Source organism: Perognathus longimembris, chromosome 17, assembly GCF_023159225.1.
Source record: "Perognathus longimembris pacificus isolate PPM17 chromosome 17, ASM2315922v1, whole genome shotgun sequence".
NCBI classification, from domain to species: domain Eukaryota; kingdom Metazoa; phylum Chordata; class Mammalia; order Rodentia; family Heteromyidae; genus Perognathus; species Perognathus longimembris.
Window position 1 is genome coordinate 53538355 of NC_063177.1, and position 71048 is coordinate 53609402.

Consider the following 71048-nt stretch of genomic DNA (forward strand, 5'->3'; position numbering starts at 1 on the left):
GGGGCAGGAAGAAGGGGCGTGCTGATCTGAACCCCACTGAGTCCCCCTGAAGGCCACGCCCTGGGCCCCCACCTGCACCGCAGCGCGCCCACCCGCCCGGCCCATCTCTCTGCTTCTGACTTCATGCCTCGGAGCTCAGGGTCCCTGGCTTGGTGGACACAATGGTGTCTGCGGGTCTGCGGGTGCCAGCAGCCCCGGGGGGCAGGGCAAGAGGAGCCCACCCCTCCCAGGGGACACCAGACACCCAACACCCAGAGGCCCCCAAGTGGGTGCCTGGGGTGACAGCCCATTCTAGTGGAGAACAGGGCCCAGGACTTAACAGAAAGGTGGGGGGAACCCCATGGGGGGGGAGCTCCCTTTCTGTCCTATTTCCTGCAGCGCGGGTTCAGAGAATGGCTCTCTCCCGCCTCTGAACAATAAAAAGGTGGGTAATTAGCGTGTAATCATTAATGGGTAATTTCGGAGGGGGGTGAGTGAGTTCATAACCTCCTTCTGAATATATTTGCATTGAACTAAACTCCTTTTCCTCTCTGCTGCCATTTTTTTTATTTTGTAACTGTAATTATTTTAATTGAGATCTTCTCCTAATGAAAACAAAGAAGAGCGTTCGGTGGGAGATTTGGCGTCTAGGGCCTCCGGGCTGCTGGCGGGGCCTTCTTTCCAAGCCCCCAGAGAGGCACCGTTTCCAGAAGCTTCTGCTCTGCATGCAGGGCTCGAAGTCAGCTCCGCTGACAACAGGACGGGGCCGGGTTGCTGCACGTGCGTGCAAGTGCACGCGTGTGACCACAGGTACAGACGTGCATGAGCACGCACGTCTGTGCATGTGTGCACGAGGCATGGGAGTGTGCGCAGATGTGTGGAAGTAGGCGCATAGGTCACCATGTGCGTGTGCAAGCCTGCAGGTGTCTCCATCCTCCCTCAGGGGGCCCCCACGGGTCCCAGAGGGGGGATGTGTGACCAGTGCCCAGACTCTGCCGTGAGGCGCGCGCATGCGTGTGTGTGTGTGCGCGTGAGTGTGTGGCGCATGCGTGTGTGTGCCTCCCTCTGAGCCTCCCCCGGGCCTCCGGAGACCTTTCAGTCAGCCAGGCACCCAATCCCACCCCCCACGCCTCTTCTCAGAGAGGAAAACCACGGACAGCCTCGTTCTAGGAGCTTCCACGCACCCTGGAACGGTACGAACAAAAACACTCGAGGAGGATGCCGAGGCCCTGCAGCTGGACGCGACCCCAGGACCCCAGGGAGCCGAGAGGTGAGAGGTCGATACAGGGGGACACCCCCCCCCAACACTCAGCATCCGGCCCGGGGCCCCGTCACCCGGGCCGCCCTGTGTCCCTGGGCCCGGAACGCTGCCTCCCAGTCCTCCTCTCCCGTGTGCCCGGCCAGGGGGCCGGGGTGCCCAACATTCCCAAGGTGCCCACATTCCCAAGGAGAGGTTTTGCATCCCCTCCGGCCGCCCTTGGAGCCCCAATCCTCGAAGGCGCCTCCATCCCACGGATTCTACCTCCCGTGCGGGGCCCCTTCCTCGCCCAGTGACCCCCGGCTCGGCCAGGTCGTCCCTTCCGCCGGAGAACACGGAGCTGCGGGGCTGGCGGGGAGAGCCACACTGAGACCTCGTAGACCCCGTGTCAGGTGGCCCCGTGGGAAAGGGGGCGCAAAGCCAGTCCCCGACACTCACCCGCGAGCAGCGAGCTCCAGGGTGGCCATTTCGTGTCTGCCATCCAAATTTGGGGTCACAGTGATGCCAGACACAAGGAGCCCGCTCCGATGGCTTCCCTCCCCGGCACGAAGGCTGGGGTCCCGTCTCCAAACCTCCACCTGGCCGCCTCCACAGCCCCAGCATGGACACTCCCTGCGCAAAGCCAGGCCTTGGAGGAACAGAAGCTGAAAAAGGCCGAGGGTAGAGAAAGGGGATTTTTAGCCAGCGCCATGGTTCACGCCGACAACCCTAGCTACTCAGGAGGCTGAGATCTGAGGATCGCAGTTCAAAGCCAGCCCCGTCAGAAAAGTCCCCAAGAGATTCTCATCTCCAATGAACCACTCCAACACGGGGGGTGGCGCTGTGGCTCAAGTGGTAGAGCGCTAGCCTTGAGCACAAAGAAGCTCAGGGACAACACCCAGGCCCCGAGTTCAAGACCCATGACAGAAGAAGAAAGAAGGAAGAAGACAGAAGAAGGAGACGAAGAAGAGAAAGGGGGTTTATTACACAGCAGCTATGGGAAGACAGCGCTGCAGTTCATCTTTGGCCATCTCCAGGGGTGCAGACATTGGTTTCAGATTAAATAGGGAGGACTGGGAGGGAGCAGGGGGGAGGAATGTAGGCAGAACAAGAACAGTGCGTGGCCTGGTTACCCTTGACCTTGCTGGCTGACCTTGACCCCGGTCACAGTCCTTGCAAGAATTCGAGACTTCATCATTACTTTGTTACTCGAACCCTCTCTTAAGGGTCTTGGCTTTTTATTTTTGCTGTTTTAAAATAATACAAAGGGGACATTGGCCTGTTTGAGGGGCAGTTTGCCTTCTACACAAGAAGGTTATCTGAGCTGGAAGCTGGTGGTTCATGCCTGTCATCCTAACTACTCAAGAGGCTGAGATCTGAGGACCGGGGTTCAAAGTCAAAGCCAGCCTGGTCAGAAAAGTCGCCATGAGATCCTTATCTCCAACTAACCACTCAAAAACCGGAAGTGGTACTGTGGCTCAAAGTAGTGGAGCGCTAGCCTTGAGCAAAAGAGCTCAGGGGTTGGGAATGTAGCTTAGTGGTAGAGTGCTTGCCTCCCATACATGAAGCCCTGGGTTCGATTCCTCAGTACCACATGCACAGAAAAAGCCAGAAGTGGCTCAAATGGCAGAGTGCTAGCGTTGAGCAAATGGAGGTCAGGGACAGTGCCCAGGCCTGAGTTCAAGCCCCAGGACTGGAAAAAAAGAAAAAGAAAAAGGAGCTTAGGGACAGCTCCCAGGCCCCGAGTTCAAGTCCCACCACTGACACCCCCCCCCAAAAAAAAGGATATCTGAATCTTCTCTTTCCTCCTACAAACAAGGAGAGATCACAAAGGGACAGCAGCAGAGAACAGCTCAGCTCAGAGAGCACAAAGTCAGGAGGCTTTCAGTTAATTCACAGGACACAGCTAAGACATCGTGGGGGGGAGGGGTGCCAGTCCTAGGGCTTGAACTCAGGACCTGGGCGCTGTCCCTGAGCTTCTTTTTGCTCCAGGCTAGCACCCTGCCACTTGAGCCACAGCGCCACTTCCAGCTTTTTCTGAGTCGTTTATTGGCGATAAGAATCTCAAGGACTTTCCTGCCCAGGCTGGCTTTGAACCACAACCCTGAGATCTCAGCCCCCTGCATCGATGATTACAGACTTGAGCCCCTGGGCCCAGCTACAAAAATGCCTTTTAAGTTGCCTCTTACGTAACTTCAACCCGAGGAGCACCAGTGGGCGTGGCCCACACTCTAGCTTCTGACAGAACACCCCCCACCCTTGCAGCCCCCCCACTGGGCATCTCCCACCGAGCTGCCCCCCCCCTCCACCCACCCATCTCCCCCACCTCACACCAGGGATGCTGAATGGCTTGGAGGAAACTCCACCCTGATTTTTCATTGTTTTTTTGTTTTTTTTTTTACAGAAAAGTTCGTTCCTGCCAAAAGGAAAAGATTAAAACAGCCACCCCGCCTGGGAATTCTCTTCTCCCCGAAACCCTTCAGGCGGGGGCCCGGCCAGCTCCCCCCCTCCCCCCCCCCCAGCCGCCTGGCGAGTCCTTCCTTCCGCCCCGCTCACAAGGCCAGACCCCGCCTCCTCTGGATCCGAAGCCAGGACAGGCAGGGCCTCGCTGGAGAGCAAGGCACCAACCCGACAGCCCCTCCACCGGAGGCCGCCCGCCTGGCTGGACACCAGGCTCCCATCCCCCGCCCCCTCCCGCCCCTCGGAGGAACCCAGGCTCTGTCCCCCCCCCCCAGCAGCAGGGCCCACGGGAACCCACCGGGACCCACGGGGACGCGCGGGCTTGTGCTCCTTCCCCGCTGGGGCCGGAGGCCCGGGCAGCGCCTGGAGGTGGGCCGCTCCTGCCCTGTCGGGAAGGCCGCCAGGGGAGCTGAGGTCAGAGCTTGGCCGGGGATACAGAGCTGACGGTGCCCAGCCCCGGGACCCGGTCTCTGCAGACGCCATGTTGTCTGCCCCAGCAGGAGGCATCTTCGGACTTCCGTCTGCTGTTAGGGAGGTCAGGTGACAGGGAGGACTTGGCACGTGAGCCAGTAATGTCACCGCTACAGAGAGAGGGCAGGAGGCTGTCACCACCCCGACGCCTCCAGAGAAGGCCAAAGGAGAGGTGGAGAAACGCAAGGGAAAGATGACAGAACAAAGGCCTGGGGTGGCTTTGAGGGGGGCGTAGGTGGGAGATTCTCAGAGCGACCTGTCCACTGTCCAATCACAGCCCCTTTGAGGCATTTGTTAGCCTTGCCAGAACCGGGGTTTCAACTCGGGGCCTTCTGTTTGCTAGGCAGGTGTTCTACGCCCTGAGCCACACCCCCGGCCATTTCCACTTCAGTTATTGTTCAGATCGGGTCCCCCATTTCACTCTCCCAGCATAGTGGTAGGTGCCGGCCACCACACCCCATCTAGTGACTGAAGCGGAGCTCCGGCCAACATTGTGCCAGCAGCTGGCTTCCAACCACCCTCCGAATCACCTCCTAAGTGGCTGGGATTATAGGCAGGAACCACAGCACCACAGCATCCAAGTTTTCTTTCTGAGGTGATACAAAGGTCCTGCGATTGACCAGAACGGTGGCATCCAGCATCATGATTGGCCAGATTGTCCTTTCAGTGGTGAAATCACCAGACGAATTGTTGTGGAGTTTCGTCTTTTTGTTTGTTACTGTATTGTGTGTGTGTGTGTGTTATTGTTGTTGTTGTTTTGTCAGTCATGGAGTCATGGGGTTCGAACTCAGGGCCCGGGCGCTGGCCCTGCGCTCTTTTGCTCAAGGCTAGCGCTCTACCTCTTTGAGCCACAGCGCCACTTCCGGTTTCCTGGTGGTTCATTGGAGACGAGAGTCTCGTGGGCTTTCCTGCCCGGGCTGTCTGTAAATGAACTGGGATCCTCAGATCTCAGCCTGCTGAGTAGCTAGGGTTCCAGGCGTGAGCCACGGGCACCGGGTGAGGAATTCGTTTGCTGGGACCGTTGCAACAAAATCACAGAGGGTGGTCGGTCACACGTCCACCCCTCTCGTGGCCTCAGCTCCCCGTCCCTGCCGCTCCACGCCCCCCCACCGAGGGGAAGCCCCAGGATGAGGGAGAAACCGGGTCGGGGTGAGGGCTAAGGACCTGGCTCCCCTCATGCTCTTGTCCCCAAGCCCTCCCTGGGAGCTCGCCAGACATGCAGTTTTTATGTTATTATTTTATTTTATCTACTTAGTGCTGCTACGGGGGTTTGAACTCAGAGCCTCCTCAGGCTGGCGCCTGGCTTCCCGGCTCTCAAGGCTGGCGCTGAACCGCCGGGGCCATGCCTCTACGTCTGGCTTTTTGGTGGTGAGAGGTAAGCGTCTGTCAGATTTGTCTGCCTGGACTAGCTTCGAACCTCCATCCTCTGAGTACCTAGGATCGCAGGCACCAGCGCCCAGCCAGACACGCTGTTCTTGAGAAAACATGGACAGTGGGCCAAGGGCTCCCCACAGTGGGCTTCCAGTAGTAGGCGGCCTGAGGGGCTCCACGCTGCCTGCCCCCCAGAGAATCCCAGGGGGGCTGCAGGCTGCGCGTGGGGGAAGCTGTGTTCCTGCTGTCACGCGGCCTCTCCCTTTGGGGTGGGTCCCTCCCCTGGGGGCTGACCTGGGGCTGGCGCCTCCCCAGGCTGGCTGGCTGGATGGCTGGTTCCTAATTAGTGTAGATACAGTCACGAGGAGAGGACCTACCTGGTAGGCGTCTCTGCCTGGATGTGAGCTCATCGGAGGTGATGAAAACCTTCGCCAGGCTCCTCCGAGGCCTGTCTGCTCGACAAGCAGGGCGGGTGGGGACCTGCCCCGCCTGCTCCGCTAACCCCCGGCCCCTGGCACTGGCTGCTCGGGAGGGAATCCCGGCCTGGACCTCTGGAGCCATTTGTGACGCTCAGTTGTTGTTTGTCTGTTTCCTGCCAGTCCTGGGGCTTGAACTCAGGGCCTGGGCCCTGTCCTCAGCTCGGGGTCTCTGGCTTCAGGGCGTGGCCTCCCATTTCTCCTCCACAGGTGCCCCAGCCGCCCCTCCCATCCCCGTCCTAATTGCTCTCCAGAGTCCCGGGCTCCGCCTGGGCTTCTGATCCGCCCCAGGGGCTTCAACTCCGGAGCGGGAGGGAACCCGGGCCGCAGGAACGCAGTGACATTTCGTAGCAAAGGCGACAGCCACCCCTCGTCGGCACCCTGTGAGCTCGTTCCACCCGCACCAGCCCGGGCGTGGGTGACTTCCACAGCCCCCACGTGGGGCGCCCCAAGCCTGAGGGCTTTGCCCGTGTCGTGGTGGGGGGAGGCGGCTGCAGTGAGCCCCAGATCCTGGCTCGTGGCCTGCACCCCGGAGCTGCTGGAACACAGCTCACTTCAGGCCAACCCCAGTGCCCAGGCGCTGGCTGTATCGCCCGACAGACGGGGCGTCCTGCATCGAGTCCCGGCGGATGCAGGAACCAGAGCCAAGCCCAGGGCAGGGGTGACTGACACCGGCCGTCGAACCTGCAGGGAGGGAATTAGCCAGTCCCACCTCCCAGCTGGGGCTTGCGTCTCACGACACCGTACTGGTTAGCGACGGACGTGTAACAAAAGCCCCATAAACTGTGCAGCTGAAAACAAAATCTTTCTAGATGGGCACCAGTGGCTGGTGCTGCCACCCTCGCTACTCAGGAAGCCGAGACCTGAGGATCGTGATTCAAAGTCAGCCTGCGCAGAGAAGGCTGTGAGACTCTTCTCTCCAATTAACCACCCCACCCCCCCCCCCAAAGCCAGAAGTGGAGGATCACGGCTTGAGGCCAGTGAGGCATTGCTGGCAACTGGGTGCTTATGTATGCATTCATTTTATTTTTGTGCTGGTATTGGGGCTTGAACTCAGGGCCTTTAGCCCACCCTTGCCTTTTTTTTTCCCTCCCGCTCACAGCTGGTATTCTGCCAATTAACCCATGGCTCTACTTCCCGCCTTTTGTTGATTAATTGGAGATAAGAATCTCTAGGCTCTGTCTGCCCAGGCCCACTTCAAACCACAATCCTCAGCCTCTTGAAGAGCTGTGATTAACAGGTGTGAGCAACCAGCACCTGGCTAGCTATGGTTTTTGTGTTGTTGTTTTTTTAAGTACAAAATGAGGATAGGGGAACGTGTGGAGGAATTGGGACACTTGCACAGAGCGGGGAGAGATGTAAAATACGTCAGCAACTGCGGAAAACAGCTTGGTCATTTCTCAAAAAGTTAATCACACAATTAGCGCTTCACCCAGGTTTTCACTCCTAGGAATAAACCCCAAAAGGTTGAAAACACACACTCAAACATACACACGTGCACACGCTTTCAAAGCAGTACTTCTTGGGGCTGCCAAGAGATAAACATTAACCCGACCTCCTTAAACAAAGAATGCTTATTAAAAGCTTGTAGTAAACACATACAATGGAACATTATTCAGCAGTGAAAAGTAATGAAATCCTCGCTTTCACTAGGACACAGCCCGGATGGCTCTTGAAGACCAGGATGGCCCTGCTCAGAGAAGAAAGCCATGTGCCAAAGCTCACTTTCAACATGACTGCGATTTTTTTTTTGTTTCAGCTGTGAGGCTTGAACAAGCAGGGCCAGGTCACTGGGCTTTTCTGCGCAAGGCTGTTGCTCTATACTTGAGCCACAGCGCTACTTCCGGTTTGCTGGTGATTCATTGGGGATAAGAGTCTCCTGGACTTTCCTGCCCAGGCTGGCTTGGAACCGTGATCCTCAGATCTCAGCCTCCTGACGAGCTAGGATTACTGGCGTGAGCCACCAGTGCCCAGCTAAAGACTGCATTTTGGGGAGGATATAAATGTGTCAAGGTTGGTGGTAACCGGGGTGGGAGGAAGGGGACCTGGGGAGTGATGGTTGGGGGGGGCCAGCTTCCTTTAGGGGTGCTAAACATGTTTTAGAACTAGACAAGAGCTGGTAGTGTCAGGACACCAAATACCACTGTATTTCACACCAACAGTTTCACACAGTTCAGTGTGAGGTGTGAATTTTATTTCAATTTCCAAAACAAAGCACAGCAACAAATGCAAAGCTTGTGTTTCAGGCCGCACGGCTGATCGATCCCCTGGGACCCCGTCTCAGCCGCCCTTGAGCGTCCCAGGCCCAGCCTTCCCCTAACCAGGTCCTCCTCTGTGGGCTTGAACTCAGAGCCTGGGCGCTGTCCCTGAGCTTTTTTGTGCAAGTCTGGTATTCTCCCGCTTGAGCCACAGCTCCGCTTCCAACTAAAGAATCTCAAAGCCTTTCCTACCTGGCTTCAAACCGTGATCCGCAGCTCCCGGTCTCCGGAGTTGCCACCCGCAGCTAGCTGCCAGCTCTTCTCTGAAGTTCAGTAGGAATAAAGCAACGTCTAGCGGCATGGAGCCAACTCCAGGGCTTTCCGGAGTCAGCCTGTCCGTGGGGTCAGCAGCAGCAGACCCAGAAGCCAGCCTGGCCTGCACCCCGGAGACAGCCCCCCCCACACCCCGGGCCACAGGCCCCGCAGTTCCAGCGCCAGAGGCCCGCTGCACTGCTCTTGCTTTTCTCCTTTCTACCTTCAGATGGATGGAATTGTGTGACCCGCACGCTCTTGGATCTTCTGGCCCGGCCTTGCCCGTGGGAGACACACGGCGCCGGCGTGGGGGCCATGGCCCATGCGTGCTCTTCGTGGAGGTTTCTCCCCTCCTTCCTCCCCACCGTCCTCTGCGTCCAGGCTCTGCCAGCCCTGGGGTGAACAGTCTGCTTCTGACTGGTGCACGCTTCCTCTGGGCAAATGCGGGCTGGAGACTAGACACCTGCCGGCTGCTGGGGGCTCCTGCCTGGGGCCCTCGCTACTGAGGAGGCTGAGATCTGAGGACCCCAGTTCAGAGCCAATCTGAGCAGGCGCGCCCGTGACACTCTTATCTCCAATGAACCACCAGAAAGCCTGAAGTGGCGCTGTGGCTCCAAGCGGAAGCGTGCTAGCCTGGAGCAGGAGAGCTCAGAGGCAGCGCCCAGGCCCTGAGTTCGAGACCCCCCAAACAACAACAACAACAACAAAAGACTAGATCCCTGTGCAGTCATAGTGAACCGCTCGGATATTCAGGGTGGGGCAGAAGGAAGAGCCGTCCCGTCCTGGTGGGCCAGGCTCACGCAGCTTGAGATGAGGACGGAGCCCAGGCTGTCCCAGGCTGACCGCATCTCCTTTCCTGTGGAATGAGATTGTGCAGAGAATGCCATGGAAGGTTCTAGCTAAGGTGGCGTGGCGTGCCCATGACCCCCATCACAGCCCTTATCCGGGGCTCTCTCCAGCGCCTCTAATCCCTGCCATGCCCCTGGAATGTCTGCCTCCACGCACCTCCACGGGGGCCGCCCTGGGGTCCCATGCCCCAGCCAGCCCCGGGCAGGACAGAGGACATGGAGCGCAGCCTCTGATCCCCATTGCCGGGCCGGCAGCCGCGCCGAGGAGCGAGTGGAGCTGGGCAGAAGCGTGGGCACTGGGCACGCCGGCGGGTGGCAGAGCCCTCCGCCACTAAGGATGGGCCTGTGGACAGCGGGAAGGAAGAAAAGGGGAAGAGGAGGGAGAGGAGGGAAGAAAAGGGAACCAGAGGGGAGGAAGGAGGGGGAGGGAGGGAAGGGAAGAGGAGAGGAGGAGGAGGGAAAGGAAGGAGGGAAGAGGGGAGGAGAGGAAGAGGGAAAAGAGGAAGGGTGAAGGGAGGGGAAGGGAGGGAAGAGAAAGGGGAGGGGAGGGGGAGAAGGGGAGGGAAAGGGGGGGAGAAAGGAAGGCTTGATGGATGAAAACATAGAAAAGAAAAAAGGAAGGGTAAGAAAAGCAGAGCTCATCAGGGAAGGAAGGAGAGAGGGAAGGAAAGGGGAGGGAGGGAAGGAAGGAGGGGGAGGGAGGGAAGGAAGGAGGGAAGGAGGGGGGAGGGAGGGAAGGAGTGGGGAGGGAAGGAAGGAGGGAAGGAGGAGGGGAGGGAGGGAAGGAGTGGGGAGGGAAGGAAAGAGGGAAGGAGGAGGGGAGGGAGGGAAGAAAGGAGGAAGGAGGGGAGAGGGAAGGAAGGAGGGAAGGAGGGGGGAGGGAGGGAGGGAAGGAAGGAGGGAAGGAGGGGGAGGGAGGGAAGGAAGGAGGGAAGGGGGAGGGAGGGAAGGAAGAAGGGAGAGAGAGGGGAGGGGGGAGGGGAGCGGGCAGGTGGTGGCTCGTGCGCTCAGGGTCCTCCCTGGGGCTGTGGAGAGACGCTGGGGATGGGGGCTATGAAGGCAGGCTTGACAGCAGGCAGACCCCGGATGACATTTCTGGGGCCACCGGCCGGCGGGCGAGCTGCGGCCCGAGCCCCGGTGTCGGGGCCCCTCTCACTGGCCTTCAAGAGCAGGGCCGAGGCCTAGAGAAGCCAGTCGGCCCGGCGCCTCCGCCCCGGGCAAGGGGAGAGGAGCGCGAGCCGGATCCAGGGCCGCGGCTGGGGGGAGGGCTGCACGGAGGCGCTCAGGGCCCGGCCCTGGTCTCGGGGTGCGGGGTGGGGGGGTGGCCTCGCCCTCCCAGGCCAGGCTGAGGAGGACCCCGAGGCTGCAGAGCCAGCCCGGCCGGCCTGCCTGCCGTTCCTGGCCCCGCCAGGCTGCATGTATTTCTAGCCTGGGCCTTTGATTGATTGATTTGTGTTTTGGGCTCCGGTGAATCCCGTGTGCTTTGTTCTGCCGGAACATGGCTGCGCAGCCTTGCATCGCGGCGGCCGCACACCCCCACCTTGACAGTGACACAGAGAGCCGCCGCCTGTGCACACGTATGCACGCGTGCAGACGCACACGCCCGCACACGCGCATGCCCGTGACCCCCCTGCCCCGGCCTGCCTGGAGCCCGCGTCATCACGCCCAGCCCCACGCACCAGCCCCGCGCTGTCCCTGCAGCTCTGGTCCTGCGTGAAAGTCGGTCTCAGAAATGTCTGCGTTCACTCCTGATTCCCAAAATCAGATCCCTGACACCACTGAAGGCCCAGATCCTTGAGTGAAAGGAACGCCCCACCCCCTCCACCCCCCATACCCCCCCCCCCCAGCGACTCCTTCAAGATCAAACCTCTCTTCATAAGCAAAGAACTGGCCTGGGGTTTCTGCCTGGGGACACAGACCAGCAGGCCTCAGAGGCCATTCATCGTGTCACAGGAATGTCACTGTCCCGTGAGAGAAAAAGTGTCTAGCCAGGCACTGACGGCTCACACCTGTAATCCTAGCTACTCAGGAGGCTGAGATCTGACGGTCGAGGTTCAAAGCCAGCCCAGGCAGGAAAGTCCAGGAGACTCTCATCTCCAACGAACCACCAGAAAACCAGAAGTGGGGCTGTGGCTCCAAGTGGTGGAGTGCTAGCCTGGAGCAAAAGAGGCTCAGGGACAGCGCCCAGGCCCTGAGTTCAAGCCCCACCACCAACAGAGAGAGAGAGAGAGAGAACAGAAGTGTTGAGACCTGAGTTCCTTCTGTGGAGCCATAGAGTTCTGCATGGCGGGTTTGCAAGAAGCCCATTGGGGTGTCTAGGAGCCCAGTCAGCGCCAGGGTAGACCCCCCCTCCCCGCCTGCCTCAGGACCCTTGTCCCTCAGGACAAGGACAGTGTCTTTGCATCATTCACCTGGCTCTGTTCCCTTAATGTCCTCTTCCTAGCACCCGAGGTTTCAGAGGAGGGGGCCCTGAGCTCTTGCGGTAGTATTTCTGGACAAGTCTCCCTATGTAGCCCAAGCTAGCCTACGACTCTCCATCCTTGTACCTCTGCCTCTTGCATATGGGAGTATCGGCATGTGCCACCATACTTGGCTTTTTGGGGGGGAAGGTTGCTGGTGAGCGCCCCTTACTTGGTGTTTTTTGGGGGGGCGAGTGAGAGCCAGGGCCTCCCAGATGCTGAGCAAGGGCGCTGACACCCAGCCCCCCCCCCATCCCTCTAAGCTCCCTTGGATCACATTCCCTTAGGAAAAGAAGAAAATGCCAAGATAAATGGCCACCCGAGTGTGGCTGCTCTGAGCAGATCGTCTGTGTGAGGCCAAGACCTCGGCCGCCGATGCCCTCACTGCTTTGGCCGTGGGCTGAGTCACGGATGGAGGGAGGTCTCTATTTTCCAGGCAAGAAACTCGGGGGACCTCTTTGGGGATCACCTGGCCCTGGCCAGCATGGCTGGCCTGCTGGGCTCGGCCCAAGGGCTGCGACCCAGAGCTGTGAACGGTCCCTCCAGACCTCGCGCTGTCATTACCACAAGGCAGTGCCCCCCTCCAACCCCCGCCACCTCCCCCCCCCCCCCGCTGCCACCAAGGGCCCGCGCTGTGCCTCCGCCAGGCCGGGGCTCCAGTTCCTGTGAGGCTCCAGGCAGGTTACCCCCACTCCCCGAGCCCAGCGTCCCCAGAGCAGAGAGTGAAGATGGTCCAGGCCCACCTTGCTGGGGGGTTGTGAAGGGTGGGGGGGGGGAGACACACATGACGTCAATAACCTGGTGCCCAGGATATTCATAATGAGGCGATCACAGCCGCTTTTATTTATATCTTACTAAATGGAGGACAATGTGATTCTATTTAGAGCAAATTCTGTCTGCGAGACGACGCAGGCCCGGGGCCAGCTTCCAGCCCACTCTAGGCTGGAGGTCAGCCCCCCCCCCCGGGCCGCCCACGGGCCCACCCCGCTTCTGTCTTCTCCACGCCCCTCTCGCTGAGGCCCAACCCCGCTGGGTCGGCCTTCTCAGTTGGCCTCCCGTAGCAGGTCCTGGGTTCAGATCTCAGAACACTCATTTCCAGGCTGGGAATATGGCCTAGTGGTAAAGTCCTTGCCTCGTATACATGAAGCCCTGGGTTCGATTCCCTAAGCACCACATATATAGGAAAAGCCCGAAGTGGCGCTGTGGCTCAAGTGGCAGAGTGCTAGCCTTGAGCAAAAAGAAGCCAGGGACAGTGCTCAGGCCCTGAGTTCAAGGCCCAGGACTGGCAACAAAACAAAACAAACAAAAGAATGTGCATTTCCTTCTGTGAACCCTCTCTAGCCCAAGAATCAAGCTGCCTGACCCCACAAAGGACCAGGGGAGCCCCACTAGTCTCCTACTCCCCCTCTCTCTGTTTATGAGCCCAGAGAGGGGAAGCAACGTGCCGGGAGACCCACAGGGAGAAAGCGGCAGAAGGTTCTCAGAGAGCCGAGGCGTTCCTGCGTTTGGTGCCGCCCCTCGTTTACAGTGGGACTGCTTCTCATCTTATTTGTCTCCAACAGAAGGTAAAGCAAGCCCTCCCCAAGCAGGAAAGGCTCCTTCCTCCCCCCAAAGGCCTCCCCCAGCCCCCCCAGCCCCCCCAGCTGCCAACACACTTCCTGCCACCTTGGCGCTGTGGTGGCGGGCTGGCCTTTCGTCTCCACCTTGCAGGAAGAGAAGCAGGCGGCTGCCAGAGAGGACGTCAAACTAGCCCTGGGGACGGGGGATGACATGGAGGACGGTCAGGCCACACACAGGGCCCCGGGCCAAGGCTGAGGCCAGCCCTGGCCGGGTGGGGCTTGGCTCCCGGGTGCTGGGCCGGGCTCCTCCCGGCCGGGCAGGCAGCTTGTCGGCCTGGAGGCGCCAGACCCAAGCAGCAGAGCGTCGGAGACGATCCTCCCGCTCTCCAGGCTCCGCTCAGGGGTGTGGACCATCGACCCCTCACTCCCGCGCGACTCCCGGGACAGCAGAAGCCCACAGCAGCACACAGTGCCCATCCTGGGTTCCTGCGGCCTCCCGGTGAGGCGTGGGCCACATCAGGTCTTCTCCATGGCCAAATAATAAATTAATTTTTTTTTTTTTTTTGCCAGTCCTGGGCTTGGACTCAGGGCCTGAGCACTGTCCCTGGCTTCTTTTGCTCAAGGCCAGCACTCTGCCACTTGAGCCACAGCGCCACTTCGGGCTTTTATCTGTATTTGTGGTGCTTGGGGAATCGAACCCAGGGCTTCATGTATACGAGGCAAGAGCTTTACCACTAGGCCATGTTCCCAGCCCCGTAGACAACAATTTCATCCAGTGCCTTTCATACATAGACCAACCATCGCGAGCCCACCCCCAATGCCTCCTTTATCACCTCTCGCCCTGACCACGCCACAGGCCACAGTCCATCTGCCTCAGCCATCCAGGGCCAGGGCGAGGGCCTGGCAGTCTGGGGATTCTCTGTACCTCAGCCGGCTCTCCCTGTCTCTCCCTTTCCTTCCCTCCCTCTGAATCCGCAACGAGGACTCCCACCCAGGCCTGCCCCAACCCTTGGCCCCTGACAGAGCCTGGCGCTTCCCAGGGTCCTTACCCAGGCTGCCCTGCGTGGCATGTCAGCTCCCACTCTCGGAGCCATACCCAGCTCTCCTCAGTAGTGCCCTGTGGCCTTCTGGCCTTGCAAGCCTGCACAATGATCAGATCTGCACTCTAAACAACACCAATCCAGAGACCAACACCGGGGAGGCACTGGCATTTGTCCATCCAGGTGCTGGAGACGAGATGATGGAGGAGAAAGCTCCTTTATAGCAGGCTTTCAACCTGGAGAATGGTAACAGGGAGAGCCACACTCTCTGAACTCCTGGGTCACGGGACAGGAGATGGAGAGTACCTCCTTCAATCCCCAGTGAGCTGAGAGCCAGAGCCAGGGAGGGGGTCCAGGGCGTGCGTCCTGCTGGGTGGATGAGGGTCAGCCTCTCCATAGCCGCCCATTTTCATTCAGACGCCCAGAGCCAGGCTGCTGACCTTTCCGCCTGCTCCTCCGCGTCCTGGGCTCCACCCAAGACCCACGTGGCCTTCCTGGCTCTGGAGCCACAGCTCTGGAGTTCCAGAAGGCTGGGCATCGCCGCACGGACCTCAGTCGCCTTCCCCTGCACGCCCCCCGCCCCCGCCCCGCTGGAGGAGAACAGCCAGCAGAGGCTCTTGGTGGAGCAGCCTAGTGAGGGGCAGGACCTAGGGACTAGCGATTGCATACCCCACCCCCAAAGCGGGCAGAGCCACCTCTGAAGCCCACCTGAGGCTGGCTGGCCAGGGTGCCAGGCTGTCACCCTGGGTCATGGGGTGTGCTCCCCGGGGTCCTCACGCTGACGTACGGTTAGTGATGGAATGGGCTCTCCATAATCTTGTCCTTGTCTACACAGAGGCCGGAACCATTGTTCCAGAGAAAGGAGCCAGGGGAAGACTGGGGGGTGGGGGGAATGTGGAAGGCAGCCTACGTCACTAAAGACCGGATGGTGCTGGGCCTGGCCATGCTGTCCTTGCACCGCTGTGCCCTGCCCCCCCCCCCCCCGCCCCGGCACAGGTGCCAGACCCCCGGCTGGCTCAGCCCGTGCTGTAGGGCTTGGAGAGGTGAGTGCCCAGGGATCCGTTGCTGCCCCCACCATTCCCAACGTGGGGGGATCCACCCTTTCCTCCCCAGTTCCAGGTGAAGATCTCCACCTCACAGAGGCTTATAAATCAGGAGCAGGAGCTCTGCAGAATCCTGCGGCATGAACACAAAATGGAGCTTCCAGGCCCGGCTCTGTGCTGGCCAGGCAAGTTCCACGCCAAGAGTCTCTCTAGGTAGCCCAGGTAGATGGCAAACTCATGATCCGGCCCCAGCTTCCCACATTCCGGGATTACAGGTGTGCACCTCTACACCTGGACCTGAGTGAGATTACTGGGGGCCTTGAGACCAAGACGATGTCTGTCTTGAATCCTTGCTCTGACATTGGAGTGTGGGTGAGTTCAGGAGCACCTGTTCGTTCCTCCCCCTTCTCCGGACCGCTACCCTACCAAACATAAAAGGGCTGGCAGCAAGGTTACCTAGCAAGCCCAAGGCTCTCAGTTCAATCTCCAGGAGTTCCCAAAGAGGGGTAGAAGAAGGGCCCAAGTGGTAGCACACTTCTACATGGGAGGCAGAGATTGGGAGGATCGTGATCTAAGCCAGCCCAGGCAAAGAATTAATGAGATTCCATCTCCGCCAACAAACTGGATGCGGTGGTACACACTGTGCTCCCAGCTATCCCAAGACACAGGTAGAAGGAGCTCCATCCAAGGCCAGTCCCGGGCACAATGCCAAGGCCCTATTAAAAATAACTGAAGTTACAAAGGGCTAGAGGTATAGCTCGAGTGACAGACTGAGATCAAAACCCAGTACCACCCTCTCCCCACCCCCCCAAAAAAAGACGGTGATACTGACTCCCACAACATAACAAATGCCCACCGTATCTCCCGCTCCAGCCCACAAACTTGTAGTTCACCATCAAAGCTACTATAATCCACAGGGAGACAGGTGTGCTCTGCTAATAAGATCTAATGAGTGGGGTGTCCCCTTGCCTGAGGAGAAGGCTCCGCCAGGCCGGAGCGAGCCCTGCATTGCAGAGTTTGTACCTGGAGAGCCCACTGCCCAGGCCGAGTGTGTGGAATCCATCACTGTATTTTGTTTAATATGCATCTTTTCCCTCCAGGCAGCAGAGAGATTAATTTCTGTGGAGTAAACAGACTTCAAAATAGAATTTGGCCGCTAAAGCCCTCCCCTGATTGGGCAGGCAGTCTCTGAAAGCCCTCACCTGATTGGGCAGTCAGGCTTTCAGCCTCTGAAAGCTCTCACCTGATTGGGCAGTCCTCACCCAGCCCCAGCCATAACCATTCTGCTGGAGGATGAAAGAGATCAAAGGGAGTGATGGGGGTGATGGTAGGAGGGGACCCAGAACTCTAGGGGAAGTGCCCAGAATGCAGATGCAGAGGCCAGGACCAAGTGTGCCTGAGCCGGGCACCAAGGACACTGAACAGCACAGGTGACACTAGCCCCCCATCCTGCTCCTCCCTACGCCCACCCCCACCCCGCTCAGAGTGTCCCCTGAGGTCCAGGAACTTTCAAAGGCCATCCCTGGAGATTTCAAATGCCCCCTCTCCCCTGGGGAAGCATGTTCCAGCGGGTGGCTCGGCTCCAAGCAGCTCCCTTCCCCTACAAATGGCCGCTCTGGTCTGCCCAAACCAGAAACCCGGCAAGCGTCTGTGCGTCATGAGGGGACTCCAGGTTCTGGGGACACAGCTCAGCCACACAGGCTGGACACACCTCTGTCTTCACTAAGCGCACGGTGTAGTCACACCTGGACAAAAATCTCTGTGTCCTCAGGTGAGTTCTGACCTGCCCTGAGCCTGTGCGTGTGCGTGTGTGCGTGTGTGTGTGTGTGTGTGTGTGTGTGTGTGTGTGTGTACGTACCAGTACTGGGGCTTGGTCTCAGCACTGTCCCTTGGATTTCTCACTCAAGGCTGGCACTCTACCACTTGAGCCCCAGCTCCACTTTTGGCTTTTTGGTGGTTAATTGGGGATAAGACTTTTCCTGCCCCCGCTGGCTTTGAGTTGTGATGCTCAGATCTCAGCCTCCTGAGTAGCTAGGATAACAAGTGTGAGCCACAAGCACCTGGCTCGAGCCTAGTTTCTCTTCAGGAAAGTGGAAATGAAGCCCGGAGCCAGTGGCTCACACCAGTAATAACCCTAGCTACTCAAGAGGCTGAGATCTGAGGATCACAGTTCAAAGCCAGCCCAGGCAGGAAAGTCTGTGAGACTATTATTTCCGATAAACTACTCAGAAAAGGCCAGAAAGGGTGCTATGGCTCAAGTGGTAGAGTGCTAAACTTGAGTACAGCTAGGCCCAGGGGCAAAGCCCAGACCCTGAGTTCAAGCCCCAGGATGGGAGAAGGAAGGAAAGAAGGAAGGAAGGAAGGAAGGAAGGAAGGAAGGAAGGAAGGAAGGAAGGAAAGGGAGAGAAACGTAGAAATGATAACCCATCCAGAACCAAATGAGATAAATGACAAAAATGCCAGTGCTGCTCAGCATGCAGCACCCAGTACCCCTTTCTTTCTCTGTATCCCCTCTGCCCTTGATCCCTCATAAAGCAGAAAGCCTTTAGAAGAGAGGGGCCTGAGTCCTATTCCTTGTTCAGGACACTAAAGACCTGAGGTACCCAAACATGCTCCCCTAAATCCCAGCCCCTATTTGTCAATGCTGAGGGTGCTCAGGTTGTAAAAACTTCCAGGCCACTACTCATGTTAATTCTGCCAGAAAAACCAACCTGTGGTTAGGAAGAATGGCCATTCTGGTTTCCAGAAAATTCCTTTGAGCAGGGAGACGCTGTTTGCCATTCCTGAGGTCTCTCTTGGCTGCCGCGGTGTGGTTTGCCAGTGAATCTGGGCTGCTCCCCGGTCTTGGTTTTAACCAGCCCTCTCTCCTTCCCCAGAAAGCCTGGGACCTTTCTTCCTCTCTTTTCTAAATGACTTCTGGTTGTTTCTTCTGATTATGCAGGAAATGCCCGTTCCAGCATGCTGGGGAGTCCTGGGGGCCGTGGCTGGGGCTGGGGGGGGGGGGTGAGCCACGGGGAATTGGCTGGACTAGGAAGTCAGGAGAATCAAATTGGGGACCACACAGGAAAGACCAAGATGTGGGTTTGATGACAAGTTCCCCTCTGAACAGTGGTTTGGAAATTCTTCCTCCTGCCTCCCGCGAGGATGTCTGGGGGAGAGGTCCACAGGGCCAGCTCAACGGGGGGCTACAGAGGCAGGCTGGGATCTCTCCGTCCGGGGGCCCCAGGCGTGGGGAGCGGCTCTGGGACAGCCATGGAGTCAAGAGAGAGAATAGCAAGAGATGAGATGAGGAGTAGAACCCGGAGAAGAGAGGTCGACGGAGAATCTGAAGGGAAGGCAGACACAGAGGAGAACCAGCCATCGGATTCTGAGGGACAGCGAAGGGTCAGCCAGTTCAGGCGGCCAGAGGGAGAGGCCAGAGACTCGCACTACTCCGCGCCCAGTGTCATCCTGAGGAGACCGGGAGCTCCTTCTTCCTACAGTGACCTCTTTGGGACTCCGGCGCCCCCCCCACAAAAAAACCCTCCAGGTCCCCAATCACATACATCCCAGCCCTGAGGAGTTAGCCCCTCCCCCCTGCAGCCTGGGCAGGCCAGCCTCGTGGATGGGGCATCGGGGGCTCTGACCACATTCAGGGTGCTCCTGGCTGCAGGCCTGGGCAGAACGGCCTTCCGCCTGAGCCCGGGCAGCTCACAGCCTCACGAGATCGGAAAATAGTGTGGCTCTTGAGCTCCTCCTGCAAATAGAAAGGGAGAGGGGAGGGAGGGAAAAGAAAAGAAAAATATCCTCAAAGACTTCGCCAGAGACTGCTTTAGAGAACTCAGTGGCCCAGTACCGTATCTTGATCCCTTTTGGGTTGCTGTAAGAAAACACCTGAGGATGGTAAGTTACGAAGAGAAGAGGCTAACTTTAGCTCACGGTTTGGGGAGTCCAAGAGCACGGACAGGCCCCTGTGGCCTCTGGTGAGGGCTTCTCGACAGACATCATCCCGTGGTGGGAGCAAGAAAGAAATCCCACCCCGAGAGAGGGAGCAAGAGTGCACTGAGAGCGTCTCGGTGCTCACCTGCTGTCCAGGTAAGTGCTCCTCTCCCAGGACATCGAACCCGCTCCCCAGACCTCAGCATTAGTCCCTCCCTAAAGGCAGGGCCGGCCCGCAACGACGTCATCTCCCATGAAGCCCCGCCCCCTAGACAGCCCACCATCAGTGTGATCACATGAGCCTTTGAAATGACCACATTGGGGGGGGGGGGCGTGCGCTTGCGTGGAAGGGGTGTGTGTGTGTGTGTGTGTGTGTGTGTGCAGGCAAGGAGGAGGGGCGGGGTTTAGGGGCTCTTCACTGAGCTGGAACTTGACCCTGGAAGGGAGGGACGCAGGACTGCAGCAGCTCCTCAGGCCACAGCGTCTGCCATTGGATTCCAATGGTGGCTTCCAGAACCAGGCTTGCGAGGGGCCCGTGGGGGGGACCTGAGCTGCCCGTGGGGGGAGGTAAAGGAAGGTCAGCACCGCTCAACGGCGGCGGCCACGCAGCTGAAGCTTCTGGGACTTTCGGCGCCGTTTCCATGGTTTCCAGGCCCTCATAATCCTCAACCCAAACAGCTCTCCTTGCATTCACCTTGTGTCACCAGGCTGGAGGAGAAACAAGTGACAACTATGCTGATGCTGAACGAGAGAGCAAGAGAGAGCGGGAGAACAAGAGGGAGGGGCTGAGGGGAGGGGGGACGGATGAGTACAGAGGAGGCTTGGGGGGGGCGGGGGGTTCCCCTCGGCGAGCGACCCCCACCACGGCTTTTTTTTCTTTCTTTCTTTCTTTTGGTCAACTATGGGGCTTGAACTCAGGGCCTGGGTGCTGTGCTCAGGACCAGCGCTCTACCACTTTCGAGCCACAGCTCCATTGCCCGTTCCTGAGTGGGTCACTGGAGATGAGGCTCACGGGGACTTTTCTGGCTGGCGGGCACCCCACTTCCACCGGGGTTCTTAAGGCTCTTTCTCCACAAAGCCCCGCTCAGCGCCCCTGTTCATCTCAGGGTGTGTGTCTGGGTCATGACGCTAAGGAGGCAGACCCCAGGCTGGTGCTGCGGGGGTGGGGGGGGGGGGTCTTGTGACCCCTGCATGCTGGGCTCTCATCCCAGCCGTCCCAGCAGCCACTGGGGCATCTGGTCCAGAGGAATTGAGAGTCTTCCCCAGCCTTCTGCTGGACTGTTTGCTATGCCCAGAGGTCTTCGGGGAGCATGCTTCTAGGCCCTTCCAAGATGCTGGGTGGAACGACGCCAGCTACGCTACTCCCTGGAGACTTCCCCACTTAGGTAAATGGAGAACTGGAAGGTTCTCTGGCCAAACACTAGAAAAACAGCTTACATCACTGTACTGGGTGAATCTGCCTGGAAAGCCCCGTGTTCCCGGGCCAGAAGGACCTGGCCCAGTGGAGCCACGGCACCGGGCAGCCCGGCTGTCTTGGGGTCCTCTTGGCAGGGGCAAGGCCGGTCCCAGCAACTGGGAGAGGGGAAGGGGCTGGGGGAAAGGGAGGGGGGAAGGAACTGGAGTCCATGTTTGAGCAGGTAGGCATTTTTCTTAAGCAGAGTCAGGTCAAACAGAGCCCCAGGGCAAGCAGCCTCGATCCAGTCCTCAGAGGAAGACCCTGGCCCTGCCGGTGTCCTTTCTCCTCTCCCCAGCGCGCTCTCTCTCTCATCTGTCTATCAATCAATCAATAGATCTATCAATCAATCTATCGATCTCCCAGTCCCTTCTGTTCCCCTTTGCCTGCATCCTTTGCCTTCACCCTTAAGGATGCTCCATGGACATCTTTCTCCCCTGGGTGGCATTCCTGCCACGTCTGGGTGTGTGCCTTTCCTGGAGGCTGACATTGTGCCCCAGATTTCCACTCCCCACCATGCCTCATGATCTGTGGGTCTCCCGCCCTGGACTGGAATCCTCTAGAGAGCGAGACCATTGTCTGTACACCCTGTGGTCTGTGAGACAGAGCTATGTGGACTGAGCGCAAACCCCACCCCTAGGAGGACCAGCCTGGACTGAACCAGGGCAGGAAGTATCTTGGGAAGGGAAGGGACGGAGAGAGGGCTGCCCCCCCCCCCCGCCCCACACCACGCAGCGCCTCTCCCCTGCAGCCCCTGCCTTTCACAGCCAGCCCAGCTCCCTCTCCCAGGCAGCTCCAGGCTGGCAGCGCTGCCATCCTCTGATGCAGGCTCATCAGCCGTTGCCATGGAGACCAGCCAGCAGTCAGCGCCGTGCCCTCCCGCTGCAGGGCCGAGCGAGGGAGCAAAGGTGCATCCGGCTGCCGCACAGAGAACCTGCCAAGCCGGGGGACGCGGGGGGCTCTGCACGCAGACAAGCCCAGGCCTGGCCCCTGCCACTGCCCGCTCTCCTTCCTGCATCAGGGTGTCCCCAGGCCAGTGGCCTTCCCCCCCGAGCCTCATGGGTGAGAGGCAGACAAGGCCGTCAACCACAGGGAGACATGGAGGGACGCCAGCGAGCTGCGGAGGGCACGGAACTGTCTCCTGTCGCTTGCTACACTGACCTCCGTGCTGGGCCTCTGGAGGGCTGAGGAGAGAGTCTCTACCCTTGGCCCTGGTGTCCAGTCGCCCCTTGCCCCACCCCCAAAAGTAGAACCAGAAGGAGTCGTCCGTTCACAAATGCACCAGGAGATCATGCGTGACATCTTACCGCAGAGAGGAAGCCTGTGAGGACGGTCATTGGATTTGAACACAGCCTGGCTCTGACAGCCATGAATGGAGGAGCCAGGCCGGTCCCCCTGTAATGAGCTAAGTCGCCAAGGCTGGCGACCCGGCTGGTGACAGAGGCCACCTCACACCCGCAGAAGGACCCCCGGCTCTCACAGCCGGAGAAGGGACAGCACCCCGGCTCCTTCGTATGATAAACGGTGGCTGTTTCTGGGGATGGCTGGACCTGCGTCCCCAGGCCCCCGGGGCACCTGGGGCAGAAACCTGTTGAGACACAAAATTAGCTGTCCACGGCAAGCCCGTGGCCTGGCACAGAACCAACTGCCTGGGTCTCAGGCAGGCCTGGCCCTGACCAACACACAGCTGCTTCCCCAGCGCCAGCAAGGCCGGCTGCAGGCAGGGAGACTCGGCCGCGTTCCCGAGAGGAGGCCCTGGGACCGCCCTGCCTAACAGATCCTTGCAAAAACTTCATCAGTTCAGAACAACAAAGATGGACCTTGTTTCTTATGCAAATGCGAGGGATGTGGCCACACCCCCCAGTCGTGAGGGGCAGGGGAAAGTCTGGGCACTGAAAGACACCTGGCAAGTGACTAGAAATGTAAACTTTTTGAGGACAGAGGGAAGAATTAGAAAACAACACCCTAATCTACCACAAACTGTCCAATGGGAACAATAAAGAAGACTGTGTCTGTGGCACTTGACCCAGGCTCTGTCCCTTAGCTTTTTCCACTCAAGGTTAGCAATCCCCGACTTGAACCACATTCAAGAGTCTCACAGACTTTCCTGCCCAGGCTGGCTTCAAACTGCGATCTTCAGATCTCAGCCTCCTGAGTAGCGAGGATGACAGGCGTGACCACGGGTACCTCGCTTTCCATCTCATTCCTACAGAAAAGAAGTAGGAGCCACACCCCTCTGCAGCAGAGCAGGGAACGGACCCAAGCAGGAAAGGATTAAAGCTTCGGACTGGACTAGAAGCACGGGGTCTACAAACCCCTGGGCAGACACTAGAGGCATGCGCGGTGGTAGAGGCAGGAAGCTGGACTGGCATTGCAAAGGCTTTCAGGGTCTAAAAGATGGGTGAGGGTACTGTTAACCCCTCAGGCTCTATAGCAGTACCCTCGGGTACTGGGCACATGTGGCCGGCACGGGGCTCAGAAGGCTCCTGCCTCCCCTGCCTGTCTTCCGCCCCACCGGCTCCCCCAGAAGGACTGGATTTCCTGGTGTAAATGTGTCCAGTGCACCTGCCGTAGGGCGGCAGCGAGTGTCGGATGCCAGGGTGGCCCGAGGCAGGAGAATGCTCCACACTCGTGATGTGTCACTTGATCCCAGTCGGTTCTTGTGGGGCAGAAGGAAGCACCTGCCAGCCAGTGGGTTTGCAGAAGTTGGTTGGCTTTTGAGTTTCTTTTTCTAATTATTATTATGTTCAAAGCTCAGGTTACCCAAGAGAACAAGGTATAAGCCTTAGGATGACACATTTTGTGTGTGTGTGTATAAATGTGTATGTGCCAATCCTGGAGCTTGAACTCAGGACCTGGACTCTGTCCCTGAACTTCTTTTGCTCAAGGCTAGTGCTCTACTAATTGAGCCACAGCTCCACTTCTGGCTGTTTTTTTTTTTGTTGTTGTTTTTTAAATTTGCTGGTTAATTGGAGGTAAGAGTCTTAAGGACTTTCCTGCCTAGGTTGGCTTCAAACTGGACCCTCCGGTCTGAGCCTCCTGAGTACTAGGATTACAGGTGTGAGCCACCAGCTTCTGCTGTGATGGCATTTTAGGAGTCCCAGCGACACCGATCACTATTCTGAACCCAGAGATAGCTGCGTGATCAAGGTCTTGCCCTTCCCCAGCACGTGGGAATCTGTTGTCACGGAGTCAACCTCCTAATTAGGGTGGTCCCCAACATGGCTCTCTGGGGACAGTTCCAGAAGGATCAGCCCAAGCCACCTTCTCCGCTCCTGCTAGGGTCTGAATCACTGCGGGTCACGCGTGGTTTTTCTGGTGGGCGCCACCTCTCTTTCCTCACTCTCCCTGAGGCTTGAGTTTCCGCCTCAGGAGCCATGTTCACGTCTTCGTCCTCTCCCTCTTCCCAGCTGCCATCTCAGCTCTGTGACGGGATGTCCACGCTCCAGCCCTAGGCCTACGCCACCTGCGGCGGACAGACCCCTGCCCCGTGGCTCTGGATTAGACTCCTCCGAAGGCCAAGTCTGGGATGTAGGCGTGAGGCGGGCCCAGTGCTAACTGTCCACGGAGGGGAGGGGAAATGGAATCATGCTCCCTCCAAAATCATGTTCAAGATCAGCCCTGGGTCCCTGTAAAGGGTGAGGTTCGGGAGTGAGGTATTTGATCTAATCAAGTTGAGTAGCGGTCATACTTTACTCAGGTGGGCTCTAACCCAATGACTGGGAGCCTCCAAAGAAGAGAGGTTTGGAGACAAGAAGGGCACAGTTGGTGAGCACCCAAGAGCAGACATTGGAGCCAAGGAATGCTAGCGATGGCAAGTGTTAGCCTCACCGCCTCCGTCTCAGGAGCCAGGCCCTGCTGTAAAGCATGGCCTTTCCCAAAATTCAGCCATACAGGGGGCTGGGAATATGGCCTAGTGGCAAGAGCGCTTGCCTCCTACCCATGAAGCTCTCGGTTCGATTCCCCAGCACCACATATACAGAAAACGGCCAGAAGCGGCGCTGTGGCTCAGGTGGCAGAGTGCTAGCCTTGAGCGGGAAGAAGCCAGGGACAGTGCTCAGGCCCCGAGTCCAAGGCCCAGGACTGGCCAAAAAAAAAAAAAAAAAAAAAAAAAAAAAAAATCCAGCCACACAGGCCCTGCCGGGAAATTAGACGACTCAGGCCTTATCTTATCCGGTGACGCAGGCAGCTGCGACCATAAACCTTAGCCCCGCCACAACAAAACACTCCACTCTCACGCACCTCACAAACTCCACGTCCCACACAAATCAGACTGCAGAGTTCCACCCCCCCCCACCCCTAGTGAAACTCTCCCCCCTCCCCAGCCCAAGTACAAATGCTGTCCCTGCCTGAGCGGGCCAGCCCGTCCGATTGCTGACAACACACTTGGCTGTGTGGGACTTGGTGTATGTGTGCTTTTCTGGACCGAGGCTTGCAGCAAGCAGGCTGGGTGCTGGTGGCTCAGGCCTGTGGATCCTAGCTACTCGACAGGCTGAGATCTGAGGATCACAGTTTGAAGCCAGCCTGGGTAGGAAAGTCTGTGAGACTTTTGTCTCCAATAAACTACTCAGAAAAAGCCGGAAGTGGTGCTGTGGCTCAAGTGGTAGGCACTAGCCTTGAGCAAAAAGGAGCTCAGGAATAGTACCCAGGCCCAGAGTCCAAGCCCCAGGACCAGCAAAAAAAAAAAAAAAGAATGCAAAGCCCTGAGTTCAAGCCCTATTGCTGGTACTAGAAGACAGAGACACAGAGAGAGAGAGAGAGAGAGAGAGAGAGAGAGAGAGAGAGAGAGAGAGAGAGAGAGAGACATCAGTGGTTCACACCTATAATCCTAGCTACTCAGGAGGCTGAGATCTGAGGATTGTGTTTTGAAGCCAGCCCAGACAGGAAGGTATGTGAGACTCTTACTTCCAATAAAGTACTTAGAAAAAGTCAGAAGTAACACTCTGGCTCAAGCGGTAGAGCATTAGCTTTGAGCAAAAAAAGCTCAGGGACAGAGATCAGGCCCAGGACTGAGAGACAGAGAAAGACAGGGGGAAATGAGATTAATCATTATACTGGTAAAGCATTTAAAACAGCAATTATTCTAAAACATGTAGAACTACGTTATGGGACTGGATACAAAACGCTCACTAATTCAGTAATTGTGTGTGTGTGTGTGTGTGTGTGTGTGTGTGTGTGTATTGAGACAGTTCAGCTATGTAGCCCAGGCTAGCCTGAACTCTCAATCCTCCTACTTCAGCCTCCTGAGTGCTGGAATTGTAGGCAAGCACTACCAGCCCCAACATGAAGTTTTAAGACAAGTCTTAATGGCTCACAAACTTTCATCCATTTCCAGCTGCAATGCCAGCCCACAGGCTCAATCCTGCTGTCCCTGGCCGTTAGAACCACCCCACCCCCAAATGTCTCTCTGACCCTCCTCCTGTCCTCCAGCTCCTCTTCTTTGCATGCACGCTTGCTGGGAGGGAGGGCTCTGCAGATGCCAGCCATTAATCAGTCTTTTCCCAGTGTCAGGCCCTGCAACCTCCTGTAGGGGCGACATAAATACACTTAACCTTCAGAGGGCCTGGTACCACCGGGAGGAAAAACTTGAGATCCTCCTCCAGGAGAGCCTGGCCTCCAACATCCCTCCTGGACTTCCGGTTGCAGAGGGGAGGAAGCTTAACCTAGCCAGAGAGCAATCTGAGCTACTCAGGAGGCTGAGATCTGAGGACTGAGATTCAAAACCAGCCGGGGCAGGAAAGTCTATGAGACTCTTATCTCCAATGAATTATCAAACAGCCAGAAGTGGAACTTTGTCTTAAGTGGTAGCACACTAGCCTTGAGCAAAAACTGAAAAATAAAAAAGTTCAGGGACAGCACCTAAAGAAAGAAAGGAAGAAAAAAGAAAGAAAGAAGGAATTAAGGAAGGAGAGAGACAAAGGGAGGGAGGGAGGGAGGAAGGAGGGAAGGAAGGAAGGAAGGAAGGAAGGAAGGAAGGAAGGAAGGAAGGAAGGAAGGAAGGAAGGAAGGAAGGACCGATCTAGCCAGAGAAGCTCACTGAAAACAGAGTCCCATCTATCAAACTGACAGAGCTCAGGCCTCCTAGAATGAAGGACAAAGATCAGCAAAGACCCCAGGGTGCACAGCTGAGCCTGTCTGCATGGGGTGGGGGGCGTCCAGCACTGGGTCTTCCCCAGCCAAAGGGGCAAATGGAGTGAGAGACCCCACACCCCTGCCTCTCCCCCTCCCCAATATCACACCACACAATCACCAAGCCTCCAGGGTGTACAGTGTGATCCCAGGGGCCCTCAGATTTGCCACTTTCAAGAGATCACTCAGGATAAGTAGGAGGGTGCTGGGAGCTCCGAGTGAGGAATGGAACCCCATGGCTGAAGAGGTAAACAGTCTAGGAAAGTAACCCTGTGGAAGTGGCATCTGATCTGGGTCTTTTATTTTTTGCCAGTCCTGGGGCTTGAACCCAGGGCCTGAGCACTGTCCCTGGCTTCCTTTTGCTCAATGCTAGCACTCTACCACTTGAGCCACAGCGCCACTTCTGGCTTTTTCTATATATGTGGTGCTGAGGAATCGAACCCAGGGCTTTAATGTATACGAAGCAAGCACTTTACCACTAGGCCATATTCCCAGCCCCCGTCCCTGAGCTTTCTAGCTCAAGGCTGGTACTCAAACCACTTGAGCCACAACTCCACTTCAAGAGTTTTTGTGGCTCGGGCCTGTAACCCTAGCTATTCAGGAGGCTGAGATCTGAGGATCACAGTTTGAAGCCACCCCAGACAGGAAAGTCCACAAAACTCTTATTTCCACTAAACTACTCAGAGAAAGCTGGAAATGGTGCTGTGGCTTAAGTGGTAGAGTGATAGCCTTGAGCAAAAGCCCTGAGTTTAAGCCCCAGGACTGAAACAAAAAAGGAAAAGGAGTTTCACAGACTGTCTGGCTTTGCACTGTGACCCTTCTGAGTAGCTAGGATTACAGGCGTGAGTGACCAGCACCTGGCTTCTGGTCTCAGCCTTATCATTTGAATAGGAGTTCTAGCAGTCGGAGGGAACCCGGATGGACTGGCTAGGATGTAAGTGGTCACAGCTGGGATCCCGGCTGCTCTGGAAGCTGCTGCCAGCACTGATCAATGCTCCACATGCTGAACACAGTTTCAGTGGTGCGTTTGTCATTTCCAGAGGGCAGACTGCTCAGGCAGGGCCTTGGATAGGACAGGTGTCCTGACCACAGCCACACCCTCCACGGAGATGCCCAAAGCTAAGACCTGTGAGTAGCCTCAGGTTGCGGACTGGACTCAGACCACTCCGAGGGGCACCCTTCCTGGAGCTCTCCGCAAAGCCAACCAGGCTCCTTCCCTCCTTTTTCCCTCTCCTAACCACCCCGCAGGCCTCATCTTCCTCTGGGACACCAAACTCACAAGCCAGGGATGGATGAGGAGAAGGCTATAACATAGAAATAAGTGGTCAGTTCTCCAGACCAGAAGTCAGTTCCCCTCGATATGGAAATTCCAGCTCATTTCATGTCCGCCACACAGACTTGCTGTGTTGCTCACAGATGCCCCATGGAGCTGAGTCCTCTGTGTCCCCGCAATTCCCAAACCTGGATGCCACACACAGAGGACCAAGCAGAGGGTGAAGAGGGGGCAACTCTGTGAAACCCTGCCTGTCCTGTCACAAGCTGGGGTGAAGATCATGGCACCCAGCCCCACAGCGGTGGAAAGGATTTTCCCACGGTCCCAACCATGCTCCACACACACAGTAACTCCCAGCCATGCTAGAATCAACAACAGAGCTGCCGTGCTCACAAACCTAATTCCAGTCCATAGCTGCCTTGGGCACCTTGAGCTCCCAACTCCAGGCAAAGGAGCCGGACAACCCACCCCATGCGGATGCAGGAAGCAAGCTTGAGGCCGAAAGCCAGGAGATTACACGCAGAACTCTCCTCCTCCTCCTCTTCTCCTCCCAGATCTCTACGTGAGATGCTCAAGGTTGGAGACAAATTAATTTGCCTTAAGATGCTTGAGTTTATCCGTTAATTACACTCACTCTCCCCAGCCAATTCCACCTGCTTTGTGTAAACATCTTTGCTTCTGGTTGGGCGCTAACCTGACACGGGTTTGGAGTCACTGTGCATTGTGCCTGTTTGTTTGTATATTACAAAGAAGTTTAGGCGCCAGGGATTTCTTAAACAAAGCACCACAGCATTTTTTTTTTCACCTGTCTTGACCTGCCTGACTGTCTTCATTTTCGGCTTAGAGACGGAGGCATTCGCTCCTCTGGTGTTCTAGTATGCCAGGCAATGTGCCAATGGCTTGCAAACTCATTCCAGTCCCCGTAGGGATGCCTGGTTCCCATGACAATCCTCAGGCGAGCAGGCATTTCCCCTTCCTCCTCCTCCTTGTCAGACCTTCAGAGACTGATAGCTAGGGGCTGGAGGAACCCGAGTAGGGAGGGACCGGGTGGGGACAGCCCCTCAGGTGAGCCCAGGGGCAGTAAGGGGGCACCTCGCTGGCTAGGGGATGCTGCACGGTTATGCCCTTGTGGCTCGCTGAGCTGGCAGGAGCCCCTCAGAGGCACCTTTGAGCCAGAGGGTTCTTGGGAGCTGGAGAACCTGAGAAGAACCTGAGAAGTCTCAAGTTTCTGGAAACAGAACCAGACAAGAGCAGAAGGGCTGGAGGAGCAGGAGGCACATGGGACCGAGCAGGAAGATGGAGAGAGCAGGCAGAGCGCTTCGTGGGCCAGGTGGGCCGCCCTGCTGGTGTGGCTGTCACCCATGGGACCACTGCCCAACGAGGCAGTGACGGAAACCGAGGCAGAGCCTCCGCCAGCAGGGAGCTCTGGACTGCCAACCGGGCCGCGCTCCCACCCCAGAGGGGCTGACCTGGAAGCTAGGCAGCACTGATGGGGCTGCAGAGAGGAGAGGGAAGCAGAGCCGCCCTGGGCCCTGGCCATCTTGGCTACAGCACCCAACCACCGCTGACCACAGCGTCCTAAGCCCAGGCACAGGCCTTCCCTGTACCTCTGGCCTACTGACCCCCCAGATCCTGGGGTGGCCAGCACCAGCCTCTGTCCTATCAGGATCACGTTATCTATCGGGGCTCTAGGTGCCAATCAGAGCCTCGGCATCGTAGCTCAGTGAGGGATGACAATGACTAGTGGGGACCTGCCGGGCTGCTGCGACCATCTTAAAAGCAGTGAGTTTAGCCAGGCGCTGCCGGCTCAGCCCTGTAACCCTAGCCACTCAGGAGGCTGAGATCTGAAGACTGCGGTTCAAAGGCAGCCTGGACAGGAAAGTCCATGAGGTTCTTATCTTCAATTAACCAGCAAAAAAAAAATGTGTTAGAGGAGGCATGGCCCAAGTGGTAGAGTGCCATCCTCGAATAAAAAGAGAGTGTGTCCAGGTTGTTCACAGCTCTATGAAGGCACGGCCTGGCCAGTTCACGCTACCCATGGGGTGGAGCGTGGCTCACCTGCCCACAGCCCCCCTCCTCCCCCTCCCCCCCATCCTCCAGCCCAGCCGCCCACCTTCGGCACCCAGCTGCTGAAAGGAAGTAGCAACCAGCCTTCTGCTTCCCAGCTTGCTCCCCAGTCCCTCATTGCTGCCCCCCCCCCCATTTCTAGGTATAAGGGCAGACTTGGTTGTCTTCATTATAGACTATAACACAAAAACACAATAAAATAAAATGCATGCTTTTCTCAGCAAAAATCCATTAGATGGGTTACTGTCGTAATTCACTAATGAGATGGGAAGCTCCAGCAAATTGCCCAAGTATAGAATTAAAACAAATCTACTTTAAAGTCCTTTATTGCTCCATAGTCCTCAGATCTCACCCTCCTGCACCCCCACTGCCCACCGCACCCCCTTTCTCTCAGGACGGAGGAGGCTAACTCAAGGCTCCTGGCTCCAGGCTCCTGGGCAGGGCGGAGCCTCAGTGGGCAGGAGGCGGTGCCTCTGCTTGTGGCTCTTTCTGCTGGAGAAGCCCCCAGCGGGCTTCCCCTCCAGTGCAGGAGAAGCGGGGCACCCACAGACCCCCAGGCTCACTTCTGCTCGATCCCCGGGAAGGGCTAAGGATTGATTTTAGACGTAGATACTGGGGACAAGTGGAAACAAGGAGGCGTCTGCCCTCACGATGCCTGTCCCAAAGCCATGCCTCCCGGGTCCTCAAATCTGTTACAACTCACCCGTGTCAAAAGAGTGGGAGAATGCAGTCATGATACCCAGCGTATAGACGAGGCAAGCGAACTAGGAAAACTGAAGGAATGGGTGGCTTGGGGGGCCGGGGGGAGAAGGATGAAAGAGATGACATTGATCAAGACGCTTTGTACTCAGAAACGGACATATTGAATTGCAATCCCTTTGTACAACTACTGATAGGCAATAAAATTATATATATTTTAAAAGTGACCAAAAAATAAGAATTCACTCATTACAAAATGGAGCCGCAAGAGGCTGATGTGAGAACGGTTCAGAATCTGCCCGGGATCACACAGTGAGAAATGGCAGCGGTGGAATTCAAGCCCAGGTACTGGCCACAGACACAGCGAGCTCTGCCCTTCCCTCCTTGCCCTCTGTGACACATCACGGCCAGGGCTGTGGGGAGCCAGGCCAGGGGCAGCTGGGCTCAAAAGATGACAGAGAAAAGGTGAGATGTGCAACTATTGCTTCCTGGGTTCTTTCTGCCTTTGGGGGGTTCGTGGAAGAGGTCACATAGTCGAACCCTTTGGCCAAGGGCTGAATTATCTTCATCAGAAGACCTGGGGTAGACCTTAGGAGCTGCACATCTTAAGCGCGGCCTGGCCTGCCCCAGAATGGAACTCTATAGCCCAGCCAGGAGGAGGAGGAGGTGGGAAAGGGAGAGGGGCAGCGTTGACAGGCTGAGCATCTATGCAAATGAGATGTAAAGAGGCATGCAAATCAAAACATCTGCTTCAGAATCTCCAGTCGTCTTTGCCTCTGAGCTGCTGCAGTCCTCTGCGTTTCTGAAGGCCACGGTCTCCTTCCAGCCTCGGATGCAGGGACAGCCGCTTCTCCCTGACACCTCCCGGCTTCCCGTCCCACCAAGCTCCTGCCGGATCAGGGACTGCTGGGTAACCTGATAAATCTCAAAATCAATTTGGTTTCACTTGGTGGTTGGGGACCCGCCCCCCCCCCCCCCCCCCAGCAAAAGGAAAGGTGACCCAGGACACAAGCAAAGCCTTGGACAAGAACAAGATGACCAGCCAAAACTAAAGGGAAAGTCAGCCTGGTGCCAATGGCTCACACCGGCCATCCTAGCTACTCAGGAGGCTGAGATCTGGTGATCAGGAACAGTCCATGTGACTCTTACCTCCAATTAACCAGCAACAAAAGCCCAAACAAACAAACAACAACAGACCAGAAATGAAGTTGTGGCTCACGTGGTAGAGTGACAGCCTTGAGAAAAAAGGCTAAGGGATAGTATCCAGGCCCTGAGTTGAAGCCCTAGAAGTGGTACCAGATAGCTAGGATGGACAGACAGACAGACAGACAGACAGACAGGTAAAAGGCCAACTTCCTGCCACATTAGGCATTCTACAGTGACAGCCAGCCCCTCTGGATCAAGTGAGCAGCAGTAGAGTATGGTAGACAAAGTTGAGTCCCCTGATTCTTATGTTAAAGCCCCTACAGTACGACAGTGTTCAGAACTGGGGCCTTTGGGCAGATAAATGAAGGATAAATGAAATCTTAAAAGTAGGGGTGTCAGATGGGATTCGTGTCCTTACAAGAAGTGATATCAGGGCTGGGGATATGGCCTAGTGGCAAGAGTACTTGACTCGTATACATGAAGCCCTGGGTTCGATTCCCCAGCACCACATACACAGAAAATGACCAGAAGCGGCGCTGTGGCTCAAGTAGTAGAGTGCTGGCCTTGGGCAAAAAGAAGCCAGGGACAGTGCTCAGGCCCTGAGTTCAAGGCCCAGGACTGGCAAAAAAAAAAAAAGAAAGAAAGAAAGAAGAAGTGATATGAGAGAATCCTTCCCACATCCCTCCCATGCAGGTGTTGGGGCTTGAACTCAGGACGAAGCACTATCCCTGAGCTTTTCTGCCCAAGGCCAGCACTCTACTTCAAGCTTTTTAGTGGTTCATTGGAGAAAAGAAGCTCCCAGACTTTCCTGCCTGGGCTGGCTTTGAACCTCCATCCTCAGATCTTAGTCTCCTGAGTAGCTAGGATGACAGGCATGAGCCACCAGCGCCTGGTTCCCTCTTTCTCTTTCGGTCATAGGAACATATAGCAAGATGGTGGCCATCTGCAAGGCAGGAAGAGACAGTTATCAGACCCTGGTCTGAGACTTGCAGCCTCCCAAACAGATGTCTGTGAAAACTACCTCCTCCCACCTCCAGCCTGCGGTGTGTTGTTAGGACAGCTGAACGGACTAACACACACACACGCCTAGTGTGCTTTCCAGAGCTCACTAAGCACGGGCCACAGAGAAGCTTTCAGAACACATAAGTAAGTCTGATATGCACAGACCCCAGGACAGGAAGCTGGTTCAAGTCTGTACCTTCCTTCTCCCCCCCCCCCCCAGGTCGCCCTCCCTGTGGTTCCGACTCCACCGCAGCCCGCCTGGGCCAGCAGCTGCGGGCCAGACCACTGGGGCAAGACTCATGTCCTTGACCCACAGTAGACTTCCTGGCTCTGGCCAGAGCGGAGCTCATCAGTCAAAGAACCAAGTAAGGAAGCCTGGGGCTCACTCCCCAGGCCCCTGCCAGGCTGCACCTGAAAATCCCCCCAACCCTACATGCAGGTTCAGGAAACAGTACAATTACCACGGTTATAAACAGCCTGGGTAGAGGAACTGCGCTGGGGATGCATGCCTACTAATTATAGGGACCTCTGATTAGCTTGGTGACATTGGGCGCGTGCGTGTGTGTGTGTGTGTGTGTGTGTGTGTGTGTGTCTGCCTGTCTGTCGGTCTGCCTGCCTCTCTGTCTGTCTTCTCATCTCAAATGAGCAAAGGAATGAGCCATTCAATAATTCAGGTAAACTCTTGTCACAACTCCCGACCTTTCTGTTCAAGAAGGAATATGCAGGCCGACTGAGCCAGGCCTTAGAGGGCAGGTAGGAGGCTCCCCCTGCCCTCAATCCCATCTAGCTCCCAAGACACAACCCGGGCCTCCAGAAGGAAGAAAGGGCTTCGCTTAGGACAGTCTCTTTAGAGGATGGGAACTACTCGGGGTAGCGAACATTTCCCTAACACGGAGCACACGAGTGGCAATGTCTAATGAAGACTTTCATGATAGGAATGGAGTTGTTAACAACAACAAAAAAAAAAGATTAAAAAAATTGGTTGCAATGCCTCCCAATCCACAGTTCATTCCTCCTTCATGCACTAAATAAGCCCCTAATTAGTGTTGAGCCTTGCAGAAAGCAGGCGAGGTTGCCATTTCCCCATTAGGATGCACTTCCCATTTGGGGGAGCTTGAGAGCTCTTCAGATTTCTCCCTCCGCGCCATTGCTTAGCATTCCAGGGAGGCGTCATTAGGTTGGCTGGGGCTGCTAATTGCATTACCATATTTTGAAACCATATAGGTACAGGTTCCAGACTCTCCAAGCTCTCCCACTGATTTGCCAGTTGGATGTGGCAGAGACCCTACCGCTTCAGGAGGGAGGGGAGGGAAGGGCTGGGCCCCGGGAAGCCTCTCAGACACCTGCTGCGTCACAGAGCACAGCAGCCGGGCCCACGAGCTCCAAAACAGCCAGCTCCACAGCCCGCTGTGGCTCCAAAAGTTTCTGTATTTTAAAAAAGGCTGGGAACTCATGGCTCACACCTGCAATCTCCCTCCTAGCTACTCAGGAGGCTGAGACCTGAGGATCCAGGCTTGAAGCTAGGAAAGTCTGTGAGACTCTTAGCTACAATGAACCACCAAAGAGCCAGAAATAAAGATATGGCTCAAGTGGTGGTAGAGCACCAGCCTTGAGTGAGAAAAGCGAAAGGACAGTGTCCAGACCCTGAGTTCAAGTCTCAGTACTGGCAACAAAAATACTTTTTTTTTTTTTCTCTCTTTTCTGTTTTCAGTACTGGGGATTGAACCTAGGACATGGAGCTTGCTAAGCAAGTGCTTTAGCACTGAGCCACATCTCAGCCCTAATTTTTTCTTCCAAAGTAAAAGCAAAGTCATGATGCTGTCATGATCCCTAGGAAGAAAAACTCCTCCAACTCCTCACACTAGGGGGAAAAAAAGAGAAAGAAAATGAGCCTGGGCATGCCTGTGTTTACATATAGAGAAAATTTATGCAAACATATGTGTGTTTAGATAGACATAATATAAATAGATGTATATGTGTGCTCAGGTAAATATAAACATAATAAAAATATAAATATAAGCCAGGCGCCAGCGGCTCACACCTGTAATCCTAGCTACTCAGGAGGCTGAGGTCTGAGGATCACAGTTCAAAGCCAGTCTGGGCAGGAAAGTCCATGAGACTCTTATCTCCAGTTAACCACCAGAAAGCCGGAAGTGGTACTGTGGCTCAAGTGGTAGAGCACTAGTCTGGAGCTGAAGAGTACAGGGGCAGTGCCTAGGTCAAGAGTTCAAGCCCCATGACCAACAAAATATATATGTGTGTGTGTGTGTGTGTGTGTGTGTGTATGTATATTTGTGTATGTGTGTATATGTATGCATATGTATGTGTATGAATGTGTATATATAATTTCATATTATGAGTACTTGCATATATATGTTTAGCTAGCTGAAAATATATGTGCATAGACTTGAATATCTATGTTTATAATGCTATAAATATCCATGCAGGTAAGAGTATAGATGTGCATAGATGGGAACACATCTGGCCACAGCAGTCACCTGTGTGGGTCCCCTTGTCATGACATGGGCAGTGTCCGGGTTCCTGCACTCACCTGGCTTGCGTGGGAAGTGCCTGGCCTCCTGTATCTTTTTAGGGCCCCAGAAGGAGGGTAGGGGCCTGGCCCATGGCTCCTGTGAGAACCCCCAGCAGCAGAAGCCAGTGATCTAATTGCCTACTTGCCCTCCACTGGATAGACTCGAGGTCCAGGCTTTGCATCCATAGTTGAGGGCATAGAAGGGGACAGGAGTCTCCGGCTTGAGAAGGCACAGGCGCCCACCCTCCAACAGATGCTGCCTTCTGCAGCGCTCCTCCCCCAGGCTTCCCCACCTCATCCCTTACACTTTCCAGCCTAGGCTGGCTGTGAACCTGGAAATGAATAGCAGCCAAGATGGCCAGGCAGAGGGAGCCTTCTCTCAGTGGGAAATGGTAGCCAGCAGTGTCCACCTTGTTTCCCGGACTGCCAACTGCATGTTGTTGCAGGTGCTTTATCTCATTCAACATTATTATTTTTTTTGAGGATAAGATAGCAATGCTAGCCCAACTCCAGATTATGAGCCTGCGGTTACAGCTATGTGTATTTGTATCTGCCGCAGAATTTGTATCCGCAGAAGCAGAATAACCCTCCAAGATTTGGGAAAGGAACCTGAATCGGAGGCGGGGACAGATGCAGAAGACCGATGTGAGAGCCAAGGAATAAAATATTATCTTGATTAAGTGCGGGGGAGGAGCCCGTGCACTCAGGTTAGAAATGCACGGTGGGTTTTTTTCTTTATTCTTTTTTGTTTTGCAAATTGTGTTTTTCCGTATTTCATGATGACTGATGTGATATATTCTTGGCTTCCGGAGCAAGAAAAGTCATCAGGGTTTCATCTGTTATGTTTATGCCAATAGAAATAAATCTCAGCATTCAGGAGACGGTAGCTCACCCTTGCCAAGCCCGCCTGGGGAATCGGGCGCATAGCTCTCCCTGCCAGGCGTGTAGAGCAGCTATGAGGAGGATACTCTTTGGCTTTATTGATCATAAAGCTCCTTCATTACTTCTGTGGGGCTGCCGATCAATAGACCCACAGAAACATTATAGATTTTTTTCTTTTAGAAAATCAATTAAACAGATTTTATTTTTTTTTTTTACAGAATTGAGTTTGCATGGCCCTTGTCATTTGTGCGCAGTTTAACTTTCCCCGTAGGAGTTGCATCATCATCATTATTATTATTAGTGTTGGTCCTGGGGCTTGAACTCAGAGCTTAGGCACCGTCCTTTTCCTCTTTTGCTCAAGTATGGTGCTCTACCACTTGAGCTCCGGCTCCACTTCCACTTCTCCGCTTTCTGGAGATAAAAGGCTCAGACTTTCTTGGCTTTGAACTACAATCCTCAGATTTCACCCTTCTGAGTAGCTAGGATGACAGGCATGAGTCACCAGTGCCCAGACAAGAGCTGCTTAATAAAAATAATAATAATGCAAGATGATGCTGGAAAGTCCACAGGCTACTGTACGAAAGAGTCAAATGTGAGAGAAGATTCTCCCAGCTTATGGCTGATAGCCGCCCAGCTGTCAGCTGACCCACGCTCCTCAAATTGTCATGTAGGCAAAATCTGTCAGCATGCTTCATCTCCGTCTGAAAAACATGGAACTGAAACTTCTCCGAAAGCTCCGATTGCTGTCTGAATGTCCCCATTCCCAAGGAGGAGGAAGCTCGGCAAGTGTGACGATGGAACACGGCCAGGCCGTGAGCAGACGGCAGGCGCGTCTCCCTCACACCCGCAGGGAGCCGCGGAGCGCAGGGCTGCCGGACTCAAGCTTTGGAACACCAGAGGGGAGACCACTCGTCCCGCAAGCACTGGCCTCTGGACAGCACATTGGACTTTCCTTTTCTTTCTTTTTTTGGCCAGCCCTGGGGCTTGGACTCAGGGCCTGAGCACTGTCCCTGGCTTCTTTTTGCTCAAGGCTAACACTCTGCCACTTGAGCCACAGCACCGCTTCTGGCCGTTTTCTATATATGTGGTGCTGGGGAATCGAACCCAGGGCTTCATGTATACAAGGCAAGCACTTTACCACTAGGCCGCTTCGCAGCCCTCCTTTTTTTTTATCTTTTGTGCCTATATTGGGGCTGAACTCAGGGCCTCTTGCTCTTGCTTGGCTATTCTGCTCAAGACTAGCACTCTACCGCTTGAGCCCCACGTCTACTTCTGGCTTTGGGGTGGCTCATTGGAGACGAGCGTCTCATGGACTTTGAAAGTCAGTCCTCAGCTCTCAGCCTCCCACGTAGCTCAGGTTGCTGGCGTGAGCCACTGGCTCCAAACTCACATTTGGGCTTTTGGAGCTGGCAGACACAAAACCCACACTGCACAAATGTATGGGGTCACCGGACACTTCCACAGTGGAACACGCGGCTCCTCAGAGCCTGGCCCTCCGTGGTGGGGCTGGTCCACCCACAATTCCCTTCGTGCCAGCCGTCTGGGTGCTTTGCTCCTGGTCTGTGATGATTCTGGATGGCGTGCATCCAAGTGAAGGAGACGCTGTCTCCTCCCCTTCTGGCAACTCCCTGATAGACAGCGCAAAAGGGCAGGGTGACGGGTGACACGCTGTTGAGGCTCAGCAAGACAGTGGCCTGAAAGCCGGCCAGCTCTGCCAAACCCAAGGAATGACATGTCCCTGCTGATCTGTAATAAATAACAAAGCCATAACTCCACGGAGAGGCCTGGTGATGACATTGAAATGTCTCCCAGCTTTCTTCTCTGCTTGGTGTCATCAGAACACCAGGCTGGGAGCTCCGCTTTAATGGATGTCGTTCCAGGGTGTGTTTCGTACTAGCGTTTCCTCGGCTGTCTCTGGCCGCCTTGAGGGTGTAACCTGGAGGCTCTTCCTGGGCCTTCCTCCCGCCTCAGTCCACACCAGGGCAGGGGAGGGCATGGCCCTCAGAGGCTCTTCGCTGCCCGCATCTCCCGTGGCAGAAAGCCTGAGCGTTGCGCTGCTTCTTGTGAGCTCTCCCTGATGTGTTCCTGTGTTGGGAAGATTCGGAATGGGGAGTAGGTGGGAGGGATGTGAAGCTCCATTTCCGAGTGCGGCACCAGGAGGGTCCCAGAGGACAGGGGTGCGTGTGTTGTTAAGGGAAAGGGGAGCATTAGAAAGACATGGAGCCAGGCGCTGGGCTCGGGCCTGTAATCCCAGCTACTCAGGAGACTGAGCTCTGAGGATGGCGATCCAAAGCCATCCAAGGAAGGAAAGTTGGCAAGACTCATCTCCAATAAACTACTCAGAAAAAGCCAGAAGTGGCACTGTGGCTCAAGTGGTAGAGCACTGGCCTTGAGCTCAGAGAGGCTCAGGGACAGCACCCAGGCCAAGAGCTCAAGCCCCAGGACCAGCAAAAATAAATAAATTTTCTTTTAAAAGAAAGAAATGGAAAGTGGTTTTTCAGAGATGTATTGTGCAATCAAGACTTTCCATAAGAACAAGCATACAAGCCAGACACTGGTGCCTCAGGCCTGTCATCTTAGCTAGATCTGTGATCGGAGGATCACAGTTTGAAGCCAGCCTAAGCAGGAAATTCTCCAAGACTCTTATTTCCAATTGACCAGAAATAAAAAAAAAAGCTAGACTGGAGGTGTAGCTCAAGTGGTACAGCACTAGCCTTGAGCAAAAAAGCCAAGCGAGAGTTCCAAGTTCAAGTCCCAGGACGAACCTACACACACAAAAAGAAGATATCCAACTTCAGATAGATATTTCATGTAAACACTTCCCATTGCGGTTCACTGTTTCAACTTTTAAAATTTGAAGCGTAAGTTAAGAACTCTATGCACTTGCAGAGTGACAGGGCTAGAGCCAGTCAAATTTTGGTTTTTTTGTTGTTTTGTTTTTTTATGCTGTGCCTGAGTCTTGAACTCAGGGCCTGGGTGCTGTCTCTTAGCTTTCTCTCTCAATAATAGCACTCTACCACTTGAACAACACCTCCACTTCTGGTTTTCCTGGTTAATTGGAGATAAGAGTCTTATAGACTTTCCTGCAGGGCTAGCTTCAAACCATGATCCTCACATCTCAGAGGCCTGAGTAGCTAAGACTATAGGCATGAGCTACTGGCACCTGGTGAGTTTGGTTTCTTCCTCGCGGCCAGCCCTGTGCTGTCATTGTTTTTCCATGCTACTCACTGTCCATACCCAGGGGAATGCAATTCAGCAAAGGCTGGGCACACGTAGCAAACCTGAGCCAGCTCAATGCCAAAGCTCAGGGACTTAGTCCCTCCACAAGAAGATACCAGGTGCTGGGCCACTGAGCAAGTGGGCTTTTCCAAATGAATTTCCATGAAGAATGCAATGTTTATTAAAGGATAAGCAATCAAAAGGTGCTCATTTGAAGCTTGCATATACCCTAATTGGACTCCATGGTAACAGAAGTTGTGAAGGGTGTCAACCAATAAAGAATAGTTTCAAGTGGAGCTGTGGCTCAAGTGGTAGAGTGCTAGCCTTGAGCACAAAAGTTCAGGGACAGCGCCCAAGCCCTGAGTTCAAGTCCCAGGACTGGCACAATAAAGGAAAATAAAACACACAAAAATAACTTAACTCAGAAATGGTCGCTTTGCCCAGCGCTGGTGGCTCATGCGTGTAATCCCAGCTACTTAGGAGGCTGAGATTTGAGGAGCATGGTTCAAAGCCTGCTCCGGCTTATCTCCAATTAGCCACCAGAAAACTGGAGATGGTGCTGTGGCTCAAAGTGGTAGAGCACTAGTCTTGAGCCAAAGAGCTCCGGGACAGCATCCAGGCCCTGAGTTCAAACCCCATGACTGACAATCATCCTCAACCTCCCCCTCCTCCTCCTCACCTCAGGGCCTTGCTTAGAATTGCAGGCATGTGGTATTAGTGGAAAGCAGATCATCTTTCAGTGTGTTTTCTTGTTTTGGGGTTTGCTAAGGGTGCTGCTTGCCCTGGTCGCAGTGAATGGGACTGACTGCTCCACGGCCGGCCCTCGGTGCCTCGCTGGTCTCTCATGGAGCGGGAAGACGGAAGGGCGGGCTCTTGGCTTGGATGCTCCGCCTTCCTCTGACCCCAGCAGCCCAGAGGGAACACGCAGGGGGCAGTGCTGGGGCTCAGCTTCAGAGCTGAGAGGGCCCGTGGGCCGGGAACCAGGGGAAGAGAGAATTCCACAAGAGCCCTTCCGGAGCACAAGCAGCTGGAAGCCTTCCCTCTGCCTCCAGGCCGAGCCGCTTACAAAAAGCCCTGCGGGAAGGGGAGGAGGCGCTGGCGGTGCACACCTGTCGTCCTGGCCACTCAACAGGCTGGGATCTGGGGATCGATGCTTCGAAGCCAGTGCAGGCTGACACATCTGAGAGACTCATCTCCAACGAACCAGCAAAAAGCCAGAGTGGAGCTGTGGCTCAAGTGGTAGGGCAAGAAAGCGAAAGGAAAGCTCTGGGCCCCGAGTTCAACCTCCAGTAGTGGAACAGAGAGGACTGGAAACATGGCTTAGTGGTAGAGTGCTTGCCTAGCATTCATGAAGCCCTGGGTTCGATTCCTTGGCACCACAGACACAGAAAGGCCGGAAATGGCGCTGTGGCTCAAGTGATAGAGTGCTAGCCTCGAACAAAAAGAAACTCAGGGCCAGTGCTCTGAGTTCAAGCCTTAGGATTGGCCAAAAAGAAGGAGGAGGAGGAGGAGGAGGAGGAGGAGGAGGAGGAGGAGGAGGAGGAGGAGGAGGAGGAGGAGGAGGAGGAGGAGGAGGAGGAGGAGGAGGAGGAAGAAAAAGAAAGGGAGAGAAAGAGAGAAGGGGGAAGGAAGAGAAGGAGAGGAAGAGAGACACACACAGAGAGAGAAAGTGAAAAGGGAGAAGGAGGGGAGGGAGGGAGGGAGGGAGGGAGGGAGGGAGGGAGGGAGGGAGGGAGGGAGGGAGGGAGGGAGGGAGAGAGACCTGCAGGATGATCAATTCCCAGCCAAACAATCTACCACAGTCTCCAGGGTCGCTCTGTAGCCCCTTCCTTGCTGGGCACCTTAGGCTGTTGAACCTGGCTCTCTGAGCAACCTCCTCACTCAGCCTTCAACCCAGCCACCAGGGCCTTGCCTGAGGAGCTCCTCTGCTCAGCTGAGCACCTACCACTCATAAGCCCTGCAAATTAGGATCCAGATGTTTCCAGATGTGCGGCAGTGCCAGGCAGTGAAAGAATAAAGATACCAGAAAGCAGAGAGGGTAGGAATAAGAAAGCAAGAGAGCAGGCTACCCCAACCCACATCTCTACTTGGTCACCAGACACAGTCCCCTTTCCTTCTCCCCTGCCCCTGGCCCCAGGTGTCCCCTCATGACAAGACAATGAAGAGGGGCTTTCAGGGGAGCCAGCAGATCCAAAGCCTGCTCCTCTAGGCTGTGTGCCTCAGGCAAGTCACCAAGTGTGACAGAAGGACAACCAAGTGTGCAAGAAGGGCAGGCAACCAGAGCTGTGCTTAGGTGGGCAACCAGCACGGAGTGGGCAGCGGCCCTCCCCTCCTACTATTCCCTTCCAAGCCAAAGGCTTCTTGGCTATCTAAATGGCAAGGCACCATGTCATCGTCCTGAGCCCAACAGCTGCGAAGGTCTAGCCTGACCCTCAGATCCAGCTTTGGCCCCAGTACTGAGGTTTTGAACTCAGGGCCTTGTGCTCTTGCTTGACGTTTTCCACTCAAGGCCGGCACTCTACTCTGTGAGCCATGCCACCACTTCTGGCTTTTTTCTGGTTAAATGCCTCATGCACTTTTCCTGCCCAGTCTGGCTTCCAACCAGGATCCTCAGATCTCAGCCTCCTGAGCAGCTGAGATTACAGGCGGGAGCCATAGGAGCTGGGCCCACTTTGGCCTTTTCCCAGGAGCCTTCGGGAGTGATGATAACCATTTGGTGTGGTACTCCTCCTCAGGGTGGGGGGACACCTCCAAGGATTTTAGGGGCCATTCCAGGAGGCCACTGGGGCGGGTCCCAGTTCAGAGAAAGGCTGGCGGGGGGGGGGGGGGGGGGGGGGGGGGGGGGGGAACCAGGTGCGTGTGGGGAAGCACTTCCTACCCGGATCTCAGTATGCAAATCGCTGCCTGCTGAAATAAATGATTGGGCAGGATGTGGCCTGCCGGGCTCCCCGCGGGAGCCATTTGTCATTCCCTTCCTTCGAGGGAGCTGGAGAAATGGAGCCACACACCCAGGTGTATGAGGCATCCTTTGGACCTGGCCTCTTCTCGTCTGGAGAGGGGTAGTGTTGGATTTGGGGGGCTGGGGGGGGGCAGCACCGTGCGCTGGAGAATGCCTCTCCAGACCTAGGCAGTGAGCCCTTTGTCTCCAAAAAAGACAACTGGAAAACAAACCTATTTCTTCCCCGGGCAGGCAGGCTCTCCTGCCTGCTAATGGAGCCAAGTTTTTCCATGATGTCAGCAGAGCCCAAGCCAGGTCTGAGATTCTTCCAGCCAGCCTGGCACAGTGCAGGGAAGTGCCGGGCCAGGCTGTGTTCCGTGGGGAAGTAAAGTCACGCTTGGGTTCCTTTGCAAACAGCTGGTGAAGGGTGGAGGGGTTGATCAATCCTGAGATTTGGAATCGGTCCAGACAGTTCCACATGCACTGGGTGTAAGGCAGACATCATTGCCCTTTGTCCCTAGCAGGTGCTGCTCACCTTGTCTACAAGGCTCCGTGGCTTACCCATCACCGCCCACTGCGGTGGTGCTGAGAGTCCCAGCCTTCCCAGCTCCGAGTCTGCTCCATTGTGAGGACCCAGTAAATATTTGCTAGTGAATTAAAAGGCCAGTGCTGGTGGCTCACGCCTGTAATCTTCACTATTCAGGAGGTTGAGATCTGAGGATCTGGAAGCCAGGCCACGCCAGAAAGTCCAATAGACTCCCATCTCCAATTAGCCCAACAAAAAAGGCCAACAGGGAAGCGTGTGCGGCTGAAGTGGTAGAGCACCAGTCTTGGTCAAAAAAGCCAAGCAAGAGCGAAAGGCCCTGAGTTCATGCCTAGGATACCAGGCCCCTGCTTTCTCCTCTCCCTTCCCTACTATGACTAGTCCCTCCTCTCCCTGGGGCCCCAAGCCCTCCAGAGCTCCCTGGGCTCTGAACTACTGGGTGGAGTCAGGCGTCGGGTCTCTTGCCTCTGCTGAGTTTGGTGGGCAGCGGCTGCTGGTCACATTTGGAGCCACGAGGAAGTTGGGGGGGGGGAGGGTCCAGCAGCCGCAGGAGCTGGGATTCCCATCAAAGGGCCAAGCATCTCAGTCTCAGCCAAGGTACCAGACTCACCTGCCCCTGGGCACAGGCCAAACTACCAACAGGCTCCACCCAAGGCGGAACACTCCCAGGGTGCATTCGTGGTGCCATCCAGGAGACAGGGTGCCAGGTGCCACGCAGCCTCCAGGCAGAAGCCATGTGCATGGCACAGGGGCAATGAAAGGGAGCCAAGGACTAGCGTGACACACGTTTAAAAGGAAGCCCAGAGCCGGAGCCAGGGGCTACGCCTGAAATCCTATGTACTTGGGAGGCTGAAGCTCGAAGCTTCCACAGAAGAGTTCACATGACTCCTCCTCAACCCGGCCGGGCATGGTGGCACATGCCTGTCACCCTAGCTCGTCCTCTCAGCCTGACATCTCAGCTCACAGGAGACTGAGGTCAGGAGGCTCACAGCTCCCGGCCAGCACCAGGTGGAAGAAAGCTCCTCACCACCACGTCCTTAAGGAGACAAGGACAGGAAAATACCCAGGACCTAGTGGAATGTGAAGGCGAACCAAGCCTGGGAAACGGCCAGATGGAATGCAGAAGTACAAGCCGAGTGGGTGAGATGTTCCCAGGTCTGCCTACTTTGAACTACGCTCTATGCCCTATGAAGATAGCCAATCAGCAAGGCCCAGGAAAAAGAAACAGCCAATCAGGAAAATGCCAAGTAACACCATGAAAGCCTATCACCAGCCCTAGATTGAACCAAGAGCAGAACAAGGATCCTTTGTCAAGCAGCCTGATGCTTGCTTTTTTTTTTTTTAATTTAATAGCATCCTAATAATCCTTTGTTTCTCCTATTCTTCTGTCTCAGTAAGTTCTTTTATCAGCCCAAGGCTCAAAGAAAACCATAACTCCCTGGGCAGAAAAGTCCTTGAGACTCAGTCTCAGTGGAAGAAGCTAGCGTGGTATTGCACGCCCACCAGCCTAGCTTCGGTAAGAAGAAGCCCAGGTAGATCACCGTCCAGGCGCTCCCAAGTGAGCAGGAAGCAAGCCCTCTTCTCCAAAATAGGAAAGGTCTGGCGGTGTGGCTCAGTGGTAGAGTGTCTGCCTAGCAAGTGAAAGGTCCTACCTTGACTTCTATCCTAAATAGCAAGCCCCAAGATATCAAAAAGACATTTGTACTTCCATGTTTATCACGGCACAATTCACAATAGCCAAAATATGGAAACAACCCAGATGCCCCTCCACAGACGAATGGATCCAAAAAATATGGTACCTATACACAATGGAATACTACATAGCGATTAGGAATGGTGAAATATTGTTATTCGCAGGGAAATGGTCAGAACTCGAACAAATAATGTTGAGCGAGACAAGCCTAGAACACAGAAAACAAAGGGGCATGATCTCCCTGATATATGACTGTTAACAAAGGGAGACGGAGAGACAGTAGAGACCAGGTCTGTGAAACCAAAAACTGCTTGTCAAATAGTATTCCCCACAGGATTGGGGCAGCAACCCAACAGTATGTAACTAAAACCAAACAATTACTCAACATATAAAGGTCAAAAATTGACCTCTCAGGGGAATACAATAGCTCAAAATCTATGTATGTACGTTCATAGAAGACTACTGTCGACATATTGTCTAATATCGACATTACATTTAAAGCCCTAGGCGAACTTTCTTGGGCCTGGCCACGTGGCTACTGTATATGTTCTTGATACATTGTATATTGTATATATGTCTACCTGACCTAGAGAAGGGATAGAAAAACAGGGCGTAAGCTATCACAAGAAATGTACACACTGCCCTACTATGTAACTGTACCCTTTTTGCACAACACCTTGTCCAATTAATAAATAAATTAAATTAATAAAAAAAGAAAGGTCCTGCCTTGAAAACCTAGTACCACCCCCCAAAAGAAAGACGTCTCAAAACCTTCTGCCCTTCCCACCATGCCCACCCAAGCTCCCTTAGCGAAGGGAGAAACCAGGTGAAGCAGCGGCTCCTGCCTCGTTTGATCTAATGAACAGCCCTACGTCTTAGAAAGAACGAAGAGCTTTGACTCCTTCCATTTCCTTCTGGATTTGAATAATGCCCCAGCCTTCCAGGCCCCACCTGCAGCCCTTTGGCTCCCTTTGGCCCCTCCAAGGCCCTTCGAGGCCTCTCGGTGCTGCGGATCCTGCCCAGTGGCCTTGCTCGCTCCACAGAGATAATAATTACTGTGTTAGCCCAGTGGCCTGAAGAAAGATGGGGTGGGGGTGGGGCTGAGAACAGGGGGTGGGGTGGGGGGAGGCTCTTTATTAAATGCAGATGTTTTTAAATCACTGTAATTAACTGGAATGGATACTGGGAATCAGAGGCATAAAAGCTAAATGGGCTTTTGTTTTAACTGTTTGCCATATATTTAAAGAGGTCGTTGGAGAACATAACACACCGAGATGGGAGATGTTCTCCCTCTTTGCATTTGCTTTCTGCCTGGTAAGCGCTTTCTTTAGGCATGTTTGAGATCACACACACACACACACACACACACACACACACACACACACACACCTCCCATTCTTTCTGCTTCTGTCATACAGATATATACTCTGCATGCAGGGCCACTGTCTACTGTGGTCTCATTTCTGTCTGTCTGTCCCCAATCTCTCACACACCGTATAGCTGGATCTTGGCTGCACTGAAGTGGAGAACACAGCTGTGAAAGGCCCAGAGGTCTTCTTGCCCTAGAGGCAGTTTCAAGAAGACCCTCGATCCCTGTCTCACTCTCTGCCCCTGAGGACCACAGCCAGAAGGAAGATCTCCACAAAGGCTTGCTGGCCTTCCTCACCTCGCTACAGCAGTGCATCCCTTCTGCCGCGGCTCCTTCTTTCTCCCTAGGACATCCAGATTCTTCACCTCACAAGTCCAGGCAGCAAGAAGAAGGTAGGGCCCACAGTAACTGAATGGATTGAGGCCTTCCAGAAGCTTCAAAACACCTCTCTGGCTGGGTGCTGGTGGCCTATAATCCTAGCTACTTTTGAAGTTGAGATCTGAGGACTGGGCTTCAAATCCAACCTAGGCAGACAAAGCCAAGACACTCATCTCCAATTAACCAACAAAAGCTAGAAGTAAAGGTAACTCAAGTAACAGCTTGCTAGCCTTGAGTGGAAAAAGCTAAAGGCTAGCACCCAGTCAAGTTCAAGTCCCAGTCCCAAAGAAAACAAACAATAATAAAAGCCTCTCTTGCCAAGCACTTCCTCAAATCCCCATCCTAGTCCCTGATCCCTGGAAGGTGCTGGGCTGCAGCCTGCCAGTGGCCCACGGAGAGAGAGATGAGGACGGACCATCTGTGGCAGGCAGCAAGGTGAGGGGGTTCCTGGCCCCGGGCCAACTCCCTCTGCCAAACCCTTAGCCTAGCATTGCCCTAAGGAGAAGAAAAGCCAGGGTCAAGGCCTGTGGGGAAGCCACGCCCACCTGTCCAGAGGCAATGGCTGTGCTGCGGGATGCAGCCAGGTGGGCACCGGACTTCCTGCTTCCGCCAGAGGCCCGCGCCCTCATCCCAACCACCACAGCCAAGATTCCTCTCTGATACTCTCTGACACTTTGCCCCCCGCCCCCGACTTCCTGGCTAGGGCTGGGGAAAAGTGGGGCAAGGCTCCCTAGATGGGAAAGGGGCTGAGGGGTGAGGCATTCCCGGGATGACACTCCCACAGGACCAGGCTTCGTTGGGTTTCCATCTAGCTACCCCCATGCCAGGCTAGGACCCACAGGCCTTGGGAACCAGGCTTCAAGAGAAGGAGCTTTAGGAGGCCCTGCCTGGACTGGCCTGTAGGCCAGGGAGTCTCAGCCCTTCCTTTTAGGGTGTTCAGGGGACAACTGGGGTTGCCAGGCCCCAGGCCAATCTAGCTGCCAGCCCCTGCCTTCCCTTCTTCACACACACACACACACACACACACACACACACACACGTATATAAACTACTGAAACAAATGTGTCCCATTATTTCATTCTTATTTTTCCTTTCTTTTTGGGGGGTGGTACTAAGGATGGATCAGGGCTTCTCACCTGCTAAGCGAGCACTCTACCCCCATGAGCCAGTGCTGGGGCTTACACTCAGGGCACCGCACTTTTGCTTTGCTTTTTCACTCAAAGCTAGTGCGCTACCACTTGTACCACCTATCCACTTCTGGCTTTTTACTGGTTAACTGGGGATAAGAGTCCCTTGGACTTTTCTGCCCAAATTGGCTTAGAACCTCCATCCTCAGGTTTCAGCCTCCCGAGGAGATAAAATTGCGGGAAAGCCCCACCGACACCTGCCTCTCAGTGCTTTTGCTTTTAGTTTATTTTCCAGGTAAGTCTTTTGGTCCAGCTGGCCTCCTGTCTCTGCCTCATAAGTAGCTGGCACCACAGTCGTGTACCACAGATGACTGGCATGGTTTAAAGATAGGGTCTCCCTAACTTTTGCTCTGGCCAGCCTTGAGTGGTGATCTCCCTATCTCTGCCACCCGAGTAATGTACTTACCATGATTAGCCCATTAAAAAAAAACAACCTATCCTGTTACTAATTTCAGCCTGAAAGCCACAGTTCCTGCTCTCAGCAGACTGTATCAGGAAGCTGCAGCACTGCATGTAGAAGTTTCCTGTACACATCTTGTTATCTCACGGCTGGGGAGGCCGGAGTCCACTTACAAGGAGGGTCCCTTGGTGGACCACAGCAAGGTGTTGGTCCAAGCTAGTGTCTGAGTCTCTGGTTCTCTTCCATGCTCACGTGGTTGTGGCAGAACACATCACCCTAAACAGACACCCAGAAGGGCACTCCAACTCTGGCTTTGATGTGCTGGGCCAGCTCTTCTTTAGGCCTCTTGTGCTCAGTGTCTTTCCAGGCTCCCCTAAGTCCCTCCTGTGTTCTCCCAGTTTTCCACACTCTACATCTTTGTCAAGTAGAGAACTAGACTGTTGTCTTGTCCACCACCAGGAAATTTCCTCTCTCAGTTCACCAAGTACTCATTTGCATGTCTGAAGCCCAATCTGATATTAAACGAGTCGACCTCCCACCAGCAAGTTGATGCTGTCAATATATGGCGAAGGTTTTGCAGGGAAGAGGAAGACGGTCGTGTCTTTCCAGGGTTTCCGTTGGGCTTGTCCTTAGCCGTATGTCCACTGCTTACTCTCCCCTGCCTTGATTCCATCCGCATCCCACCAGGACACTCAGAGGGGAGGCAGTCAACGCTGCGGGGCACCGAGCACCTGGGAGACTGGGAGAGTCGTGGAGTGACAGGAATACATCTCGGCCTGGATGTCAAAGTCAAGTTCTTCCGGCTGTGAAGGTTGCTTCCCTGGGGATTGTGCTCAGATGGCATAACGAGTCCCCAGGAAAGCAGGCATTGTTTTGCTAAATGAATGTAGAGGAGAATGTCCGATGGGTTCCCACAGCCCCTTAGCTTAAGCCAGTGGTTCCTAGTGTGCTCTAGACCCCAAAATAGAAGAGAGATGGAAACAGAGACAAAATGGGGAGAGAGACAGGCAGAGACAGAGGGAGAGAGGGAGAAAGGGAGAGAGAAAGAGAGAGACAGAGAGAGAGATGTTTGAAGGTTGTCCCTGGGTTCACAAGAAAAATCGCCTGAACTTCCTAGTACAGTAACTACTGTGGACTTCTCCAGGTCTGTTTTGAGAAGGATTCATTATAATCTGATTACCATATTTTTGGGGTGTGTGGGGGGTGCTGGTCCTGGGGTTTGAACTCAGGGCCTGGGGCCTGTGCTTGAGCGTTTCTGCTCAAGGCTGGTGCTCTACCACTTTGAGCTCCAGCTCCACTTTGTTTTTGGGTGGATAACCAGAGTCTCATGGACTTTCCTGTCAGAGCTGGCTTTGAACCTCAGCCTTAGAACTCAGCCTCCTGAGCTAAGTTTAGGACTACCAGTGCCCAGTTGGTTACCATACTTTTTTTTTTTAAGTGATTTTTATGTATTTATTTATTTTTTATTAATTGAACATAAATTTTTTTTTACAAGGTGTTGTGCAAAGAGGGTGCAGTTACATAGTAGGGCAGTGTGTACATTTCTTGTGATATCTTACAACCTGTTTTTCCATCCCTTGTCTAGGTCAGGTAGACACATATGCAATATACAATGTATCAAGCACATATACAGTGTTCACAGACTTGGTCTCTACTGTCTCTCCGTCTCCCTTTGTTAACAGTTATATATCAGGGAGATCATGCCCCTTTGTTTTCTGTGTTCTAGGCTTGTCTCGCTCAACATTATTTGTTCGAGTTCTGACCATTTCCCTGCGAATAACAATATTTCACCATTCCTAATCGCTATGTAGTATTCCATTGTGTATAAGTACCATATTTTTTGGATCCATTCGTCTGTGGAGGGGCATCTGGGTTGTTTCCATATTTTGGCTATTGTGAATTGTGCCACGATAAACATGGAAGTACAAATGTCTTTTTGATATCTTGGGTTTTGCTGTTTAGGATAGATGCCTAGGAGTGGTATGGCTGGGTCATAGGGTAGGTCTATATTGAGCTTTTTGAGAAACCTCCATACTGTTCTCCAAAGTGGTTGTACTAATTTGCACTCCCACCAACAATGGAGAAGGGTTCCTCTTTCCCCGCACCCCCTCCAGCATTTGTTATTGCCTGAGTTCAGAGTATAGGCCATTCTAACTGAAGTGTGGTGATATCTCAGGGTTGTTTTTATTTGCATTTCCTTTACTAGCAGGGATGTTGAGCATTTCCTCATGTGTTTCTTTGCCATTTTTATATCTTCTCTTGTGAAGTCTCTCTTTAGCTCTTTTGCCCATTTCCTAATAGGTTTATTGGGCTTGGAGGGGCTTAGGGGGTTACCATACTTTTAACTACAATGATTTATGCAGAAAGAGAGTGTAAGGCCACAGTTTGACTTTGTTTTCATAGCCATTTTCCACACTATCTTCCCAGCAGGTGTTTTTGTTTGTTTGTTTCTTTTTATTTCCTTTTGCAGCAGCAATTAACCTAATAAAGCACCGTTTCATCATTCTGCTGGTAGATTAACCACTTCAGACAATACCAGATAAGCAGGAGCTTTCCTTCTTAACCTTCAGAGAGAAGGCTGCTTTTCTTTTTTTTTTTTTTCCAAAGCAAAGCAGAACGAGGGAGGGTTGTTTTAACTTCACTGTCCCAGTAATTAGAGAGAAGAGGCCCCTTTGGTAACTGCTGAGAAAGGTCCTTTGATTTGACCCTGTTTCACACGGACCAATTTTCAATAAAACGAGACACTTCCGCTGGGTCCCTCGGGACATCTCCTCAGAGTCCATACTGCCTAGATTTTTCCAGGGCTTCTGCAGTGGGGAATCTTCCCTAGCCATCTGTTTGCATCAACCAGTCTTCCCTCTGCCCGCTCAGTATTTACCCTGGGCTGACCCAGCCGCCTGTCCCTTGGTGATATTAGTGGTTTTTGTTCTGCTTTTTCGTCTTTGCTTGGTGACCCCTTGGTTATTTTTGACAATCTGCGTGAACCAGCTTCTCTTCCGTACTGTCAGTGGAAACCCCAAATGTTTTGGGATGGCTTATTCATTATTGACTTACATATTCATTAGATGGTGCTTCTATTACAGGTACACTTTTATGAGAAAAAGAAGAAAAATACACACCAGCTCTTCACCCCTAAACTCCACTTCCTGTGGCCAACTCTGAAAGGCAGCACACAGCCTGCTGAACCCCAATCAGTCCAATGGCTTGTCGCATTATCGCCTTAGGTGCTGTAAGTCCTGCATTTGTCCCCCTCCTTTGACGTCTGACCTCCTGGCAGCTCAGGACACTCCCTCCCTTCAGGTACAGTTCTTTCCTAATCATGATTTTTTCCCCCACTCTGGTATGCAGGAGATGTGGGTATTTGTGGGGAGCCCCCCTCAGTGTTGGCTGCTCAGTGCCAGCCTTTCTCACCTGGACTCCCTGAAGGCCACCAGGCACTCAGGGCTGGGCCTGCACAGGCTTCCCAAGGCAGGGCAGTCTCCCAGCACAACAGGTCGGTAGAATCCCCAGGGAAAGGGAACATGGCCATTTCCCTTCTTCCCACATCTGTCCCAGCATCTGCTGCTAGGAATCACTCTGAGTATCACTGAAAATCAAATATATTTGCAATGACCACTATGTCTGGCGCCTATATCCTTGAAGGACCCATCAATGCACTGTACTGATCTCAAAACTGCAATTAAAGCCACCCAAAGCCATCAGAACACTTCCCCTCACCTTGCTCAACTGAGTTAACTCAGTGGGATAGCATGGTGTATCTTCCATTTACCAGGTTATCATTCAATATGTTTGTTAATGAAAGGAACTCTTACTGAGTGGCAAAAATAAAAGCTAGCTGGGCATGGCAACTCCTGCCAGTCTCCTGGCTCTTTGGGACCAGCAACACCGTGAGAATCCATCTCTTAAAATAAAAACCAACCAATCAACAGCTTCAAAACGCAGAGGACATGGAGTTGAAAGAGAATGAGTGCAGTATTGGAAAGTTCTAGTCGGATACAAACTTTCACTTTAGGGCAAGGATAACACAAGCGCCCGCATCATGGAGCGCACATCTCGTCCACCCTGAACCTTCCATCTCTCTCCCTGGCCTGCCCAGAAACCTCAAGTCCCTCCCGAGGCCCTTCTGCAATGATATCTGTGTCACAGGTGAGATCCGGAGCTTAATGCTCTGCCCTAGAGCACCGTTACGCTTCCGGTTCATCCCTTCACTCCACAAAGATTTATTGTCTGTCGTGTGCTGGGCTCTCCTCAGGGCACTGGGGACAAAAACCAAGTCAAGGCTGGCATAGATAATCGCAAACACACATAAGGAACGGCTGCAAAAGATCAGAGTCGGTTCTGTAGAACGACGCAGGGCTGAGCAAGCTCAGTTGCTCACTGGCTTGTACCATCTTCATTCTACACGTGGTTAACTTACCTGGCAACACCATTTGGCAAGAATATAGTATGTTGCTGTTTGGTAAAATACTACTGTAGCAGATACAGTGAGGGTATTTTTTTTTCCCAGATACTTTTCTCAGTGCAAAAAATGTTTAAAATCAGTGGACTTTGAGCAATGGAGATTACTTGCCTATTAAAAGCCTTAAAAGACAAGGACCGAAGGCCCCGAAAGAAAGAAAGAACTCAGCTGCCAGCCTGCCCTGGTACATGCTGACCCCGAGTGAGCCAATTCCCTGAACTCTCTGGACACCCAACTGTAGGGTCAGATGCAAAGTCCCACAATGCACCAGCAAGCTCCACTCCCCTGAGCGTCTCCCATGAGCAGACATGGGAGCTGCCCCAGCCAGTGCCAGCAGTCTGGCCACAGGTACATCCTCCTTCACTTTTTTCAAGAGCACCCAGGCATCAGCAGCTCACGCCTGTAACCCTAGCTGCTCAGGAGGCTGAGATCTGAGGATCGTGGTTCAAAGCCAGCCTGGACAGAAGAGTCTGTGAGACTCTCATCACCAATTAACCAACAAAAAGCCAGAAGACGTGGAGCTGTGACTCAAGTGGCAGAGTACTAGTTTTAAGTGAAAGGGCTAAGGGCCTTGAGTCGAGCCCCAGTAGAAAACAGAAACAACAACAACAAAAACCACTAAAAGCCACCCACACTGTGTCTCCCTGAAGCCTGCTGCTGGGTGACTCTGGTGGTTAAGAGTGGACACTTTCCTCTCTGCAGGCTACTGTGCTCTGGCTGACTTGGACCCCAGGGTGGAGGCATCCGGTGTCAAATCGGGGAAAGCTCTGCGGGACTGGGCACAACAGAGGCCCCCGGAATGGCTGCAAGGGGACAGTGGTCTCCCAGGCAGAGGCAAACAGCCCCAGGGACAATAAAGAACGCCTGCTTTCAAGAATAAGTACAAGGTTCTTCAAAGGGAATACTGCTGAAATGTCAGACTCCGACACTCTCTCCTTCTTGCACGTTGACACACGTGTCAGTACTGCAGATCCATACTGTCTTCTAGGGGCAAACACAGAAGCCCATTGTCTGCATTGCCAATTGGAAACCATGTTTGGCCTCGGTGTACAAAGGCCTGGTTGTGCTTGACAGCAAAGGGAAGCATCTTGAATCTTTCGGCACAGGTCTCTGGATTAAGGCGCCTGAGCTTGCCACTTGTGGGGTCTGGAGAGCCCTCCATTCTTGCTCAGCTGAGCTGGTGGTCAGCTGCGGTGACAGAGGTTCCACGACTGGCCCTGGAGGCATGGTTCCTCTGACTGACAGGCGCCCTGTCTGGTTGGCCTGTTCCAGGCTGTGCTCACGTTAGGGCGAGCCATCTTTTTTTTTTTTTGGCCAGTCCTGGGGCTTGGACTCAGGGCCTGAGCACTGTCCCTGGCTTCTCTTTGCTCAAGGCTAGCACTCTGCCACTTGAGCCACAGCGCCCCTTCTGGCCATTTTCTGTATATGTAGTGCTGGGGAATCGAACCCAGGGCCTCATGTATACGAGGCAAGCACTCTTGCCCCTGCCCTGGGGGCGAGCCATCTTTGAGGTCTTGAGCATCTGTCTCCTCCTTGCAGAGCTAGAGAAGTGTGGTTTTGGAGGGCTGCGAAGAAACTACAGCTGCCTAGAGATTCAGACGCTGCACATTTCTGATATTCAGAGCCAGCATGAGACTGGCCACAGAAGTGACACAGGACTTCCCAAGGCTCTTGCTATCCATGAACCCCAGGACACTGCGTTCTGCTCAGTGGCACAAGTCCCCTCCTCAAAGGCAACGGTACAACTACATTGGCTTAGCTTCCTTCAAGAATGCTGACTTGGGACTGCGCATATGGCCTAGTGGCAAGAGTGCTTGACTCATATACATGAAGCCCTGGGTTCGATTTCCCAGCACCACATATATAAAAAAACAGCCAGAAGTGGCGCTGTGGCTCAAGTGGCAGAGTGCTAGCCTTGAGCAAAAAGAAGCCAGGGACAGTGCTCAGGCCCTGAGTTCAAGGCCCAGGACTGGGGGGGAAAAAAAAAAGAATGCTGACTTGCAAGGGCCCCAGTAGCTCACATCTGTAACAATCCTAGCTACTCAGGAGGCTGAGATCTGAGGATCACAGTTCACAGCTGAGACAAGAAAGCCCCGGAGACTCTTATCTTCAATTAACCACAAACAACAACAGCAAACAAAAGAAAAAGGGAAGTGGAGCTGTGGCTTAAGTGCTAGTCTTAAGCACCAAAGCTCAGGGACAGTACCCGTTCAAGCCCCACAGATGGCAGAAAGACAGAAAGAAAGGAAGGGAGGGAGGGAGAAAGAAAGGGGAAGGGAGGGAAGACTTGTATGAAAAAACAAGGAAACATGGAAATTCTTTTTAGGGTAGCAGGATGGGAAGAGTGGTAGGAGAGGGTTAATCAGGATACATTGTACACCTGTGTGTAAATGTGACAATGAAACCTCCCTGTATAACTAATGTATGTACTAAAGAAACTTAAAAAAAAAAAAGGCCCCATCTCAATGGCTCAGGACTGTAGTCTATGATGCTTTTTTATCCCCAATGATCCAGCAAAAAGCTGTTAGTGGAGGAGTGGTTCAAGTGGTAAAACACCAGACTTGAGCAAAAATACTAAGGGACAGTTTCCAGGCTCTGGTTCAAGCCACACCCCTCAAGAAGGACGGAAACAATGAGGTGCTGTTCTTCTTTCTGTATTTATATTTTCTAAATACAAGCGTTCATAAAATGGGTGAATTATTTTAGAGCTGGAAAGAAGAAACAGAAATAAACAAATGGTTGCTAAGGAGAAGATGGGGGGAGGGGAGCTCACTAGCTAGCCCCGCCTTGTTCCGGTGTCCCGTTATACCCATGGCCTGACAACTGGCCGCTGGAAGCCCTGCCCAGCCTGTGGGAAATGAACACCCAGGACTGCTGCTGACTGCACATCCTCTCAGATGCCAAATGGAGAGCTTTGGCAAACTGTGAATGTCATCAGGTTTGGGGTTTTCCTCCCCCCATCCCCCTGCCCTCCTTCTTCTGGCTACACTACAGCCCTGTGCACACACACACAGCAGAATGGACATGGGCTGGCCACTGGTGGTCGACGTGGAAGACGCCCCACAGGGAGCAGGCTGGCGAGGCCCCTCACGCAGCCTCCTGAGGGAAGATGAATTTTTTTTCAGTACATGTTGAAATTCTCATTTGGTCCTCCAACAGGCATTGGGGCTTTGATCGCCTCAGTCAAGCTTTTCAAAATAAAGGCTGCCTGCCTTTATTTGGGGTGACTTTGGGGAGACACAGGGCACCCACATCGCTGTGGGCCAGGGATAGTCCCTGTCCTGGAGGGTGTATGGGTGGCGAGATACAGTCAAGTTTCTGGAGATTGGTGACTAGCCCCAGGTAGCTCCGCATAACTGGTCTACCGCTGGGGACGGTGCAGATGCAATAAGCCAATGAACTAATTTCTTTGGCCCCAACCCTCAAATTATTTAACCTCCTGATTTTAGCAAGAGCTGCAGCTGCCGAGACTGAGGTTACGACTGTTTCCATTCTCCAAAATGCCAAATGGAAAGGCAGGCACTGATGGTTCATGCCTGTAATCTTAGCTACTGAAGATGTGAGGATCACAGTTTGAAGGCAACCTAGGCAGGACAATCCATGAGAGTCTTAACTCCAGTTAACCACCAAAAAGGCAGACGTGGAGGAGTGGAGGGGTGGTCCTAGTGGTAGAGCATCAGCCCTGAGCTCTGGGACAGTGCCTAGGTCTTGAGTTCAAGTGCCAGGACTGGCACACACAAAAACGTCAAGGATGAAAAACTGCTGCAGTGTCCTTGAAAGCTACCTGTCCAGCATCCCGGGGCCCATAGAGTGAGGAGGCTCTATGAAGTCCTTGAGAACGCTGACTTGCTCGTCGTTCATCACTAGTCATCTTTTGATCAGTACCCAAACATCTTCCCGACTTTTACCCCTCAGTCTTATGAGATACAACAAAACGCACCAAAGGCCTCCAGCTGCACCCGCTTCTCCTCCTGGGGCCTCAGTTTCACCAGCCGCCCATCACCCACGAAGCCAGGAAGCCAAGGACCATCCTCACCCTCATTCTTAACCTCTGTATCTGCCCTTCCCAAGTCCCCCCAGAATCTAAGCTAACATGGTCCTCCAAACAGATCTCCTCTGACCTTTACACTCACATTAGGTACTTCCATTGGTTCTTTTTTCGTGCCAATAATGGGACCTGAACTCAGGTCCCAGGGCACTTTTTTGCTCAAGGCTGGCTCTCTCCTAACAGGAGCCACACCTCTCTCTACTTCCAGCTTTTTGCTGGTTAACTGAAGATAAAGAGTCGTATAGATTTTCCTGCCTGGGCTAGTTTCAAATCATGAATATTGGCAGGCAGATCTGACAACCAAGTCTAGTAATGCTTGGAGCCCTCCAAGGGCTCTCCATAAAGGTTCTATCTCAGGATAAAGTTCAAACTCCTCAATATGGAAGCCATGCTCCTTGCAATCTGGCCACTACTCATTTCTCCCTTTCTCTTACACCTGCCTGAGCTGTTACAGCCCCCCTATAGTACTGTGGGGCAAGCACCTCTCTCTTTCCTTCATGCAGGCAGTTCAGTTTTCCTCTAATGTTCCCCCCCACCCCCACCCCTCGATTCTGAACATTACTGCTTCTCTGGCCTCTTCAAGGCTCGGGTCACAAGCCCTCTGGCAAAAGCATCATGAGTCTTCCAGATTGTCCTGGGTTCCCGCTGCCTCTCTCAATGCGTCCTATACAAGGCAATTGTGTCTTAGCCATAGCTTGCATTTTAAATCACCAGCATCTGACCCACTTTCTGGCACATAATACAGAGTCCATAAATGTTTGGTGTCTCCAATTCGGTGAGGAGTAGAAAGAAGTCTGAAGTTCAGAAAATTGCTGAAGGTCATGGGCTGAGAATCCCTTTACTCTAGATTGTCGAGTTCTCTCCTCTATCTCCAGTCTCTATTACTAGAGATGGCTGATTGCTCCTCTCTTCCTTTCTGGTTAAGTAGGGATCAGATTCACAAGCCTTACCTGGACCTAAAGCAATCCTTTCTTTGGGTCCTAAAGCTTTCCCCTTTAAGAGCCTACCATTAAGATGCAAATAATACTTGTAGAATCTGTAGAGACAAAGAATGGGGTAAGAACTAGGCTGGGAAACAAGATCTACCCACAGAGGTGAAAAGCACCTGGGCCTAGAGGGGAAGAGAGCAGTACATATAAATAGAATTCCACAAAAGGGTGCCCTTTAGTTTGGTTCTCAAATTTTATGGCACTTCAAAACTATGTGGAAGTGGGCTGGGAATGTGGCTCAGTGGTAGAGAGCTTGCCTAGCATGCATAAAGACCTGGGTTCAATTCCTCAGCACCACATGTACAGAAAAAGCCAGAAGTGGCACTGTGGCTCAAGTGGTAGAGGGCTAGCCTTGAGCAAAAAGAAGCCAAGGGCAGTGCTCGGGCCCTGAGTCCAGAAACTGGGAGAAAGCCAGGGAAGGGGTGACACTTTCCAAAAAGAAATGTACTCTGGAGCTAGGCACTGGTGGCTCACACCTGTAATACTAGCTACTCAGGCGGCTGACATCTGAAGACGGAGGTTCAAAGCCAGCCCAGGTAAGAAAGTTCATGAGACTCTTGCTCCAACTAACCACTTAAAGTGGTAGTGACAGCCTTGAGCACAAAAGCTCAGGGACAGCACCCAAGCCCTGAGTTCAAGCCCCAAGACTGACAAAAAAAAAATGTACTCTTTACCTGACTTATGTAATTGTAACCCCTCTGTTTGACAATCACACACACACACACACACACACACACACTTTGAAGATCACAATCTGGACTTGCCTGTCTTTTCTTTACCATACCAATGGTTTCTGCTTCTTTGGCTATTGCTCAGATCAGAGAACTTCCATCAACAACTGGACATATCCCTGAGACAGTCTCCCGCCCATTTTCTTCCTATACTGTAGTGCTCAGAACTAGCCTAATACTCTATTTGCAATCAGATGTAAAGTCTCTTATATAGTCTCAGTATAGTCTCTTGAAGTGGACACTACTTTAGTGTAGTGTATTTAAAAAAAAAAAAACAAGTTATTTCATACATTTAGCCACTTAAAACTAGAATTTTCCGAGACAGCGCCCAGGCTGAGTTCAAGCCCCACAAACAAACAAAACCAAACGAAAAAAAAACCTTAGATATTTTTTCTTACATGAGATTGTACTGTAATCCAGTCAAATCTTATTTGTGCTTAATAAAGTGGCTTTTTAACCTAAGGACTTGCTACATTTAGCATTTACTCCTCTTCTATTTCTGTCGATTTTCCCCATTACAAATAATAATAAAGCATTGACTTGTACCTAAATTATGAGGTGGTGGTGGTGGCTGATAAGAGGTAGACGGATTCAAAGTATGAGCCTATCTACTTTACAATATTGCCCATGAGCCTAAGCATACTTTATTTTACCCAAACAGGCAGTAAGAAGTGGCACCACGTTCTACAATCGCCAGATCCACAGCTACCATGTGCTTCAACGTTTCTGGGTGGACCCTGATCTGAGACATTCTTTCAATCATGGGCCCACATGTCAAACTATGAGTCTAAATCTGGATTCAGAAAGTGCAATTTACCTCTTCTCCAGGTGTTTGCAACCTAATATAGGAAGAAGAAGAGACACCTCCTTTACGGAGGGAGGGAAGCATATAGAAATGGGACAGAGAATAAGGACTAATATGAAACGTTATTTGGAGTCCCTATTTTAAAAAGTTCTGCTGGTTACAAGAGATAATTGCAACTGGTCCAACCAGATACTTGGACTCCTCAGTGATGTAGTAATTAATCTACCCAGTGGATGGATGCAGGAGATGCTATTTTGTGCTCCCTCCAAGATCATGTCGTAACACTTCTATCTTTCAGAAATAATAACAACAAGAAAAGATGCAGGTTCTTTGCAGCCAAGAATTAAATAAAATGCTAAGCAGGCAGAAGTCTATGTAAGCTCCGTCTGCTTTCTGCCTTCAGACCCTCTGAGGGGCGGGGGTTGTGGGTTTTACCGAGGGGAAATACACAGTATAGCAGATGTTCAAAGACGACTTTTTAGGCGACTTGTGAATCTGACTACCAGGAGCTTAAAACATGGCAGAAAGAAGAAAGAAGTGCAAGGCGCCCGTGGAACCCGGAGGGAACAGATAGCGGGGTGTGTGCTGTGTCTCTTTTATATCCACAAACGACTCAAAGCTTGCTACTTGCGGTAACAAAATTGCATTGCCCAAGTGCCGGTGCGCCCGTTATCTCCTCCCCCGGACGAGAACCGGGAATGGCCTCTTACGGCACCAGCAACTTTCCGCAGCAGCGCAGGGCCTCCCCGGCACCACGGAGAAATGCCGGCCTCCTTCCACGACCTTCGAGAAAAACCGGGGTGGGGTGGGGGTGGGGGTGGAATAAATCCTTGGGTTTCCAAAGCTTCTCGCGGCTGCAACCGAAAGTTAACTAGCGACTCGGGATTGCACACGGCGCCCGACCCTGCAGGGGCCCCGTGGGTGTGCGGGAGCCGGGCGCCGGCGTCCGGCCCGGCCGGCGCGTGCGCGGGGCCTGCGTCCCCGGGGGCGGATGGTGGGGTTCGCAGCGGGGAGCTGGCTCCCGGGCCGCGGCGCGCGAGGGCGGGCCGGGACGCTCGGCGAGCGGGCTCCCCAGCGCCGGCCGGCGCGTATACTAACGTGTGCACCAGGGGCGGGGTGCAGGGCGTGTGCACGGCACGGGCCCGACGCGCGCCGGAGCGGGCGCCAGGCGCCGGGCACCGCCGCGCAGAGGGCCGGCACCGCCGCGGGGCTCTGACCAGGGTGGGTACTCCCCCGGCCAGCGCAAGGACTCGAAGCCACAGTACCCAGAGGCGGGGGGGGGGGCGGAGAACGGGGAAGGCGCCAAAGACACCGCGAGGCCCTACCCTGAGCCCCAGCAGCGGCTCAGGCTCCCACAACCAACGCACAGCCGGGCCCCACTCGGCGCGCGCAGCCAGCCAGAGCGCGGCCAGGGCAGCCGCTGCGCGGGCGGGTATTAAGGGGGAAGGAGAAGGCGGGGCTTGTCTCGGGTTAACCAATGAGGACGGGAAGGGCGCGCGAGGGCGGAGCTCGGCCGCGGAGCGCCGATTGGCCAGCCCGTTCTCCTGTATGCAGATACAGCCGGAGTCACGTGTCCCGGGCCGGGACGACTTCCTGTTGGCGGCCGGCGCGGGGCGGGGCGGGCGCGGGGGCGCGAGCGCCCCTTCTGGCTGGAGCGGGGGGAGGGGGGTTCTTGTCAGTTAGAGCAACAAGATGGCCGCGGTGGCAGCTCCGCACCTCAGCGCGACGGCCCCGGGAGCCGCAGCCACCGCCGCTGGCCGCGCCGCCGCGCAGCCCTGAGCGCCGCCGGGTCGACTCCGCCGCCCCGCGACCAGCCGCCCCCGAGCCGCCGCGCTCCCGCCACCACCGCCGCGGGACCGCTCGAGCCGTAGCCTGAGGCAGCGGAGCGGCCCCGCGCCCCTGCCCGCTGCAGCCGCCGCGGCGGACCCGGGCCGCCCCGGAGACTCTTGGAGCCGGGCGCCCGGAGGAGGACGCGTCGCGGCGTCGCCGGCGCTGGACCTGGACCTGCCGGAACCCGCCGCCGCCGCCCACCCGCCCGCGCTGCCGCCGCCGCCGCCGCCGCCGCCGTCCGCGCGGGGACCCGAGCCCGCTGCGCCGGCGCTGAGCGGGCCCCCGCCGCCCGAGCGCGCCCGAGGCCCCCGGGTGGCCGCTGGCGCCTCCGCCGCCGCCAGGCCCGTGCCGCCGGAGCCCCGCGGAGCAGCCGCCGGGGACGGAGCCCAGGTGAGCGCGCGGTCGCCGCGGCGCCCCGAGGTCCGCGGGCCCCTTTGTTCGTCTGAGCCGAGCCGGGAGCGCGGTGGCCCCGAGCGACCCGCTTGCCGCGCCGGTCCCGGCTGGCGGGGCTTGGGGGAGCGGCTCTCGCGGGGGCGCCGGGGCCGAGGCCGGAGCGCCTCCGGGCCTGGCGGCGTGCGGATGGACGGGCGGGGGACGGCCCGCACACGCCGCAGTCCCCGCTCTCGCCCTTTTTTTCTAAGCCGCTGCCAGGGGTGCAGTCCTCAGCTCGGTCCTCCCTTCACGGCCACCCTCGGCTCGCCCGTCCCGGACGGCTGGCATGCGGGAACCGGCCGCGTTGTGGGTTCAGGACCCCCGCGGCGTTGTTTGGAGGTGAGGGGGGGGGGTGTGTGCGGCCCCGGCCCCGCGGGCGGCGAGTAGTTGCGGGGTGCGCGCGGTGGCTTTGGAGCGGCGTGACGGACTGCGGAGTCAGTGCGTGCGGGGAGCCCGCACGTCTGCCCCGTTATCACGCACGTAACGAAGCCCCGGCTCCCGCCCGGTCGCCGCCGCCTGTTTTCCGGGATGCTCGTGGATGTGAATTAATTAGAATCGATTGGCAGCTGTTAAAGCGCGCCGCTGTGAACCCGAAGGCCAGGTTCCCCCTGTGCGTTATAACCTGGCGGAGAGGCGGTTGGTGCGCGGGCCGCCCGCCGGGGGCTCGGGGAATCTGAGCGGAGTCGGGGACCGAGCCTGGCGGCTGGGCGGGAGCTGGCGGGGCGGGGGGGGGGGGGGCGGGGGGAGGAGCCGCTGGGCCTCGGCTGCGCCTATTGCGTTCGACGGCCGCTGACAGTTCTGTCCTTCTGTACGTAGGTAATCTGTTGAGTTGTCTCAAACCTTTGCCTCTGCCAGATGAAATCTCCATTTGAGCCGTCTGCCCGGTGATTTCTGGGCGCGCGGTGCAGATTGTGAACTCAAAATGGTGCCCCGTGGAGGTTCCACTTGAGCTTCGCGAAGGAGCTGCAAGTTAGCGGCAGCCTCCTGGCTGGATTGTAAATCCATTGTGTTGTCTGAGGTTCGTGTGGGGCGCCCGCCCCCCCGGTTATTTAGAATGCACCTTGGTGTATTTGGAGCCAGCGTAGGGTAGGTACTCATTTCATCCTCACGGCTGTGAGGTGAAAGACTCGTAGGGCTCTGAATGTAATCTGACCCCGAACACGGCTGTATTTTATTGTGTTTCTTACATGTAGAATCGGATAACTGTGTGAATAAATGGAGACGCTGAAAACGTGGCTAGAGAGGTTTCTGAGGACACAGCTGAGCGTTTGAGCAGTGTAAGGGCGCTGTCCATAAGACTTCCCACCCTTGGAGATCTGACGGAGACGATGAGTGAGGAAACCAACTCAGGCCCAGATGAACTTGGGGAGGGCAACGGGAGAAAATTTACAGTATTCTAGAACGCTGAGCAGGGTAGCACGAGGAATGCTTTTGTTGGGGGAAATGATGCAAAATGAGGCTTTAAGAACGACTAGTTTTGTTGTATTATTAGATCACTTTGTTCATGTTTAAAGAGCAAAGTGGTAGTTGGGACAGTTGTAACTTTGTTTACCTGTACTGGAGAGGTAGCGTGTTGAGGATCTTTTTCCCTACAGAAAGGGGGTTTAATACTTTTATTTTCCTAGGAATAGCGATTCTTAGAACCTGGTTTTCTTTGACATTTGTGTCATGAGGAATTGGTAGCTCAGAAAATGATAATAGTAAATTATTTACATTATACACATGATTATAAGGGTCTGGTTTTAAAAGCTTGCTTTTAATTTTCTTGTACAAAGCAGTGTGTTATTCCAGTTCGACTACTAAAGTATGAAAGTAAATAAAGTTTGACATTAAGACTGTTGTAAAGTTTAATTTTTATTTTTATTTTGGTGGTCCTGGAGCTTGAACTCAGGGCCTGTCCCTGTCCCTAAGCCTCTCTGTCCTCAAGGCTAGTGTTCTACCGCTTGTGCCACAGTACCACTTCCAGCTTTTTCTATTTATGTGGTACTGAGGAATCAAATCCAGGGCTTCATGCATGCTAGGCAATCACTCTACCACTAAGCTACAATCCCAGCCCATGAAGTTTAATTTAATTTTAATTTTAAAGTTTAATTTTAATTGATTTTGGCATTTATATACTTTGGGAATCGTTTAGGAAACATGTAAGTGTTGATATTTAGATTTTTCCTCCTTACATCCCCACCCCCCACTTTCACAAAGATTGTTTTCTAACAGGTTTATGCTTACACTTATTTGAGTTGGGAATTATGGAATAAGTAGTTGCCATCAGAGTGCTGCTTATGGGGACAAAGTGGAGTGAATTGTCTCATTTGACACTCAGTGATTAAAAAATAGAGTATGTGGGGGAATATATGAAACTCTAATAAATGACAGCGTTTCTCACCCTTTTGTTAAACAGCCAGATTTACTGAGATAAACATGTGCTTTCCCAAATGCTGTCCTTTGGCTTACATCCAGAACTAAGCAGAGGGGGAGGTCAGGGCAGGAGCAGGGCAGCTTTTTTCTTTAGTGAAGAGAATTTTCAGTAGGCAGATAAAATTTTTGCAGAACTAGCTGAGAATGGGGTGTTTGTATCACCTCCCTAGCTGCAAGTGAGGGGAAGGGCATCAGGAAGAGAAGAACTGGGTGGGACAGGGATGCGGACCAGAGGTGTGGTAGGGGTTGGGGAGAAAAGCATTGAGGTTATTAGTGGATGGTACTTTATATTTGTCTGTTATTTGATTTGAGTACATAGAAGGTCTTTAGCATCATATTAGAAGTTCCCTAACAACATCTTAAGAGCCATTGTAGACTGCTTCCATGGGTCCTTGCCACCTTACCCAGTAGGAATTTGATCCACTAGGTGGTTATGTGTATGTGTTACCTGACTGTTTACTATTCTGTAAGGGTGATATTTGAGAAGATTTTTTTTTTTTTTGCCAGTTCTGGGGCTTGAACTCAGGGCCTGAGCACTGTCCCTGGCTTCTTTTTGCTCAAGGCTAGCACTCTGCCACTTGAGCCACAGCTCCATTTCCAGCTTTTTCTGTTTATTTGGTGCTAAGGATTCGAATCCAGGGTTTCATACATGATAGGCAAGCACTCTACCACTAAGCCACATTCCTAGCCCTTGAGAAGATTTTGTAAGAAAGAAAATAGATTGGTTGTGAAGTCTGAGGTAGCTCCTCATACCAAATAGTATATGAGACAATGATGATTTGGGATAGTACAAACCAAGACTGCTTAGCTAGAGTGACTGAAGCCTGTAGGGAGGCATGAGAAGCAGGGAGGAGGAGGCAGGGGACAGATTTATAGCTGCCCTTGGAACCAAGAGATTGATAGGTGGAGGGAACAAGAGGCAGAGCTCCAGTAGACATTGTATGTAAGGCTGTCAATATGCCAGGAAGAGCCAGGTGACTTTATTTTTGTCTGGTTTGTTTTGTTTTTATTGAAACTGCTGTAGCTTCCATCTGGAGACTTAGAGACAGTCCAATGTGTTTTTACCTTTTCAAGCTTTATTTCAGACAATTTTCTCATGTGTTAGGTGAGGATAGATGCTGCTGTCTCACTTGTATTGTAACTAGCTTCACAGAGAAGGGGACTGGATTTTAGTTGCGGATTAAAGGTACTTAACACATTAGTCATTTTGTTTGAAAATGTCATGGACTAGAGTTAAGAGAACAAAATGTGAATGAGAATTGGGACAAATTTTACAGACTTTCTTACTTTAAGCAAGTCGAATTGGAACTAAATATAAATTTGCTTTTAAGTAATTGTGCAGTCGTGAGAAATAACTTACAAGATACACAGCCAACTTTATTCAAATAGGTTTTAATGCTGTAAATGAGTTCCCATTTAAAAATGTTCAGCTCATACATGATGGAATACAGTTTCTTGCCACAAATAACTGTATGCCCTTGCGTAGAGTGTATGTGTGATGTTGAAATCAAGAGATCCTCCTTGCACAGATAGGATGTTTGAATACTCCTAAAATATACAGGTTTTGGGGCTGAGAATGTGACTTAGTGGTAGAGTGCTTGCCTAGCATCTATGAGGCCCTGGGTTTGATTCCTCAGCACCACATTTAAAAAAAAAATCTGGAAGTAGCGCTATAGCTCAAGTGGTAGAGCACTAGCTTTGAGCAGAAGAAGCTCAGGAGTTCAAGCCCAGAGCTCAAGCCCCAAGACCAGAGGGAAAAAATGTGTGTGTGTGTACATACATACATATGTACGTATATGTGTATGCATGTGTACATACATCTGTATGTATGTATACGTGTATGTATATGTACATATATACATGCATATGTGTATATATATACATACACATGTTTTTTCTTGTAAATATCATTCATTGAACTTAAACCAATTCAATAAAAAGTAGAATATATTTAATTTACCAACTGTGATATAGCAAGGTTTTGCCTGTTAAAATATGACAAAAGTTCATACCTTTTTTCCATTTTTAGAGTTATTTTCTTAGCCTCAGATGTTTTCACAGAATGAAGAAGCTGTGCAAGATGGAGAGCTGTTCGTTAAGAATGCATTCCTCCTGTGTAGCCCTCAGACCTACAGAGCTGTGTGCAGAGCTAGACAGTCTGGGCACCCAGCCATGAAACATCCTCCCTGCAGCTCTCCTGAGCCCTCCCTCCTCAGCTGCAAACATCAGCAGGAGGAGCAGCCTTGGGGATGCAGCTTCATTGCTGTTTTGAACTCTTAATATTCTCAGTGGCTCTTTAAGTTCCAGCTGTGCTTTGGGACTTTGTTTTTCTAAGATATAGTCTTGATTAAGGATGGGCAAGAATATGGCTTCTGAAATAAAAGTCACTTGGTAGCCCAACAGATCTGAATCTTTAGAATATGAAGAGTTTTGAATTGTCTCATCTCCCACCTATCTGTCCTCTTTATTTGTGTATTGTTTCAACACGTCTTCCCTGTTAGATACAACCTAACCACACACAGCCACGTGGCTCAAGGCGTCACCTACAGGCTGGTTTCTAGAGTCATGGGTTGATCTAGTGGAGCTTGTTTTCCACTTCTTTATCAACCTTTCTGACACAACATCTAAAATTTCCACAAACATGAAAATGAGGTAGAGCAAGCACAAGTATGTTCGTTTACTGTAATTAATAACCTTATGACATTCTTTGTGACCAGTATCTCTTTGTATATTTATTTATTTATTTATTTATTTATTTATTTTTTGGCCAGTCCTGGGCCTTGGACTCAGGGCCTGAGCACTGTCCCTGGCTTCTTCCTGCTCAAGGCTAGCACTCTGCCACTTGAGCCACAGCGCCGCTTCTGGCCGTTTCTACTGTATATGTGGTGCTGGGGAATCGAACCTAGGGCCTCGTGTATCCGAGGCAGGCACTCTTGCCACTAGGCTATATCCCCAGCCCCTCTCTTTGTATATTTAAAGGTGATACGCTGTGCTCCTTCAAGACACAAATACCTGCACAGCTTTGCTTTTCTCTTTCTAGACCTTCTCCATCTTCCCTTTTTCAGACCTTTGTAAAAGAATATTCTTTACGACTTTGTAAAAATCCTCCCTCTGAAGGCTCCAATAACACATCATCAAATCAGATTATTTTCAGCACTCAGAAAATTTCTGTCTGTGGCTGAGTCTTTTACCAACAGGCAAGGTGGTTTTTTGACATGACTGGCTGATGACAAATGCAGATTCATAGCAAAGAACTTTTTTTTGTTTTGTTTTGTTTTTGTTTTTTTGGCCAGTCCTGGGTCTTGGACTCTGGGCCTAAGCACTGTCCCTGGCTTCTTTTTGCTCAAGGCTAGCACTCTGCCACTTGAGCCACAGCGCCACTTCTGGCCATTTTCTGTATATGTGGTGCTGGGGAATTGAACCGAGGGCTTCATGTATATGAGTTGAGCACTCTTGCCACTAGGCCATATCCCCAGCCCCAGCAAAGAACTTTTTTGTGTGTGTACCAATACTGGGGCTTGAACTCAGAACCTAAGTGTTATCCCTTAGGTTTTTTGTTCAAGGTTGGCACAATTACCACTTAAGCCACAGTTCCACTTTTGGCTTTTTGGTGGTTTATTCCAGATAAGAGTCTTAGGGACTTTCCTGTCTGGACTGGCTTTGAACTAGGATATTCAGATCAGCCTCCTGAGTAGCTAGGATTACAGAAATGAGCTACCAGTGCCAGCTTGCAAAGTACTTTTTGGGAATGTGTGCTTTCATTCATTTTATATGAAATATTCAGTTTATAAAGACTAAGGTCTCCGGCTGGGAATATGGCCTAGTGGCAAGAATGCTTGCCTCGTATACATGAAGCCCTGGGTTTGATTCCTCAGCATACAGATACAGAAAATGGCCAGAAGTGGCGCTGTAGCTCAAGTGGCAGAGTGCTAGCCTTGAGCAAAGAGAAGCCAGGGACAGTGCTCAGGCCCTGAGTCTAAGCCCCAGGACTGGCAAAAAAAAAAAAAAAAAAAGTTCTGTTAAATACAGACAGTGCATCTAGATAATGATCAGGGGCAAGATGACACAAAGATAGCAGCTTCAGAAGGACAGTATATTTTATGAGATGGTGTTCTGGAGTAGAGCTTGGACTCATAATATAAACCCAGGCTTGTAATGAGCCATGTAATAATAATAGGGTTCTACTTTTAATTGTGGAGAATACTCAATGAAATCAAACTTTTCATAGAAAACTCTTTACTCAGATTTTATGGAATTGTGGTAGATATACAGTAAACCTTAAAGATCTGGAATATTGACAGAAAACAAAATTCAAGTTACAAGGAAACAAGGTCATATAAATCGCTTAACAGAGTTAGTGGCAGTAGTGTTGAGGTTTTCTAGAACTTTTGAAAGGTCAGGGAAATTTAATAAATTCCACAAACTTAAAGAATAATAGATTCTTTTTTAGTAAAGAAAAATGTAAAGCAACAAAAGATTTCCCCCCCCCCTTCTTTACAGTAGTGAAGGGGTGGGGAAGCTTTCAAACAGATCCAAAAGCTTATTTTACTTGTCGGTGAGGAGACTCTTAGCTACTGATGTACTTTTGCACATATTATGAGTTTTGAATTTAATTGGTTGAATTTCATTATTTATTGTTTATATTCCTCTCAGACTTTAAACCCCAGCACAGTCACTGTCAAATTATTGCAATGGGGCTGCTACTGTGATCATTTCTTTATTTAGCAGGGATAACATATTCATCTTCGTAATCCCTACACTATCTTTAGTATTTTGTATTAAGAGGAAGATTTTTCAGTTTTGAGTCATTTGTTTTTTCGGAAATGTTGCTTTCATGGATGATAACGGTGGAGGGAGGTTAATAACTGAACATTTTTTCCTTGAGTTTTAGTTTTTTAGGTTAATGACCAACCAGCTAAGCTGTCCTGTGGGGAAACCACTCAGACAGGAGAGCCCACTTGGTCATCTGGGGATCCTCATACTAATTTTCCCAGGGTAACTGAAGGAATGGGCATATCCTTTTTCCCGAGGCTCTTGGCACTGCCAGTTAAGTGTCCTCAAACAGACTGGAAAGAAATAACACATGACATTCCGTAGACACATTGAAACTTTAGTTGATACATACAAAAGAGTTCCTGGCTTATCTTTCACAGATTTGATGCCTGTCTTTAGATACTAGCTCATTAGAAAAATGGATTATTATAAAGGAAAGGATCATTCTGACCCAAAGTGGATTGTCTGGTTAGACTATTAAATTTTCTCCAATCTCCCTTAGGGAGGACTCTGGAAGTATGGAATTTTTTGGAAGGATATTGTCAAAATTCTTAAGTTATTTTATGTTGACTCATAATTGAAGTACTCTTTCAGCAAACTTTTATTTTTGGCCAGTCCTGGGGCTTGAAGTCAGGTCCTGGGCACTGTCCCTGGCTACTTTTTGCTCAAGGCTAGCACTCTACCACTTGAGCCACAGCGCCACTTCCAGCTTTTTCTGTGTATGTGGTGCTGAGGAATTGAATTCAGGGCTTCATGCATGCTAGGCAAGCACTCTACCGCTAACCCACACTCCCAGCCCTATTTTATTTTTATTTTTGTTGGTCATGAAGATTGAACTCAGGGGGCTGGGGATATAGCCTAGTGGCAAGAGTGCCTGCCTCGGATACACGAGGCCCTAGGTTCAATTCCCCAGCACCACATATACAGAAAACGGCCAGAAGCGGCGCTGTGGCTCAAGTGGCAGAGTGCTAGCCTTGAGCGGGAAGACGCCAGGGACAGTGCTCAGGCCCTGAGTCCAAGGCCCAGGACTGGCCAAAAAAAAAAAAAAAAAAGATTGAACCCAGGGCTTGGACACTGTCTCTGAGCTTTTTCCGCTCAAGTCTAATGCTCTAGCATTTTGAGCCACAGTGCCACTTTGGTTTTCTGGTGATTGACTGGAGATAAAAGTCTCATGGACTTTGCTACCTGGCTGGCTTTGAATTGTGATCCTCAGATCCACCTGCCCAGTGTGGCTGAGTGGTTTTAATCAGTTTTAAAACCTAAGCAATCACTAGGTGCCTGTGGCACATGCCTGTAACCCTAGCTACTCAGGAGACGGAGATCTGAGGATTGGGGTTTGATTTACTCTGTACTGTCTGACCTAATGGGTTGGAAGCTCACAGTACTAGATTGTGTTCTTTTGTTTGTAAATGAAAATAATTTGATATAAAAAGCATTACTTATATTTGAAAAACCTTACATGGATCCTTGATTTTAACTGTATCAGAAAAGCAGCTTGGAAAGGAGTGTGTCTGTGAGGTAGTGGGTTACTTTTCTTTTCTGCCACAACTACAGGTTTTTCTTGATGTATTTATTTGAAAATTAACATTAATGCATTTAAATTTTAAGCCCATTTAAATAAATTCTGGGTTTGACCTTAGTTACAAAAAGTGAGAAGACATTCTGTGTTTTTTTTTAAAAAAAAACCTGTCACTTTGAAACTAAGAGTACAATTAATGGGGGTAAGTTGGAAATAAGCTGCCTTTGATAGGTCAGAGCAGCATATGAAGGGGAGATAACTGCTTTTTTCCATCTAATTCAGCTACTTCCTATTCACTCTCAAGTCTCAGTTGGAAAGCAATTTCCCTTACTTGACCCATTTTTCTCCTGCACTGAATCTTTCTTTTGGTTCTTTAACACACACACACACACACACACACACACACACACACACACAATGTATGTAGAAATGGAATGTTGTAAACCATACTGACTAGGTAAGGAAATTCAGACACCTGACTTGAGATATTTTTTGTTTCATTATTTGACTTTCTGGCTTGGAATAGCAATTTTGCTTCTTTAGTTTGTTATCATAGCTTTCAGAGGAGACATGTTAAATTGCTGAAATTGGTACACATACTGATATAGAAGGAAATAGGTGAGGTGAGATACAGCTCTTATTTTAGTAATGTAGGAGTTTAATTTGAGGGTTGTATAGTTTTAGCAAGCATACATAGAATAAGAATATGCCAGCTGGATCTGAAGTCCTAACTACTTGGGAGGGTGAAATCTGAGGATCATGGT